The 60,948-nt window shown below is 42.4% G+C and overlaps 2 protein-coding genes, 1 long non-coding RNA gene and 1 pseudogene across 3 annotated transcripts; 3 read left to right on the top strand and 1 right to left on the bottom strand.

The window, feature by feature from the left end:
- The first annotated feature begins 461 nt into the window (after window positions 1-461).
- Window positions 462-8,422, top strand: LOC110533934 (claudin-7-B). The gene is made up of 4 exons (XM_021618523.2): window positions 462-980; window positions 6,835-6,999; window positions 7,096-7,180; window positions 7,351-8,422. Exons 1-4 carry the CDS (start codon window positions 758-760, stop codon window positions 7,508-7,510), a joined length of 633 nt encoding a protein of 210 aa, XP_021474198.1. The 5' UTR covers window positions 462-757; the 3' UTR covers window positions 7,511-8,422.
- A 4,854-nt stretch (window positions 8,423-13,276) lies between these two features.
- LOC118966778 lies at window positions 13,277-15,597 on the bottom strand. The gene is made up of 2 exons (XR_005053665.1): window positions 14,787-15,597; window positions 13,277-14,555 (listed from the first exon to the last, which is right to left on the bottom strand). It is a non-coding gene; the product is annotated as an uncharacterized LOC118966778 (long non-coding RNA).
- Window positions 15,598-23,897: 8,300 nt separating this feature from the next.
- On the top strand, window positions 23,898-27,428 carry LOC110534922 (cornifelin homolog B-like). The gene is made up of 5 exons (XM_036934573.1): window positions 23,898-24,341; window positions 24,827-24,942; window positions 25,086-25,121; window positions 26,741-26,862; window positions 27,077-27,428. The coding sequence occupies exons 2-5, from the start codon at window positions 24,840-24,842 to the stop codon at window positions 27,194-27,196; spliced, it is 381 nt and encodes a 126-aa protein (XP_036790468.1). The 5' UTR covers window positions 23,898-24,341; window positions 24,827-24,839; the 3' UTR covers window positions 27,197-27,428.
- A 6,272-nt stretch (window positions 27,429-33,700) lies between these two features.
- LOC110533933 lies at window positions 33,701-42,236 on the top strand (annotated as a pseudogene).
- Window positions 42,237-60,948: the final 18,712 nt, after the last annotated feature.

Here is a 60,948-nt window from a genome sequence, read left to right as displayed (position 1 = left end):
AAAAGTCTAGTACATATATTACATATATGTATTTCAAATATTAAGTTTCAGTATGGGATGTTTTGGGGCGATAAACTCACCATCTCCATGCAAACAGTGTTCTCTGGAGGCATCTTTCGTCATCCAATGCAGTGGAGAGAAAAAATATCCCATTACTTTAAGCTAAATGGCAAACTGGAAAATATAATTCATTGTGCCCTGGGATATGCCCTAGCTAGCCTATGTCTGAGCACAGGAGTTGCAGCCATTGATTTATGGAAAACAATACAAGAAATGCACTAAATTCACCATATCGCATTCGTAAAAAAAAAGATTGCGGTTGGCGTCTATTCTGCTGTGACTGATACCATGACATCATGAAACCTCAGGTCTTCAAGATACCTGTTGATGACTCGAAACTGTGCGCGTCCCCCGCCCCTTGTGAGGAGGAAGCTACTTTAAAAAACGCCCATTCGCAGACAAATCCTCATTATATTCAAGGTGCGGCTATTCAACAGGTGTCTGAGAAATAGTCCCTTTTGCATTTTACAGGCAAATCTACCAAATTGGGTTTATATTTCGCGGACTACTTTCTAAAAATTTTTTACAACAACAGCTTCTTTTTTAAGACATCCATTGTGTGAACGCGTGGAGGACTGCTAGTCTCAACCAGGTGGACAGTCATTTATTTTTTGTTCCTACAAAACAATTAGACTTTCTACAGGTTTTACAAGAACACTGACTTTCCTAAAACTCAATTTGATTCAAGGAGTTCATAATGGCCAACTCGGGACTCCAGATTTTGGGGTTTGCCCTGTCGCTACTAGGTCTGATCGGGTTAATTGTAGGCACAATCCTGCCCCAGTGGAAGATGTCCGCCTATGTCGGGGACAACATCATCACAGCAGTGTCTATGTACCAGGGATTATGGATGTCTTGTGCATTTCAGAGCACCGGCCAGATCCAATGCAAAGTCTACGACTCAATTCTGCAACTTGACAGTAAGTAGGCTAATGAATTTGTTTTAATATATAAACGTGTGTGTATTGAACGTTTGCCTTGCCCCTGTATGGATCTTAGAGCTAGGAGTGCAATATAACGTATTATGTTGCACATGCTGTATGAATGTTGAAGGCGACGGAATTAACGCTATGTGGATGAGGCACGCACCTTGCCCAATATTGGACTAAAGGAAACTAACGTTAAAACTTAGGAGTCTTACATGTTTTGTTTTTAAAGGGCGAATTGGCTCGAGGCCAAACCTGCCAAATACTCCATCTAAACGTGAATTGATTTAATTGCGCTATGGTTCAAGAAACACAAATTCCTCTACTTCCATATCAAATCAACTTCAGAAATGCAAACTACACACTTACTGTATACTTAACACTTACAGCAGACCCTATTTTTCATTGACAAAAAATGGCTGGCCTCGTTTACACACAGGTGTTCAGAGACGGATAATTAGCACAAGTAGTCAAATATTTGTTTTCAGTAAACAAGCGTTGTAACTTAGAACTATGGTCGTGAGGGAACCCTAAACTTGTAAAGGTGTATGAATTTAACCTTTTTTTTGTTTTCGAAAATATTTTCGCACCGATATATGAATGTCCTTATGCTCCCAAAACCTACTGCAAGCGATGCGTGTTAATGTTCAGACCGAGCATCGCTTCTCTTAACAAAACTGCCCCCTACAGAAGATTCCTTCTTTGACACTTGTGTAATTTGATGGAACAGATTCATGACAAGGGCTAGCATGCGCCATGCATTATTGGAAACCTGATAATATTATGCAATTGACACACCTTGTTGCTGGATTTATGACTCATATTTAGTGTCCATGCTCAATTGTAAACTTTTGGTTGCTTTGTCCATTTACTATTCAACTCAGACCCTCTGCGTGCTATCCATCTTAAATATTTTTATTTTTTTTATCCCTTTCTCTATGGGGTTGATATATTACATTTTTAATCTCACTTTCAGTTCACTATCTAAACTTAAAACCCTTATAGGCTAGTGCTCCATGGGCGTGTTGCAGACTAGTCTCATAGATTAGACGTCACATAATGAACGTAAATCTGGGGTGCTTAAATTATGTGTTGAGCTGGACACTGCAACATTTTTCTGTAAAAAATAAAAGCGAAGTCTTTTCAATGTCACCAGTTTATTTTTGGATGCAATGTTCAGACATTCACAGAAGCGACAGAATAACACTGTTCTCATCCAAACTGGAAAATGTAGGCTACATTTGTCATAGTGCTAACTGTGGAAAGTGGCCTAACGCAAGCAGTCGTATTTAGCCAACTCTTGGCTGACAGAAATCATAATATGAATTAGCTAATAGCAATTACTAGGTACTATTCATCACATCACGAGTGAGTTCAACAGTGATCAAAATAAGAAGCACTAAAAATGTCAAGCAAGCCGACGATGGGTAGTTTGTGCGCACCACGTGTTTAAATTTTTTTATGCATCAACCACAGGTTACAAAATTATTTGGGTCTGTTTGCAGCATGCAAGTTGAAGGGGGTATGTCATCTACCATCATTCACTTACCTTCACCTCATTTTGTTATATATCTTGTATGATGTCAACAAACATGGCTGTTAATTAGCTCATCATAATTCGTACAACCTTCAAAGTATTTTACACACGTGTCCATTACAATCTATGCAAGAATCGGAATGCAAGATTTGTCAACATTACTTGAAAACATGTAAACATATTATTCTCCAAACATATGGTGTGCTACAATAGAAGTGACAACACCAATATACAGAAATTAGAATGATAACATAATAAGGCACTTTGATGGCAACGCACATGTCAAAAGCTATTGTTAGGAAGGAAAACAACAATGAAGGCAATGTGTGCGCCACCCGGAAAATGTGCGGGGGTTGCAAGTTCTGAATGATCATGCTGTTTAATCAGCGTCTTTGTCACACCTGTCAGGTGGATGGATTATCTTGGCAAAAGAGAAATGCTCACGAACAGGGATGTGAACAAAATGAGAAGCTTTTTGTGCGTAAGTAAAATTTCTGGGATCTTGTTTCAGTTAATGAAACATGGGACCAACACTTTACATGTTTTGTTCAGTATACTTAACATGTTGGCTAGCCTTTCCCCTAACTTTTAATCTTAACCCGAACCCCTAGAGCTAGTTAACATTAGCTACAACAAATTGGAATATTGTACAGCTTGCAATTTGTAACATGCCATATGAAATGGGTAATGGATATCCACAAATTAATACATACTATTCGAAACGTAATATACTAAATGGAGTGTCTTGGATTTACATATAAAATAATAGGAAATACTGAGACCAAGTTGTTGATCGAGGGTGTGCGAGCTGCAGGCATGGGGGTAAATATCACGTTTATCGTGCTCTGTTTAGTCAACACGCCAGTGAATATGCAAGGGTGGCACTGTATGAAACTGCGTGCACAGAGAACTGTTAGCAAGGACCACACATTATACATTCTATAACCTAATATTGAATAAAACTGACAGCAATGTTATCCTTTTTCATCCTACCCCACTAAAGACCAAGATCAATTTAGTATGCATATGACCTGATAATGACTAGGGCCCGGTTTCCCTAAAGTGATGGCGCTTCCTACAACGGCCGACGATGTAACATGCGTTTACCAAAACACCACGCAGAGAGAGGTCGCTAAGTGCGTCATTGGAGCATGTCGATACTGGTAGGATCGAAAGAAAGTGAGCGCTGCTTTTGGATCCGTTTTCTCCCGTAATCTTTCCTTTAACGTCACAATTCACAGTACTGACAACGGATCAGTTTCCTAGAGATATACCACCCATGGCTGCAAATATTGAAGCTAATTGTAAAGCTTAGGCTACCCAATAACAAATGCATTAAAACACCGGCACGTTAGGCTACACATCGTGAAATATATTGAGATAGTGTACCTACAAGTAACAAAATATACCTCAATTAGTTGGACACTAAATGTATGCTATTTCAATATGATGAAAATAGACCTATAGCCTGCTGTTTACATTAGCCTAATTTGAAGCACCTTTGTATTATTTGCATCTTTGTATTATTTGCGACTTTGTCAACTTTGTTCTGAAGTTGTCGGCTTTCAGAGGGACTGAGTCATGTTTAGCGTTGTGTAGTGACGGGGGAGGGTAAAAAAGCATCTAATTGCGCACTTCGCTGTTCTACGAGTGGCGAGGCAGGCATTTGATTACCAATGTTTTGAAGTGCAACGTTAATAACGATGGTTTTGGGGAAACAGCTCGGAGATTTAACGTTGCTCCAACAAAGGTTATAACGATGAATTTAGCCTTAAGATACTTTTGGGAAACTGGGCCCTGTTGTATTATGGGGAGAATTAGTACTCAACTCAGTGTCCACGGGTAATCGTACACCTGCTCGTCCCTTGTTTTTCAATAGCCCGCTCACTTTTACAGCCTTTCCTCTGCACGGTCTCTTCAGCTAAATGTCCGGGCGTGTTAGAATATGATTAGCCTATACCAAAACACTGTAAATCATGACATTAAAATATTTTAGACATGGAGCTACTGCTACATGTTAACCTCTGACTACAGTACACTTACTGACCAATTCTCCCTGATTTTTAAATTGCTTGATCCTGTATCTTATCAATTAGTCTTGCAAAATGTAAATGTATTCTATGGTCATTTCTCTATCCACTATATCGCAATGTAAAAATGTGTCCTCCATTACTCTTCATCAGTATACACCCTGTGCTGTCTAGATGTAGAGTTAAGTGTGTGGCTTACTGCCAGTGTGCCATCTAGTCCACTCATGTCTTCTGACACTTCACCTATGGTACACCTGTGAAGTTCCCTATGCTCCCAGACTCCGGCTGCTTGAGTTCCCTAAACTGTTTATGGTAGTTTTTTTTAGTGGCTGTAAAGTACTTTGTTTGACTTGTGTATCAACACCTTTTGATAAGGCTGTATTGTTTTAGACTCCTTATCGCTTACTCTCTTTTGCTTGTATGCTTTATTGTATCTGCAAACATGAACACAAGCCAGTTCTGATAAGCACTGTTATCAAACCAGTGGTCGGATGTAACAAGTCAGAAAATAATAGTTTGATATCAATTTCATTGCGCTGATAGCCAGGAGATTAAATATGGCCAGATATGAATAAGGCGTTAGGTTGTGCCAACTACTTACTTTAATGTCCTCATGTTGTCCTGGTAAGTGAAGATTGCAGAGTATGCCTACAGTTTTTCTCATGCCAATACTGATTGGAGCTTTTCAGAACCACAGCCACATTTTAATAGTAGTTTCAAATGTTGCTATGTTGTCTAAATGGTTCCTGAATTGTTTGGGGTGTTATAATGCAATATTGGAGAACTTTGCTGACTTCAAGGCAGCCATTTTGATTTGGGCTCTTGTGAATGTGCTCAATGTCAGTTGTAAGCTAAATCCATATCTATCTGCTGTAAGAGGGTCTAGCTAGCCAATAGAGGAAGGAAATGTTTTTAGCGGCATGGAGAGGGAGTGTCTCCCTCAGTGAAACCCAACTCCCCCGGTCTCAAGACTGGTCTGACCGGTTCCTGACTTACTGACTGAGCCAGGGAGGGGTTGCACACAAACACACAAACACAGGTCATTCTTACGGAACTGTAAAAATGAAGATGTATTCTACTATTATGCTACTCCTAGATGATGCATCATGGGTGACTAAAACTTAATTAGAAACTGATTGGAGTATTTTACAGGAACTTAAGTGTTATGGCAATGACACACGTTCACACTGTTTGTAGGCATAAATATTAGTTTCATGTAAACTTCAACTAGTAAACCATTTTTATGATTTATGGACAAACTACAGCAACATTTTTGGTGTTTTATTAAAATTAGGTTTTTCTAAAGTGTTAAAAAATACCTGAGTTTTAATCCGGACGCTTTACGGGAATTTGAGGTGAAATTGTACAATTCAGGCAGATTTATGTATTTAAAATAACACTTTCCCTAAAATGAGATCTTAGTCCTCCAGAATGGTAGTTGATTATTTGCAGATGCATCACGGTTTGTTTCTCAATTTGCTACAGACATATTTTTTAAACTGGTTTCATGAGAATCACCCACCCACACACACTCCACCCTTGAGGGTTTCCGTTGGATATTCTGTTGCACCCATAGAGATTTATAGAGATCGCAATGTTGTAGCTGTGACTGCATGGGCAGCACCATTGATGCAATCTAATTCTAAAAGTAGGCCATCTTCTTTTGATGTTTGAAGCTAATATTGGTGACTTACCACACCACCTGCAGTGCTGAAGTTTTGAACCAAATCTTGCCATTCATTTATTGTGGCCACTAGACAGTGGACATATAGCTTAAAGCCATTTACAAACTAGGCAAAGCAATTTGAAGAAGACTATGCTCTGATCATTGTCTGATCACTCCCCCACCCACTTGACAACTTTAAAATGGCGGAAGCTCTTAATGGCAATGTTCATGCAAAACCGGGTTATACACCTGCCTACATTGGTGGAGAGAGAGTGGTTGAGGCAGAGACGAGTTCAGTGTGGAAGAGTTTCAGTGGCTACTGCTTTCTGGTCTTAATAACCTGGCTATTAAAGCTAAACATGCCTATAAAATCAAGTTAAGCCTTTTATTCCTATGACCAAAACAACTTGTCGCAGAGTACTCTAAAGTCTGTGGACAAATCAAACATTTTGTCAACTAACATGGTCATTCATTCACTAGACCATTTGTACTTCTCCTTCCTCTATAAACTTTAACTCGTCTCTGTTGAAAATAAGAAAAAAAAAAAGTTTAGTAGGGCATATCACCCTAAAGGGATCATCTGGTGTATTAACTCTGTCCTCCCCACCTCTACAGGTGCGCTCCAGGCAACGCGTGCCCTGATGATTGTGGGCATCATTGTGACTGTGGCTGGACTGGGGGTGGCAACCATGGGAATGAAGTGCAGCAACTGTGGAGGAGATGACAAAATAAAGAAGTCTCGCATCACCATGACTGGAGGCATCATCCTGCTGATTGGATGTGAGTTACCTTGAAATTGGCGGATATGTCAATTGCTCTAAATTCTCTGTATGGTTGGATATTTTAACCTCTAACATTTTTCCCTCCTCTCCATAGCTCTGTCTGCAACTATTGCCTGCTCGTGGTTTGCTCATAACATCATCAAAGAGTTCTACAATCCATTCGCCCCTGTCAACTCCAAGTAAGTACTGCTGAATCCCTCTATGGCCTCCTTCCGTTCTTTATTGCCCCTATAGTTACCTGGAATCATTAACTCACCGTCTTGGAGTTGGTGAATGATATAAGTTGCGGTCCATTTTCTGTCACGTATGTTATTGTACTGATACCAACACAAACCCTCTTCTCCTCTAGGTATGAGTTTGGTTTAGCCATCTTCATTGCCTGGGCTGGAGCCTTCCTGGACATAATCGGCGGTGCCATGCTCGCAGCATCATGCCCCAAGGGCAAACCTACACCCAAATACCCCATCGCCGCCACCCGCCCCCCTAGCAGCACCAAGGAATTCGTCTGAGCAGGAGACCCCTCCCCCCCTCCCTCCCCCCTCTCTCTGTCTGCCCTGCTGCCTGGAGGCTGAAGGAAAGGCACCCACATGTACTGTGCATCAGTCCAACTCAACATGTCATTTGGTCTCTGCCAAGTCCACCTAGATAGCATTGTCTTTTTTTGAACTACGTATGTTTTACATTTCATCTGCGATGTACCCTCAATTACTGATATTGTAAGGCTGTAATTTTAAGATCTGTTTTTTTTTTTATGTGACTGTTTTCGAGGACTACTCATTATATTTACTTGTAAGGGAGAGCAGATGGTGAGCGTCTGCCTCTGTGAGAATGTTTTATATCCCGCTCACACCATTACTCCACTTTTCCCCATGTCTATTACTGTAGGCTACATGGACAAGCCAGATGATTGTAATGATGAAAGGGCCACCATGATTTGGTATTGCATTACAATAGCCAAACCTCCCACAACATCTTCTAGGAGCCAGATGGGACATCTATTGTCTGACTTAATGTTTATGCTAGATATTTTTATTTCAATGCCTAAGACAACACATACTATGAAGTACCAGTCAAGACTTGTATGATTTGAAGGTCTGGGACGGAGTCCCCCAAATCTTTACAAGATTGACAGACTATTTGCTGTAGTTCAGTTATTGCTATTATCAGTGGTAAAGGAAATCAGTGTGAGTCATTTGGTAAAACATTTGACTCCATACTCTCCCTTTGGTCAAGTACTTGTTTGTTTTATTAGCTAGTAGCCTACAGTAGGTGTGCTTCAAAGATGGTAAAATTGTAATCCTTTGTCACATTCAGAATATTCAACTTGTTTTTTTGTGTTTATTTTAAGAGATTTTATTTTAGTTATTGTTATGAGATTTGGCTTCTGTAAATAAAGTTGTGGTTTTGGGCATACTTTGGGATTCAATACAATAAATGCAGAGCTGTTGCTATAAGTCTTGTCTAGTCCTATCCTGACGAGCTAGGTTGCTTTGTAACCAACCAGATGTGAACTCGGCTGAAATATTTTTTTTATTTAACCAGGTAGGTCAGTTGCGAACAAGTTCTCATTTACAACCGCGACCTGGCCAAGATAAAGCAAAGCAGTGTGACAAAAACAACAGTTACACATGGGATAAACAAAGTACAGCCAATAACACACAATAGAACAATCTGTGTGCAAATGAGTTAGGCCAATAGTGGTGACGTAATTACAATTTACACTGGCGTGATATGTGAAGATGAGGATGTACAAATACTGGTGTACAAAAAAGCAGGAAAAACAAATATGGGGATGAGGTAGGTAGTTGGTTGCACGGGCTATTTACACAGGCTGTGTACAGCTGCAGTGATCAGTAAGCTGCTCTGACAGCTGATGCTTAAAGTTGGTGAGGGAGATAAGTCTCCAACTTCAGTTATTTTTGCAATTCGTTCCAGTCATTGGCAGCAGATAACTGGAAGGAAAGGCGGCCGAAGATATTGGCTTTGGGGATGACCAGTGTAATATAAACTTGGCAAAAAAAGAAACATTCTCATTGTTAACTGCGTTTATTTTCTGCATACTTAATGTGTAAATATTTGTATGAGTGGGGGGGTCAAAATCAAAAGTAATCTGGTGTGGCCACCAGCTGCATTAAGTACTGCAGTGCATCTCCTCTTCATGGACCGCACCAGATTTGCCATTTCTTGTTGTGAGATGTTACCCCACTCCTCCACCAAGGCACCTGCAAGTTCCCGGACATTTCTGGGGGGAATGGCCCTAGCCCTCAGCCTCTGATCCAACAGGTCCCAGACGTGCTCAATGGGATTGAAATCCAGGCTCTTTGCTGACCATGGCAGAACACTGACATTACTGTCATTCAGGAAATCACTTACAAAATGAGCAGTATGGCTAATGGCATTATCATGCTGGAGGGTCATGTCAGGATGAGCCAGCAGGAAGGGTACCACATGAGGGACAAGGATGTCTTCCCTGTAACACACAGCGTTGAGATTGCCTGCAATGACAAGCTCAGTCCGATGATGCTGTGACACACCGCCCCAGACCATGATGGACCCTCCACCTCCAAATGGAGTACAGGGTACAGAGTAACGGTCATTCCTTCAACAATAAACGCAAATCTGACATCACCCCTGATAAGACAAAACCACGACTCGTCAGTGAAGAGCACTTTTTGCCAGTCCTGTCTGGTCCAGTGACGGTGGGTTTGTGCCCATAGGCAACGTTGTTGCTGGTGATGTCTGGTGAGGACCTGCCTTACAACAGGCCTACAAGCCCTCAGTTCAGCCTATTGCGCACAGTCTGAGCACTGATGGAGGGATTGTGCGTTCCTTGTGTAACTCGGCCAGTTGTTGCCATCCAGGTGTGATGTTCAGATGTACCGATCCTGTGCAGGTGTTGTTACACGTGTTCTGCCACTGCGAGGACGATCAGCTGTCCGTCCTGTCTCCCTGTAGCGCTGTCTTAGGTGTCTCACAGTACGGACATTGCAATTTATTGCCCTGGCCACATCTGCAGTCCTCATGCCTCCTTGCAGCATGCCTAAGGCACATTCATGCAAATGAGCACGGACCCTAGGCATCTTTCTTTTGGTGTTTTTCAGAGTTAGAAGAAAGGCCTCTTTAGTGTCCTAAGTTTTCATACCTGTGACCTTAATTTCCTACCGTCTGTAAGCTGTTAATATCTTAATGACCGTTCCACAGGTGCATGTTCATTAATTAATGTGTTGCTATGGTGACCAGTGAGCTGAGATAAGGCGGAGCTTTACCTAGCAAAGATTTATAGATGACCTGGAGCCAGTGGGTTTGGCGACGAACATGTGAGGACCAGCCAACGAGAGCATACAGGTCGCAGTGGTGGGTTGCATATGGATCTTTGGTGACAAAATGGATGGCACTGTGATAGACTGCATCCAATTTGCTGAGTAGAGTGTTGGAGGCTATTTTGTAAATGACATCGCCGAAGTCAAGGATCGGTAGGATAGTCAGTTTTACGAGGGTATGTTTGGCAGCATAAGTGAAGGAGGCTTTGTTGCGAAATAGAAGCCAATTCTAGATTTCATTTTGGATTGGAGATTTAATTTGAGGAACTTGATACAGTAAGTTGTGGGGGGGGGGGGGGGGGTGAGTTGCAGTGTTGTCTTGTGAGATCTTCAGGGTGGTGTTGTACAAACTGAGCTTTACCCCAAAGTCATTCTGTCCTTTTAAAGCTTTCACAAAATACCAAGCCATTGGATATAAGAGAGGCAAAAATATACATGTCCTGTCCAAAATCAATCCTGAACCTATTCCTTGGGCACTTCTTGATCCAACAGAATTGTATGCGGTTTGGCTGTAACTCACCATTTGCTAGGCAAGTTTCCATAACATATTGTACACTCCCATATGTATGTATTTAGACTGTGAAGCTAAAATATTAATTCGGCTCTATACTCCAGCATTTTGGATTTGAGATCAAATGTTTCATGAGGTGACAGTACAGAATGTCACCTTTTTATTTTTAGAGTATTTTCATATGTTTTACTGTTTAGAAATGAAGGCACTGTGTATATAATCCCCCATATTTGAAGGTGTCACAAGTTTTTGAACAAATTCATTTGTATTTAAGTAGTCAAATGTTTACCCATTGTTCCTAGCACTATGTCATGCTTGTGACTACAAACTTGGATGCATCTGCAGTTTGTTTTGGTTGTGTTTCAGATTGTGTCAAATAGAAATGAACGGTAAATAATGTATTGTCATTTTGGAGTCCCTTTTTCTAGTTCTTCAGACTTTCTCATTATTCACGATTCATTCATTATCTGTATCCATGGTAGCATCCACATTAATGGAGAAGTGTTCAGAAACCTATTCTTTAAATAAAAGTGACTCCAAAATGACACAATACAATTGTTTACCATTCGTTTCTATTGGGAACAATCTGAAACGCAACCAAAACAAACTTCAAAGCTTGATGTAGTCATTGTGTGCTAAGAATATGGAACCCAATACTGAACGTTTGACTGCTTTATAGTATTTGGAATTTGTCCAAATATCTATGACACCTTCAAATGGGAGGACTAGATAAATAAAGTGCTTGATTTGTAAACGGATACACTATATCCAAAAGTATCTAGACACCCCTTCAAATTAGTGGATTAGTCTATTTCAGCCACACCCGTTGCTGACAGGTATATAAAATTGAGCACACAACCATGCAATTGCCATAGACAAACATTGGCAGTAGAATGGCCTTGCTGAAGAGCCCTGACTTTCAACGTGGCACCGTCATAGGATGCCACCTTTCCAACAAATCAAGAAATGGGTTTCTATGGCCGATCAGCCACACACAAGATTAAGATCACCAATGGCAATGCCAAGCTTCAGCTGGAGTGGTGTAAAGCTCGCCTCCATTGTACTCTGGAGCAGTGGAAACACGTTCTCTAGAGTGATGAATCACGCTTCACCATCTGGCAGTCCAATGGACACATGAAGAACGCTACCTGCCCCAGTGCATAGTGCCAACTGTAAAGTTTGGTGGAAGAGGACTAAAGATCAGGGGCTGTTTTTCATGGTTCGGGCTAGGCCCCTCCAGTTTCAGCATGACAATGCCCCCATGCACAAAGCGAGGTCCATACAGAAATAGTTTGTTGAAATCGGCGTGGAAGAACTTAACCCTATCGAACACCTTTGTGATGAATTGGAACGCCGACTGCAAGCCAGGCCGAATCGCCCAACATTAGTGCCCAACCTCACTAATGCTCTTGTGGCTGAATGGAAGCAAGTCCCCGCAGCAACGTTCCAACATCTAGTGGAAAGCCTTCCCAGAAGAGTGGAGACTGTTATAGCAGCAAAGGGGAGACCAACTCCATGTTAATGCCGTTGATTTTGGAACAAGATATTCTCAGAGCAGGTGTCCATGTACTTTTGGTCACAGAGTGTATGTATGAAAAAATGCATCATGGGGGGCACGCATCACCGGGTGCACGCTGCACTCAGTGTCAAAGAAAGGCCAATAACATCATCAAGGACCTCAGTCACCCTTCTAGCAGAGACCGAGAGACTGAAAGAAGCAGTTTATCTCCATGTCATCACTGTTGAACAGTCATCACTGGCCGGCTGCCTGCCCGGTACTCTGCCCTGCACCTTGAGACTAATTCCCCATTTACAGAGTCATTGAACACGGGTCACCTCATATTCTGTTGTTTACTCACTGTTTGAGTATATACTGTATTCTCAGGTTAGCCTTGGTAGTACGGCGCCCCCTGGAGCGAATTAGGATTAAGTGCCTTGATCAAGGGCACATCAAAATGTTTTTTCACGTTGTCGGCTTGGGTATTCAAACTAGCGACCTTCGGTTACTGGCCTAACGCTCTAACCACTAGTTTAGCTGCTGCCATAACAGCTGCAAATCTGTGTATGCAACCAATAAACTTTGATTTGAAATACCCTCAAATAAGAGGTGACATTCTGTACTGTCGCCTCATTTGAAACATTTGAGCTCAAAACCAAAATGCTGGAATATGGAGCCAAGTTAAATGTTTTAGCTTCACTGTCCAAATAAATATGTAGGGGAGGGTACATCCACAAAGTTCTCTCAGATCTACATTTTGCCAAAATAACACTTCTCCTCAAACCAAAAATGTTCTCATTGTCTTCAACAGTGATCTTGTGACTTAGGTTAATTTTCAAAGACTACCCAAAAATAGGTTCATTTCCAAAGACTACCCAAACAGGTTTTTATTCCAAATGAATTACTAGTCTGTACTAGTTGAGTGAGACAAAAGTTCTGGGCAGAGCACTGTTCCTTCGACTTTATCTCCATCTTGTGGTACTATCACTGTACAACAGCATATCACATTCCAAGAAGTATAATCAAGGTTTTACAATAACACATGCCACTTATCAGACTCTTTCATGCAAAGAGTAAAAAAACAAACACTCACTTTAGTATCAGTCCAAGCATATAATTTATTTTTGTTTTAATGAGAATTGAATTACTGTAACTGGAGTTGAAGTTGAAGTAGGCCTAACCCTTTTAGTGACATAATTGTATAACTTTACAGCTATCGGGAAAAAGTCTTAGCCAAACTGACCAATGGTTCCATATCAAAACAATGTATTCCTCACAGCTCGGTCAGTCATGCACCAAATACCACATTTCTCCTCCATGTTGCGATCTACTTCATCATTCTGATTCGTAACTGGGTTTTACATGAACCACCAAAATGAATGATACTCCATACTCCAAGAGCAGAGGTAGGCAACTTGTCTGAATGTCATACGATTTTTATTTTTTTAGACCAGATTAGATTATTATGGTGATTGGTGAAGGACATTGGACAAGAAGCTATTTTTTTTTTTTTAATTGTCTTTACACCTCTATTCAGGGATACATAGAAGTTCACTAGTTCACAGTGAGAACTCCTTTGTCTAGTAACTCAAGGGTAAAAATGAAATACATTATAACATAGGCAGGGTATAGGCTTACTAAGTTTCTAATTGGGACGTGCATGACAAATGAAAGTCTATCAGTGTATCTATCTATCATGTTTTAGAACAGATTTTACAGACACTTCACTTGCACCAAAACGAGACAGTGTTGTCGACCATCAAAGGCTAAAATAAAGTGTATTTGTCAAAATAATATGTGAAACAATGAAAAAGCATAGGTCAACTCATTTTTAAGGGGCAGGTCTCGATGGGTAGGGCCTTCTCGTGTGTGCTTATGTTTCAGACTGTCTGGCTCTAAATCTATCCAACTTGCTCCCCTCCCGTTCAAAACCAGAACAGCAGCAGAGATGTGTTCTCTCTATGTCCTTGGGACACCCACCTTCCCTCCGGGAAGAGCTAAACTACTGGTGATGCGCATGCTGCTATTGTAAACTTTGCAATGGGCACCTGAACTGGGTATGGTCCAGAACAAGTGGTACTCGCCTCAGAATTTCACAAATGTGCACGATAGCTTCTTGAGGTCTGGACAGTCTGACAGTGTTTAGGCAACAGGAGAGATATTGATTGATATGGGGAGGCCATTGTTGTTCATGACGTCATCCAAGTCCTCATCCTCTATCACCACTGTAAAAAAAAATATTATATATATATTAAAAGCAGGAGAAAAGACATACAAGGTGCGTCTGATTCTGTTTAATCATACAATTAAAATAAGTACATATTCTGGTCAGACTAACTTGGTTATTTTATCGATAAACCTAGAATGAAACTATATTTTAGACCAACTATATTTTCAGTTTCTTTCGTCTCAATTCTCGTTCCTTATCTTTTGCTTGCTTCATCTGCCGCACTCACCTCTCTTCGAACGTCCTATTTGCCCTAGCTTCGGGGCCCGTTGGCCTCGTCTCCGCTGGGGGGAGTCAAAGCTCAGCACACCCCTGTTGAATCGACTCCCCAAACCAGGCACCTCACCAGACTCGAGTGGGATTACTGAGCTGGGCTGGAGTACGCCAGAGGGGGGTAGAAACTCGGGTATTCCCGCTATTCCGTACATTTCCAGTGGTTGAGGTGCGCTTTCACGGTTCTTTCGGTTTTTCTCTGTCTCTAGAATTCTCGACACCTCAGCAGCGTCCGAGCGCTGCTTCTCCTTGTCCTTGCTTCCACAACAGTACAGCATGCAGGATACCGGCAGATATTTTAGTGTTGATGAGATAAATGTCGTTGTTCTTGGCTGAAGACGTAGTTAAAATGGAGAATGTGGTACATAACAAAACTCATAAAAATCAACTGAATACATTTTTCACACTTTGCCGGCACAGTATCCCTGCTGATCCACAACACATTTCTGCCATAAATGTCAGACTATTAAATTACAACATTCTGGAGGCAAATCAAAACGAAAAATATCAGCTCGTGAAACTGTCACACTAAATTTGTTGACGTCTGCAGACCAAGACGCTTGCTCGACCATTGCGCAAAACTTATCCCAAATTCATTTCCCCATCAATACTGTTTCAGTATGATTCACTTTTCAGTTAATCTGGTAAAATATTGGTGTACATTATTTCAAACCTTTTATATAACTAGTGGTCACTGAAGAGAGTCCTCTTCACATAGCCCCCAATTGCGATGTGTTGTTGTGATTTTACAGTTGAACATATGCCCACTCCCAGTACGCACAGTTTCGACGTCTTAAAGGTGTAGACCGTCAATGATAAATGCGTTATTACCATCCGGGATTTCCCAAACCCGCACCTGATAGCGTCATGATGAACGAATTGAAGTTGCAGGAATTGTGGCAACATGTAAAATAAAATAAAATAAAAAATCGATGTATGAGTATGAGATTACTCACACACTCGTATTTATGGAATTCCATTACAAACAGGCAAATAATAAAGAGACTAAAGAGGTTGTGAATCTGATCATAGTCACAGCATTAAACAAGTGCCTCCATTTAGCTGACTGGGTGGAGTTAGAAGAGACATTGTTCGGGCAGACACAGTCACAGAATAGGCCTGCATATTTCAGACATCTGGCCTTATTCATTTAGATGTGTTAAATTGGTCTTTCTGTTTGTATGAGTCATCAAACTTCTCTGGTGAAGGTAATATCCTGCTTCGCATGGTGAGAGAATGTTGGAAAGACTTGGTGTAGTACATTGCAGGACTAGCTGTTTTATTGTTGTTGTTGCAACACACTAATGTCCAACATGTCTGTCCATTCACTCCCCTGCTGCAATTATAGCCCACGTGTGAAAGGTTTGTCAAAGTAGTAGGACAGTTCTATGTTTGATTATCACATCTCCATTATTAATGTCCTTCCTGGACATCCTCAGTTCCTGGAAATGAGAGGTCGATAAAAGGGGAAAATGCAATTAAGTGTTTTGGTGTTGTGACCCTAATATCTTCCTGAACATGTTGGGTGCACAAGAGTTAAAATTCTAATCAACATTTTTTAAGTCACTAATAAAATTATTATGAGGTAAGTTGATCAAATATTTGGTCATGTAGAAACATTTATTTATAATCAGTTACCCTGGTACGCCCCTTTTCTAAAAACAACATACTTGTACCAGCAATTGGACATTGTTCTTAGGTCAGACTAGTTACCCAGCCTGGTTTCTTTTACTTTTACATCCTTTAGCAGTCACTATTATCCAGAGTGACCTATAAGAGCAATTAGGGTTAAGTGCCTAGTTGATCTGGGGATTTGAACCAGCAACTTTTCAATAACTGGTATAGCACTCTAAACCGCTAAGCTACCTGCTTAGCAGTTAAGAATAGATGCAACATAGTAAACATAAATCAGGGACACCAAAATTAATACGATATTTAACACGAACGACTAGCAACCCAAAGGTTGTGTGTTCGAATCTCATCACAGACAACTTTAGCATTTAAGCAACTTTACAACTACTTTCAACTTTTTAGCTACTTTGCAACTACTTAGCATGTTAGCTATCCCTTGCCCTAACCCAGGGGTGCCCAACCAGTCGATCGCAATCTACAGGTCTATCGTGGAGTGCTTGCCAGTTGATCGTGAGATGATTATATATCTACTAAAATTCAGCCACACAATGCCTATAATCTCTGTTTTAATGTTTCGACAATCCTCCATTCACAGCAATGTCTGAAAAGTCACGTGATTTACGTAAAATAGGACCCGTCCCTGCCCACTTATTTACGTATGCTTAGTCAGATGCAACCCGCCAACTCCAAGTCGAGGTAACAGTGATGCCAGGCAGGTAGCTAGCTAGCAAACTTTGTAGTCAGATTCGTTGTTAAATTGTTCTTAAGTTGTGTGGTCGACAGCACCAATAATGAGTGAAGGGAAGAATACAAAGAAAAAACAGAAAATGGGTCATTTCCACAAATAATTATTTTATTTTATTATTATTTTTTCGTCAAGTCAAACTCAAAATATGTGTGTCTCATCTGCCAAAATAGCATCCTTAACCCAAAGAAAAGTAGCATAGAACAACAGTTTAAAACCACACAAAACCCAGGAAATAGATTTTCCAGCAAAGACTGAATTACGAAGAAGAAAGGTACAAAAACTAAAAAATCAACTGACAGCGCAGGCGGCAACATCTTATCGTGTGAGTCGCGTTCTTGTTAAGCATAAAAAGTCATTCAAAGATGGGGAGGCAATCGATGAAGCATTTATTGTGGCTGCCATCAATAACATTCAGTTGTCCAGAAAACGGTGACAAGAAGATGCGAGGGAATAGCAGAGAACCTCGAGAATCAACTGAAGAAGGATATTGACAACTGCAAGTGTTATTCCCTCCAGTTTGACGACTCCACAGATATGGTAGATGTGGCACAGTTATGCATTTAAAAAAAATCATTATTATTTTATAAATTTTACCCCCTAATTTCATGGTATCCAATTGTTAGTAGTTACTATCTTGTCTCATCGCTACCACTCCCGTACGGGCTCGGGAGAGACGAAGGTCGAAAGCCATGCGTCCTCCGGAACACAACCCAACCAAGCCGCATTGCTTCTTAACACAGCGCGCATCCAAACCGGGAGCCAGCCGCACCAATGTGTCGAAGGAAACACTGTACACCTGGCTAGTGTGCACTGCGCCCGGCCCGCCACAGGAGTCGCTAGTGCGCAATGAGACAAGGATATCCCTATCGGCCAAGCCCTCCCTAACCCGGACGACGCTAAGCCAATTGTGCGTCGCCCCATGGACCTCCTGGTCGCAGCCGGCTGCGACAGAGCCTGAGCTCGAACCCAGAGTCTCTGGTGGCACAGCACACAAGGGGCAAATATATTTTTCAAGCTTTTATGAGGTTTGCTAACAAATTCCAAATGCCCATTTTGTAAGCTTGTTTTCATTCCTACCAATGGGGCATCCGCTATGGTAGGCCGCATTAGTGGGTTCGTTGCCTTGTGCAAACAGGATGATTCTTTCCCGGATTTCCTTAGTTATCACTGCGTAATTTATCAGCAAGCTTTGTGCATAAAGATGTTAAACATGAAAAAAGTGATGGATGTTGCAATGAAGATTGTGTGTTCTACTCAAGCAAGAAGCCTACAGCGGAGGCTATTTCGGGCTCACTTAGAAGAGACTGAAGCGGAGCACACAGGCCTGCTGCTGCACACAGATGTGCGGTACATTTTATACATTTTTAGGGAGATTCAGTGACTTGATGCCTGAAATCAAGGAGTTTCTCAAGGTCTCCAAACATGCAGAATATGCACAGCTAGAGGACACACAGTGGCTCCTGGATTTAGCTTTTCTCACTGACCTAACTTACATGCTTAATGAATTCAATGTAGAGCTGCAAGGAAAAGGCAAACGTAATCGACATGATCTGCTCTGTGAACACTTTTAAATGGAAACTACAACTGCTCACAAGAAAGCTGCAACGTAAGGACCTGCACTTCTTTCAACACATGCATTCAGAACTTGAACGTCAGGGCAAGGACACAGCACAGCTTGACAGTGCATGTTATGTGGAGCAAGTCCAGAGCATCTTATCTGAGTTTGACAGCCGTTTCACTGACTTTGCATCACTTGAGCCTATTGCCACTTACAGTATATGTGCTTTCCGTTTGGCACAGACATAAATCTGGAGGTCATTGAATCCAAAATGGAATCACCGTTTCAGTTGGACACAACAATAGCAGAAACTGAATTTCTCACCCTTCAAAATGACATTCAGCTGAAATCCAGGTCAACCACTGAGAAAGGAAGAGTTCAGGGAGCTACTGCTAGAGGAGAAGTATACCAACATAAGAAGATGTGCTCTCAACGTATCAGCCCTTTTTGGATCAACCTACCTCTGTGAATCTGCATTTTCTCACATGAAGATAACAAAGTCTAAGTACAGACCTACTATGTCTGGTGACCACCTTGTGGCCTGCATGAGACTTGCAACAAGCTGCTACAGCCCTGACTATGAAACCTACTTGCCTTCACACAATGCCAAAAGTCACACTAAGGTAGGAAATTAAATGAGTTGCACTTATTTGTGGAAAACATGTTATTGGTCCAAATTATATTTGGGTACCAAATAGGTATCATAGCAGCAGGTCCATAATCAGCGATGTGTTGCGTTTCATACATTTTGTTGGTTAGTTTAGATTTAGAGACTGGTAGATCTCATCAGGCTGGCTGACAAATGAAAAAGTAGATCTCAAGTCAAAGAAGGTTGGGCACAAATGCCATAACCCTAACCCCTTAACCTACAGTATGGCATAACTACCGTCATTACGGTCTAAACTTGCTGTAGACTGGCTTAAACAATAAATATAAATAAACAAAGTCCACAGTCTCTCTGACTTATAACTTGACTGGAAACTCCACGGAAGAAAGCAAGCTGTGGCTTCTTCCACTGGAATTGTGATACAGAGAACTTTAAGTGAAATTATCTGTCTGTAAACAATTGTTGGAAAAATTACTTGTGTCATGCACAAAGTAGATGTCCAAACCGACTTGCCAAAACTAGTTTGTTAACTAGAAATATGTGGAGAAAAACAAGTTTTAATGACTCCAACCTAAGTGTATGTAAACTTCCAACTTCAACTGTAGACAAGATCTCCGACAGTGTAAGTCCTCTCTCATATATTTTATTTTGACTCTGCTGAGCTGCTCGGAAATGCTCCCTTGCAGTTCTTTGTGCTTCCTTTAGACCTTCTCCAGGTTGTAGAGGAACGCTGGGCCTTCCATCCTGTCATACTTTACCTCTGCTGCACCAGACCAGATATCCTGAGGTTGATGGATCTCTCTTCCAAGCATCAGTCGGTTTGGAGTGAACCCAGTGATTGCCTAAAGGGAGCTGGGGTACGCTGATGTCAGGAGCTGCAAGTGTTCATCCCAGTTTTGCTGACTCTGGTCCACGTAGCAGCAGATCATCTGGAGTAGTATGCGGTTGAACCGCTCAACCTAACCGTTGGAAGCCGGATGATAGGGGGTTGTCCTTGTCTTTGAGATCTGCAAGAGCCTGCACACACTCTTGAACCGAAAACTTGGTCTGTGTGCACCTCGAGTTTGGCATTGAAGTAATATACCAGTCTCTTAGTAGCTGTTTTAGCTCGTTTGTCAGGAACAGGAAAAGATTCAACCCACAGAGTAAACTGGTCGATGATGTTGAGGATGTACTTGTTTCCGGAACTGGATCCTGGAAATGGGCCTAGCATGATCACATGGAGACGATCCAGAGGTGCTCCAGCTGTTAGTTTGAATCTTGGCTCTTTTAATGGGACCTGCAGATTTATGAGAATTGCAGTGCTGACATCTCTCTATAAACAGGTGGACATCTCCTCCCATTCCATACCAGTGGTAGCTCTGGTGGAGAAGGGTCGTGGCAAGCTCTGACAGGTCGTTGCAAGCTTGCAACACTTCAGTCTGCATTGAGGCTGGCACCAGCAACAATGAAGATGGGCTGAGTCCACCAGCTTTCTCCCAGTGGTAGTAGAGAACACCTTGGCATAGTTCAACTTGAGGACAGCACAGCCAGTACTTTCTTAGTGCAGGGCTCTCCAGGGTAACTTGATCCTTAGATTACATCAGCTTCAGTCCGTAGCTGTGAAGGGATTGGAAGACATCTGCAAGCCGTTCTAGGCTCTCGTCAACTCTTCTCCCCAGGATGATGGTGTCATCCAGATAGAGCAGTAGGAGTTTCCCATTAGGGTCCACAGAGGACGAGCTCCATGGCCCTCTGAAACGTACTTGGGGCATTGCAAAGGCTGAATGGTATACAGGTGTATTGGTAGAGCCCATATCTAGTGATAAACACCGTCTTCTCCCGGTCCTTTTCATCGACTGTTATCTGCCAATACCCGGATTGAAGATCTAATGTGGAGAAAACATTTGCTCCGACAAGGATGTCAAGACACTCTTCAATCTTGGGCAAGGGGTATGCATCCTTGGCTGTCAGGTTGTTGAGGCAGCGGTAATTGACACACCAGGGGACTCCACCATCCTTCTTACAAGCTAAGATGACGGGGGATACCCACTCTGAGGAGGATGGTGTGATGACACCTGCTTCCAGCATGGCTTTGAGGCACGTTTCCTCTTCTCCTTGGAACCCAAGAGTTGTCTGTCAAACATGTTGACATACTGGCCTAGCCACTCCAGTGTCTATCTTGTGGGTGACAGCAGACATGTAACCTAAGTCAGTGTTGGTCATTTCAAAAAGGGACTTGTACTCCAGCAGGAGCTCAATCATCCTATGTTGTTGTTTCCCACTGAGTTTGTTGCTTGAAGCAGCAAACATGGCCCGGGGATGTTCAGGTAGGTCTGTGGCAGCAGTCACTCTTCTCATTTCTGGTCGCTGGGCACTTTCTGCTCAGCTGGACAAGATGGACTGGAGGGGTCATCAGTAAATGTTTCGACCAGGAAACCAAGGCAAGCTCCTCTTGGTAGAGTGGCCTTGTTGCTCGAAAGGTTGCAGAGCCTGACAGGCACCCTCTGCTCCATGGTTGTGACGACACTTCTGGAGGACACTGCTTCGTTGATACTTAGAGGCTCAGATACAGTAGAGACACCGGGCTTTGGATGGTCAACTTCACCCCAGACTAAACATTCACATTTTGGTAGGAAGGTTGTGTCTTTCTCCAGGAGCACCCGAGCTACGAAGTAGTCTGGTCTGTCGCTTCCAACGATTTTGTCAGGCAAAAGTTCCCCCTCGATGAAGACTCTTCCATTGGCATGAATAGTTACATTTGCAGCTCTCAACAGGTCCAGGCTGAGGAGGAAAGTGTCATGTATAGGGGCCATGTACACCTCCCATTCAAAGCTCCTGGTGCAGATCTTAAATCTAAGTTTCAGTCCACCCATGGCAGTCATGTCTTTCCCCGACTCAGCATTCCAAAGGAGTTTCTTCTTGAGTGCTGTCTGCTCACTCACAGGGAACTGCTGGTAAAGGCTCTCAGAGAGGATTGTTGTTTCAGCTCCAGTTTCTACAACAGCTTGGACTGGGATGCCGTTGACTGTCAGAGATATCTGCAAACTTGGCCCTCTGTTTGTAGTACAGCTGACTTGTACAGTAGGGGACTGGCTCCATTGGCTGACAAGCCCACCTGCAGAAGTAGCTTGGCCAAGTTCTTTACCACCCCGGGTATGGGGAGGGGTTAGGCTGAGGGGCCTCACACATTCTCTCCGGAAGTGTCCTTCCTCACCACATTGGTAACACGGCCCTGTAGCAGTGCGGGTGGGACTTGATGAGCGGACTCTCGTCCTGTTAACCTGCTGCAGTGCTAAACGTCCTTGTGTCTCCTCTCCTGACTCTCAAGACTGCTGCCCTCGAACTGCCTGAGAGAGTACTCTGGCAACTCCTGGATCCTGTGGTCCACAGCGGCAGCCTGTTCAAGCTTTAGCTGTAGCTTATTCATCTTCTGCAAGTCTCTGAGCCTCCACAAGTGAGCTGGGATCTTGATTCATTACCTCATAAGCCACATTCTGGTTCCTGAGGCCCTTGGGGAATGCGTTGGTTGCTAGTTGATCTCGCAGATCTAGTTTTTGATTTGTTTTGATTCATTAGGCTCCCCATTAGCCGACGCCAACGGTGACAGCTAGTCTTACTGGATTCCGACATATAACGAAAAAGACATTACAGACAAAATACTTTACAATTTACATATGTTCAAAAACATTAACATGTAGTGTGTGTGTGTGTGTGTGTGCATCTATCAGTTCCACAAACATGTCAGTACATACACACAACAAGTAGGTCACATAGGGAAGGAGAGGCATTGTGCCGTGAGTGTTATTTAATTATTTTTTTAAACCAGGTTTGCTGTTCACTTGCGCTAATTGAGATGGAAGGGAGTTCCATTCAATCATGGCTCTGTATAATACTGTACGCTTCCTTGAATTTGTTCTGGACCTGGGGACTGTGAAAAGACCCCTGGTGGCATGTGTGGTGGGGTAAGTGCGTGTGTCAGTGCTGTGTGTAAGTTCACTATGCAAACAATTTGGAATTTCCAACACATTAATGTTTCTAATTTAAACAAGAACTTGACGCAGTCAGTCTTTCCTCAACTCTTAGCCAAGAGAGACTGGCAATCCATAGTATTAATATTAGCCCCCTGATTACAATGAAGAGCAATACGTGCCACTCTGTTCTGGGCCAGCTGCAGCTTAATTAGGTATTTCATTGCAGCACTTGACCATATGACTGGACAGTTATCAAGACAAGATAAAACTGGAGTGTGCTGGATTTGCTTTGTGGAGTGTGGTGTCAAAAAAGTAGAACATCTCTTGATTACGAACAGACCTCTCTCCATCTTTACAACCATTGCATCTAATATTTTTGGCCATGACAGTTTACACCAGGATCGGTAAGTGTGACCAGCCAGCGCACTTCCTCTGCAAATTCAACCGTCGACTCCTTGGATTGGCAAAGCTCTCCCAACTTCCTTCTGACTGTGGGCGGGGGGTTCCACTGACTGCTGGTTCAGCCGCTCCTTGAGAAGGTTATAGTCCTCCCGAATTTACTCAGGCAGTGAACATACATTTCTGATGGCTGTAGTGTAGCCGGTCAACCCGCTGAGCACCATTCCAGCCATACTTCCTAGCCTGCTGTTTGAATGGAACAGAAAGGACTCCTAATTTTAATTTCCATCGAACATGGCTAGCTTCGATTTTGTGTCATCCTGTGTGGTGTGACAGTTCTGGTGATTTGCTTTTACTATGTCATGTTACCCTTACTCTTTGACCTTAAGTAGCCTAATTGCCTCACCCTCTTTTTGACTCTGTTCTAGAGAGTCTAACCCTGACCTGGAAGGTTCAGGATTGACAGGCTGGTGCGGTTTCTAGGAATGTATCTGAGACATTACTTCATGTCAAATATTCCTCCACTCTTCCACAGCTCTTATTCAGAAAATGTGTCAGACGTCAGTTCAGCTGATGTCATCAATGGTTCAGTCTCAAAGCTCTCTCTCTCACAGGTAAGAGGTGGCCATCTTTTTGATGTTCAGACTTAGACTATCAATGGACTTTTATTTTTTACATGTATTATATTTTATCAATAAACATTTTAAGATAAAAATGCACTTGTGAGATTCAATAAGGTTATATGGAGAGGAATCCTAGTTGTTTTTCAGATCATTTCTTTGGCTCCATAGTTTACTCTCTAATCCAAGTCATGTTTTATCAGTTATGGTTGAGATCTAATTTGATTATGTTTTCCTGATGGAAAAGGATGTTGTAATCATTCGGTAATAACAGAGGACCAGACACTTTTTGAATTATTTTTAGGGATTGAAGTTTGATGGAATGATTAATGAATGTGATATCTTTTGGGAATTAAGAATTGTCTGATTACTGACATTAGTTCTGTACAATGATGAGAACAGCTTAAGAACTGTCTCTCAAAGCAAACCAAAGCCATGAGTGGTTTATTGAAGATGTCCTCTGATCTCTGTCTTTGTAGGTAAGAAGTCATCATGCCTTCATTCGTCATCGATCAGCCTCTGCCCATCATGGAGTCCAAAGAGTCTGACCAGTGGAGTTCCGGAATCTGTGACTGCACCGATGACATGGCAGACTGTTAGTGTGTGTGTGCGCATGTGTTTGTGTGATCACATTTGTTTGTGTATATTTGTATGTAAGAGTATTAGTGCGCGTATCATTAAAATTCATAGTTTATGTAAGTGTGTTTTCTCGATTGGTGCTTCATTCACTTTGGCCAGGCTGTTTTGGATTCTGGTGTTGTCCCTGCCATGCCTGTATACAGTGCCTTGCGAAAGTATTCGGCCCCCTTGAACTTTGCGACCTTTTGCCACATTTCAGGCTTCAAACATAAAGATATAAAACTGTATTTTTTTGTGAAGAATCAACAACAAGTGGGACACAATCATGAAGTGGAACGACATTTATTGGATATTTCAAACTTTTTTAACAAATCAAAAACTGAAAAATTGGGCGTGCAAAATTATTCAGCCCCCTTCAGTTAATACTTTGTAGCGCCACCTTTTGCTGCGATTACAGCTGTAAGTCGCTTGGGGTATGTCTCTATCAGTTTTGCACATCGAGAGACTGACATTTTTTCCATTCCTCCTTGCAAAACAGCTCGAGCTCAGTGAGGTTGGATGGAGAGCATTTGTGAACAGCAGTTTTCAGTTCTTTCCACAGATTCTCGATTGGATTCAGGTCTGGACTTTGACTTGGCCATTCTAACACCTGGATATGTTTATTTTTGAACCATTCCATTGTAGATTTTGCTTTATGTTTTGGATCATTGTCTTGTTGGAAGACAAATCTCCGTCCCAGTCTCAGGTCTTTTGCAGACTCCATCAGGTTTTCTTCCAGAATGGTCCTGTATTTGGCTCCATCCATCTTCCCATTAATTTTAACCATCTTCCCTGTCCCTGCTGAAGAAAAACAGGCCCAAACCATGATGCTGCCACCACCATGTTTGACAGTGGGGATGGTGTGTTCAGCTGTGTTGCTTTTACGCCAAACATAACGTTTTGCATTGTTGCCAAAAAGTTCAATTTTGGTTTCATCTGACCAGAGCACCTTCTTCCACATGTTTGGTGTGTCTCCCAGGTGGCTTGTGGCAAACTTTAAACGACACTTTTTATGGATATCTTTAAGAAATGGCTTTCTTCTTGCCACTCTTCCATAAAGGCCAGATTTGTGAAATATACAACTGATTGTTGTCCTATGGACAGAGTCTCCCACCTCAGCTGTAGATCTCTGCAGTTCATCCAGAGTGATCATGGGCCTCTTGGCTGCATCTCTGATCAGTCTTCTCCTTGTATGAGCTGAAAGTTTAGAGGGACGGCCAGGTCTTGGTAGATTTGCAGTGGTCTGATACTCCTTCCATTTCAATATTATCGCTTGCACAGTGCTCCTTGGGATGTTTAAAGCTTGGGAAATCTTTTTGTATCCAAATCCGGCTTTAAACTTCTTCACAACAGTATCTCGGACCTGCCTGGTGTGTTCCTTGTTCTTCATGATGCTCTCTGCGCTTTTAACGGACCTCTGAGACTATCACAGTGCAGGTGCATTTATACGGAGACTTGATTACACACAGGTGGATTGTATTTATCATCATTAGTCATTTAGGTCAACATTGGATCATTCAGAGATCCTCACTGAACTTCTGGAGAGAGTTTGCTGCACTGAAAGTAAAGGGGCTGAATAATTCTGCACGCCCAATTTTTCAGTTTTTGATTTGTTAAAAAAGTTTGAAATATCCAATAAATGTCCTTCCACTTCATGATTGTGTCCCACTTGTTGTTGATTCTTCACAAAAAAATATAGTTTTATATCTTTATGTTTGAAGCCTGAAATGTGGCAAAAGGTCGCAAAGTTCAAGGGGGCCGAATACTTTCGCAAGGCACTGTACATACAAGGGAGTACGGACAGTGTCGTTGTCTCCCTCTGCTGGACATCTTCGGCATCATCCCACCCGTCACAATGTCCATGAGGGTGTCCATGCGCCAGCGCTACGGCATCAAAGTAAGTACATTAAGAGTTGGCTGCTTCTGGAAAAAAACATTACATTACCGAACTGAAAAGTACATTATTATACACCACCAACCACCTACCTAGTGCACTTTGATATTCATAGCTTTAATAGTTAGTGATCATTTTCCCTTCTCTTTTCTGGTGCTTGGCCATTCCAATGTCTGCTATGTGACCATTGTTGTAAATTTGCTGACTGTGTCTCCAGGGCACTATCTATAACGACTGTGTGAACGCCACCTTCTGCAACTGCTGTGTCTGGTGCCAGATGTCCAGAGAGATGAAGAGCCGCATCATCCCCATTGTCCTGGTCAGTGCTAGGAAGTAGGAACGGATGACCAACATGTTACCATAACCTCAATATCACCGTAGTCATCCCAATACAGCCATAACCTTTTTCAGAGTCATGTTTCTGTGTTTATAGAATGTATATTTATTCCTACATGCCCGAATTGTCAGATTGTTTGACAAGAAGTCATTGTAAACAGTGTATATTAAAACAATATTTATGCATGCTTAAAATGATGTATATACGTCATTCTATGAACTATTATGCCCCCAATAAGGACATATATTATAAATGTTTTATTCTATAAAATATATATATCAAATAAATATATTTACAAATGCTAACATTTTTCCTTCCTGTTATCTCTGTTCATCTCTGTTTGTTTGAATATCTTCATATATGTATTGTGTGTAGAGCGAGATGGTACGAAACACAGTTTAGTTTGAGTTAAGTCAGATATCTCTTTCTCCATCTCTCTCCCTCTCCCTCTTCTCTTATCTCCATCCATCCGTTGGTGCTGGATTGAGGTGAGCGCTTTTCTCCGTGATGGATCGCCGCGATGGATAAGCCGAGTTTCAATAGGCACAATCTTAGTTACAACACCCCTCTCATTATCTCTCCCTCGTTGTAATTTTTCAGTAGGCCTTGTTACAGGCTTTGGTTTAACCATTTATATTTAGAGGTTGAACATTAGCACGTTGGGCACACCGATTGACATCACCTCATTAGTCAATATGTATTACATCTGTGCTAGCTTGTCATCTCGTTAGTCAGAAGGTGTTTCAGCTGTACTGGCACAGGTGATATTTAAGAGTGGATGGCTCTCCCTATTTGATTTCTAAAATCTCTGTTTTCATTTTGCTCTCCTTTTTTGTTTGCTTCCTGTCTTTAAATTGTGTGGGTTTTAATTTTGTTTGCCTCTACTTGGGCAAATTTAGTGGGCGTTCATGGTGGGTGTCTTAGGTTACAGTTGTTGTTGCTCGTCAACTTTCAGTGGACACCCCCGAGTGTCTTTCAGAACCCCTCCTGTTTCGTTTTGGTTGTTAGTGACTCTGTTAGTTTCCCCTTCTGTTCGAGCGACATCTTTTGGTTTCTTGCTAGGGAACGTAACAGCCTACAAAGAAAAGTGCACTATTTCATAACAACGTATTCCTAGGCAGCATGAGAGTTTCAAGTTTGGGGAAGAGAGAAAATGCATCCTACAATTTCTACCAACCTGCGAGCCATTTTTTGTGGAATAGTTTAATTTCAATAACTTTTTACTTTCTTAATCATTGTATCGTGATTAATAATACAAAATCAGAATTAAAATGAGAAAGCTAAGTTCAAATTCCACTAATGCGAGAGCACCAGCCTCTGCCATGTGGACACATTGATTTACCAAGAGCCATTGGCAGCTAAAGAAGTAGGCTAGGCCAATGTATCAGTAGGCCTATAACCTCCATTGTCAACTGAGTCAAAATACATAAAGCCAACAAATAAACAGAAAACATCGTGATGAAAATACAGGTTCTTTAAATCACAATCTCTATTCCTCCTGTCTGGCTCCCTTTCTATCTGTCTTAACGTTTGCTATCGCTAGTGAAGTGCAATATTGTATGAAATCAATCAAATGAGTGTGAGTCCGGCCCAATTACTGTGCAGAAAACATTAAAGAAACACCTTCCTAATATTGAGTTGGACCCCCCCCCCCCCCCCCCACTTTGGCCCAATTACTGTGTACAAAACAAAAAACACCGTCCTAATAAATAATAAGTTGACTGCATGCCCTTTGGGTGGTGGACTATTCTTGATACATAGAGGAAACTGTTAAGTGTGAAAAAACTAGTGTGCCTAGCACCAACTACCATACCCCGTTCAAAGGCACTTGAATCTTTTGTCTTACTCATTCACGCTCTGACTGGCACACAGACATAATCCATGTCTCAATTGTCTCAAGGCTTAAAAATCCTTCTTTAACCTGTCTCCTCCCTGTCATCTACACTGATTTAAAGTGGATTTAACAAGTGATATCAATAAGGGATCATAGCTTTCCCTTGGATTCACCTGGACAATCTGTCGTGGAAAGAGCAGGTGCTCTTACTGTTTTGTACACTCAGTGAACACTACCGGTAAAAAGTTTTAGAACACAAGGGTTTTACTTTATTTTTACTATTTTCTACATTGTAGAATAATAGTGAATACATCAAAACTATGAAATAACACACATGGAATCATGTAGTAACCAAAAAAGTGTTGCAAATAAAACATGTTCTATTTGAGATTCTTCAAATAGCCACCCTTTGCCTCATGACAGCTTTGCACACTCTTGGCATTCTCTCAACCAGCTTCATAAGGCAGTCACCTGGAATGCATTTCAATTAACAGGTGTGCCTTCTTAAAAGTTAATTTAACTGGAATTTATTTCCTTCTTAATGCATTTGAGCCAATCAGCTGTGTTGTGTCAAGGTAGGGGAGGTATACAGAAGATAGCCCTATTTGGTAAAAGACCAAGTCCATATTATGGCAAGAACAGCTCAATTAAAGAGAAACGACAGTCCATCAATACTTTAAGACATGAAGGTCAGTCAATCCAGAACATTTCAAGAACTTTGAAAGTTTCTTCAAGTGCAGTCGCAAAAACCATCAAGAGCTATGATGAAACTGGCTCTCATGAGGACCGCCACAGGAATGGAAGACCCAGAGTAACCTCTGCTGCAGAGGATAAGTTCATTCGAGTTACCAGCCTCAGAAATTGCAGCCCAAATAAAAACTTCACGGAGTTCAAGTACCATTTCAAAATATACTCAAGACACATTATCTTCACACATATATTAGATGCATTGCATTTCACTGACAGCTTCAAATTGTTGGCTTCCCAACTAGGCATATAGGCTTGAAACATTCCACCGCTTTAAAAGAAGCGGTGGAAATCATGCTGTCTGGAAAAGTACTTTGAATTATTATTTATTTCTGTATAGAGTAATTAAGCCTACAGTGCCTTGCGAAAGTATTCGGCCCCCTTGAACTTTGCGACCTTTTGCTACATTTCAGGCTTCAAACATAAAGATATAAAACTGTATTTTTTTGTGAAGAATCAACAACAAGTGGGACACAATCATGAAGTGGAACGACATTTCTTGGATATTTCAAACTTTTTTAACAAATCAAAAACTGAAAAATTGGGCGTGCAAAATTATTCAGCCCCCTTAAGTTAATACTTTGTAGCGCCACCTTTTGCTGCGATTACAGCTGTAAGTCGCTTGGTGTATGTCTCTATCAGTTTTGCACATCGAGAGACTGACATTTTTTCCCATTCCTCCTTGCAAAACAGCTCGAGCTCAGTGAGGTTGGATGGAGAGCATTTGTGAACAGCAGTGTTCAGTTCTTTCCACAGATTCTCGATTGGATTCAGGTCTGGACTTGGCCATTCTAACACCTGGATATGTTTATTTTTGAACCATTCCATTGTAGATTTTGCTTTATGTTTTGGATCATTGTCTTGTTGGAAGACAAATCTCCGTCCCAGTCTCAGGTCTTTTGCAGACTCCATCAGGTTTTCTTCCAGAATGGTCCTGTATTTGGCTCCATCCATCTTCCCATCAATTTTAACCATCTTCCCTCTCCCTGCTGAAGAAAAGCAGGCCCAAACCATGATGCTGCCACCAGCATGTTTGACAGTGGGGATGGTGTGTTCAGTGTGATGAGCTGTGTTGCTTTTACGCCAAACATAACGTTTTGCATTGTTGCCAAAAAGTTCAATTTTGGTTTCATCTGACCAGAGCACCTTCTTCCACATGTTTGGTGTGTCTCCCAGGTGGCTTGTGGCAAACATTAAACGACACTTTTTGTGGATATCTTTAAGAAATGGCTTTCTTCATGCCACTCTTCCATAAAGGCCAGATTTGTGCAATATACGACTGATTGTTGTCCTATGGACAGAGTCTCCCACCTCAGCTGTAGATCTCTGCAGTTCATCCAGAGTGATCATGGGCCTCTTGGCTGCATCTCTGATCAGTCTTCTCCTTGTATGAGCTGAAAGTTTAGAGGGACGGCCAGGTCTTGGTAGATTTGCAGTGGTCTGATACTCCTTCCATTTCAATATTATCGCTTGCACAGTGCTCCTTGGGAAGTTTAAAGCTTGGGAAATCTTTTTGTATCCAAATCCGGCTTTAAACTTCTTCACAACAGTATCTCGGACCTTGTTCTTCATGATGCTCTGTGCTTTTAACGGACCTCTGAGACTATCACAGTGCAGGTGCATTTATACGGAGACTTGATTACACACAGGTGGATTGTATTTATCATCATTAGTCATTTAGGTCAACATTGGATCATTCAGAGATCCTCACTGAACTTCTGGAGAGAGTTTGCTGCACTGAAAGTAAAGGGGCTGAATAATTTTGCACGCCCAATTTTTCAGTTTTTGATTTGTTAAAAAAGTTTGAAATATCCAATAAATGTCGTTCCACTTCATGATTGTGTCCCACTTGTTGTTGATTCTTCACAAAAAAATACAGTTTTATATCTTTATGTTTGAAGCCTGAAATGTGGCAAAAGGTCGCAAAGTTCAAGGGGGCCGAATACTTTCGCAAGTCACTGTATATCATTTTGGCAAATTTATTTCACTTTGCTTTAGGCTGCAGTGATACTGTTACCGAATTTTGTCCTATGCTTAGGCTACTTATCACATTAGAAATTGTATTTCAATGTTAGCCTGCAACTACTTAATTATAAAGAGGATTTTCCCCCCTGCACTCAGCACCCTCTACTCAAAACATCTTCCTGCACTCAGCACCCTCTACTCAAAACATCTTCCTGCACTCAGCACCCTCTACTCAAAACATCTTCCTGCACTCAGCACCTTCTACTCAAAACATCTTCCTGCACTCAGCATCCTCTACTCAAAACATCTTCCTTGCACTCAGCACCTTCTACTCAAAACATCTTCCTGCACTCAGCACCCTCTACTCAAAACATCTTCCTTGCACTCAGCACCTTCTACTCAAAACATCTTCCTGCACTCAGCATCCTCTACTCAAAACATCTTCCTGCACTCAGCACCCTCTACTCAAAACATCTTCCTGCACTCAGCACCCTCTACTCAAAACATCTTCCTGCACTCAGCACCCTCTACTCAAAACATCTTCCTGCACTCAGCACCCTCTACTCAAAACATCTTCCTGCACTCAGCACCCTCTACTCAAAACATCTTCCTGCAGCTATGGCTTTACCCTTTTCTTTTCAGGACAACCAGGGCTACAAGTAGAACACAAAACATTTTGACATAAACAGTTGCATTCATAAGTTTTATTGACAGATAAAATTAAAATTCAAATAAAATAATGTACAAAAATAAAGTTTAAAAAAATAAAGCAAAAACCTGATAAAGTAAATGTATATGAATGCTGTAAGTACAGAAATGATTTGCCCACTGGGACATGAATATCCAACCAGTCAGTGAGAACTGTGTGGAGTTTGGAGTTCGTGACAGCAACTATGTGAGCTTGTTACATGTGCATGTTCGCCAGAGTTTGTAGCTCAAACCATTCGGTCTCCTTCGGATTCCGCCCTTGTCTCCCAAACGCAGCTCTACCCTCATTAATCACAGACTAATGGTATCTATGGATGCGGAAGGGATAAACACATCCAATTGTTCAACCCAGAAGTCTGTAGCTCAACCATACAATGTTTAAAAGGAGTTATAAGTCCAAAACGCACCGGCAATAAGGTGGGACTCATTGGGTTAAGCGTAATTCAAAAATATTTAACACGTTAGTAAACAGGTATGACTAAAATTGTGAGATAGTCATTCAGTGCTTGACAAATTGTGAGCCTATTAAGCTTGGTTGAATAACGGGTTATAAATTTACTTAAAATGGTCATAAGACAACCTCTTATTTCATCATGGAACCTTGCAAGGGTTTCACGGTTGAGGAACATTCTCACTCTTGGATGGGATGCATTGGTGCACTTATATATTTATCCCAGGAAATAAGGTATCACGCCACGATCTGCTCATCTTTGCAACATGCTCAAAATAACGATGACGTGCCCACAATTTATGTTGATAGTGCATAGTGACAGTGTGCAAAATCCAGACATGAGATTGTCATGAAAGAGAGTGTTGTAAAGGAGACACAAATGTCCACAAAGAGAGATGCAATTTGTTTGGCTTTTCGAATACAGAAATTGTGCTGAATGATTTAGCCTATAGGTAGTTAGCTAGCGTTTGCCAGCTATCTAGTCTGGTGTTGGCTAGCTAACTAACAATAGCTAGCTAGCGAACTACTTATGTTAAGCATAATACCCAAGCTAGCTAGCAAACATTAGCTGCTCTTTTTGGTAGGCCTACCAACTAGGCTAGCTAGTTAACTTAGTTAAAGAGGTTGTAGTTCTGAAAGTAGTGCTCATGAGCCAAAAGTGGTCCCCAAAATTGCGTACCACATCACATGTGTGCACCACATCATTGCTCTCTCTCGCTCTGCTGTATGTGCATCTTGCTAGCTGTCACTCAAATGTCGAGGGGCTGAATCTCATTGGCTGGAACTCAAATTGCTAGGGGCTGTCCCATGTGGGGGAAAATGGCGCCACACAGTTTCCAATAAACAGTCACTTTCAAACTAGGGATTTTGTGGCTAATTGAGGTAAAACAGTAATTCTGCTCATAGATTACGCATGTATGAACTAAGTTCCGGAGCATGTCTTTAACATACAGAATATACTTTCTATGCCTTGACCGCTAACATTAGCTAGCTAGCTAGGTTAGCTAACTGGGCTCAATGGTCTTATCTTCCCTGAACCTTGTTCTCAGGGTATCTTTACGCAAGGGTGTTACATAAGACACACCCAGCATGTTAACATTAGCTAGCTAGCTAGCTACTTGTGTCAACACTAGTATTAAGAGTTGTTAATTTTCAATGTAAACACTAGCTAGCTTGTTAGTGTTAGCAAGCCCCATTATTAGTATAACGCTAGCTGGATAACACAACTGGAATAACTGCAGGCTATATGCCTAAACCCTAAATTATAGAAATCATAATAATGTCAAAATAAAGGAAAACCCTTGAATGAGAAGGTGTGTCCAAACGTTTGAAAGGTAGTGTGTGTATATATATATATATATATATATATATATATATATATATATATATGGGGAGAAGGTTGTGTAGATCAGTATGAAACAAATCACATTAATTTAGGTTGAACCCCTGTGTGTCAGCTATGTCTGTGTACAGTATATCAGTCTCTCTGTTTGCAGCTCAGTAATGACTGTCTCTGCCTGTCAGTCAGTTTCTCATTAAGTCAGTCAGACTTAAATATCAATGTGTTTGTCTCTCCCTCCTGCTGTTAGGCTGCATATTTTCATGATTAACTTAAGTATTAGAGTGGAGTGCCACTGTGTAAGTAACCCATGCTGATACATACAGTTGAAGTCGGAAGTTTACATACACTTAGGTTGGAGTCATTAAAGGTGCAGTCAACTTAGTGTATGTACACTTCTGACCCACTGGAATTGTGATACAGTGAATTATAAGTGCAATAATCTGTCTGTAAACAATTGTTGGAAAAATGACTTGTGTCATGCACAAAGTAGATGTCCTAACCGACTTGTCAAAACTATAGTTTGTTCACAAGAAATTTGTGGAGTGGTTGAAAAACAAGTTTTAAACAGCTTGGAAAATTCCAGAAAATGATGTCATGGCCTTAGAAGCTACTGATATGGTAATTTACATCCTTTTTAGTCAATCGGAGGTGTACCTGTTGATGTATTTCAAGGCCCACGTTCAAACTCAGTGCCTCTTTGCTTGACATCATTGGAAAGTCAAAAGAAATTAGCCAAGACCTCAGAAAATAAATTGTAGACCTCCACAAGTCTGGTTCATCCTTGGGAGCAATTTCCAAATGCCTGACTCAGTTACCCCAGCTCTGCCAGGAGGAATGGGCCAAAATTCACCCAAATTATTGTGGGAAGCTTGTGGAAGGCTACCTGAAACATTTGACACAAATTAAACAATTTAAAGGCAATGCTACCAAATACTAATTGAGTGTATGTAAACTTCTGACCCACTGGGAATGTGATGAAAGAAATAAAAGCTGAAATAAATCATTCTCTCTACTATTATTCTGACATTTCACATTCTTAAAGACAGGGAATCTTTACCAGGATTAAATGTCAGGAATTGTGAAAAACTGAGTTTAAATGTATTTGGCTAAGGTGTATGTACACTTCTAACTTCAACTGTAGGTATGTATGTCTGTATCTGCAGGAAGATGTCTGTTCTGACTGTCCAGGGGGGCCATTTTGTGACAATGATTGCATAACACCTTAGAGGCGTAAAACAAATTGTTTCTCCACCTCTCTAAAATGTATGTTTCTCTCCATTGCCTTGGAGTTGGTATTCATCTTGGCTATGTCATTATGTTACTCAACTCAACCCTCTCATTTGCATAGTATTTTCAAGCCGGCCCTGGTTCCGTCTTTTGGTCTTGTTAAAACTGATCCTTTCTGTATTTCCTGTTGCATCATGTGAATGATCCTTTTCATGGAGAAATAACTTAATCTGTCATCCAGACATTCATGGTGGCAGATAACCTACAGGTAGTCTACTACTACTATGAAAACAACAGTAGTAATCCAATGACCAGAGCAGCACATTGGCCCCTCAGATGATTCCCACTGGGCACACACTGGTTGAATCAATGTTGTTTCCACGTCATTTCAATGAAATTACATTGAACCAACGTGATATAGTCATTGAATTGACGTCTGTTCCCAGTGGCGGGCAGATAGGCATAGTGTGAATGCTGCTTGAGTCAAGGCATACTGTATATATCCGTCATTGGCCCAGTCTGCTGTTAATCTCCACTGCCACAATGCCCTCTCAATCAAACTACATTTGAATTTATCTCAGTTTAAACAGATCTGAACTGATCTGAACTTTATTTGTAAACGCACTTTTTCTACATTTATACTCAAAGCACCAACCTAATTCCAGTTGTAACACTTTTGTTTTCCGTTAATCAAAACGAAAGGCCCTCATTCAGGTTTTGCAGCTTTTGTGTGAGCTTTCCGTTAAGTAGCTTGCACACCTGCAGTTATTCCAGACATTTATACCTGCAGTTATTCCAGACATATATACCTGCAGTTATTCCAGACATATATACCTGCAGTTATTCCAGACATATTGTATTGTGCTTCATGACTAAGTCAAATTCGTCTCCTGTCATCCCAGCTAACAATTCCAGGGAGAGAGAATGTATTTGTAATGTAACCCGTAACCCGTAATGTTCCCCAGATGTTTGAGTGTCCAGTTTTCTATTAGTTAGGATGTATGGAAGCAAAAACCTCAACCATGTTTGGTGGGACGTTGATGGAAAATTCTTCTAACCCTCAGAAAACTGGAAACATGAATGTTCTTTGCAATGTTCTCACGAAACGTGTCTAGAACATGATCTTATATTCTGAGAACATTGCAAGCGACATGGCAACCACGTTGATGGAATATTCTCCTAAAGTCATGTTCTCAAATTGTTCAGAGAACTTTAAACAACAACATTGTTCTGTGGGAATTTCAGGACTTCAGCATAACGTTTCCTACAGGCTTCTTCATGGTTCCATTAAAAGTCATGTTCTCAAATTGTTCAGAGAACTTTAAGAAACAACGTTCTTAAGTAGAACCACATGGGAACGTGTGTGGAGTGTTCTGTGTAAGTACTGACATTTTCTTAGCACAATCCACACAAGTTCCCATGTGGTTCAATTTATTGTCATATTTTTACTAAATCCTGGGAACGTTCTCAGAACGTTCAGAGAATGTATGGTTCTCTTTTATGTCAGTTCATAGCAATATTCGGGGAGTGTTCTACAAAATAGAAGTGCGCACATAAACATCAATAAGCTTTAAATTCCATTCTCAGATGGTGAAGAAAACTTAACGAGCGTTCCGAGAATGTTCTAAGAATGCTATTTAAAAACATATGTGTTCCGTTCTCAGCATCAACTAATCCTGGTGCCACAGTGTACTAATTCAATTGATAGAGACCAGAACATCATAGGTTTGAATCTCACTGATGCTGTGTCACAATAAAAAAGAAATGTGTTCACATGATTAATGCCTAAGGAAATGCATTTCCATGTGTCCTATCTGTGCTTGGTTTTCAAAAAAGTGAACCCAAAATAAGCTAGCAGTGTTATTTAAAGTGTTATTGAAACATTCAGTGAAGGTTTTAACCTCCACATAACCCATAATTGAATTTCTCTGAGTGCTAATAAAAACCTCCCAGTAACCTTTCAAGTAACAAGAGTAAAACATTCTCAGAACCTCCATTCAACCTAAAAAATAATTGTTCCCAGAACAGTCAAAATGTTCACTTCTGTTCTCAGATTTTTTTTAAAATATAAATTCAGTTTTACCAGTCAGGAAGCTTATGGCTTCGTTCCCACAAGCAATGTGAAACCAAAAACACACGTTCCCACAACTTCCAAGGAACCGAATGTGCTAGCTTGGTATAGATCCAAAAATGTTTCTTTATAATAAAATCTATAAATAATTGATAATAGTGTAAAAAGGGTGCAGTTATTTTGTGGAAGATTTGGTCATATCTCTACAGGGTTACAGCTGGACTGTGAATGAGTAAACAAGGAAGCCACAATTGTGTCACGCTGCTATACATTCCTGGCAACATTTTTATGAGTTTACTTCTGTACACTGTAAAAAAAAAACTCTGAGGGGTGCGAACTAAATAGGATTTAGCAACTAGTTACTCACAGAACAAGTTTATTTTAACAAGACTCGCAATTTAAAATGCTATGTTGGCTTAAGATACATGAGTTTAATAAACATATTGCCCATTGTGCCTTTCAGCAACTACTTTATTTTATTCAATTTACTTGTTAAGGAACATTTACAATTCAAAACATAGATATCAGTTGAAATATGATGCTTTTAACCAAAGAGCAAGAATGGGGATTAAGTTCTCATTATTAGTGATATTTTTGCACCTGTTTATCTGGTTGGATAGATTTGACAGAACCCTCCATCTGGTCCATGATTGGACCATGACTGAAGTTAGAAAGGAAGTGGATTCTATTAGTAGAACAGTAATTCACTTGTATTTTGTATTTATTTTTTATCAGTCATCTGTCTATCACTTGCTATTTCCCAACTTGTCTCATTGACTCAGAAAAAGTGTTGGTCAAATGTGAATTACATGCAACACAAATGTTAGGTGAAGTTCAAAAAGAAGTGGAACTCACCTTGAATGATTTACAGCGCAGCCAATAATTAGGCTTGAACTTGACGCTGAAAAAACATTTTAAAAAGCCAAACCAACCCACAAGATGCCAGGTATGTCCTGCTAGAGCTCAGAGAACAATACAAAGTTGACATTTAGAGCCTGAGGAAGCATACTGCTGAGGCATGTTGAGGCAATATCATGTGAACATACAACTCAATATCAGCACAACAATTAAAACAATACTTATTTTGAAAAAATATTGAAGGCGTCCTGATGCTGCTACTCTATTTAGCTTTAATGTTACTTTTAGGTGGTTTAGGCTTGTTAACAGCATTCCAACCCCATCCATTTTTGTTCCCTCAACCATGCTGATGCTATGTAAACAAAAACAAACACGAGTAAAAAGCCAACAATATGCATCATATGTAAAGTCTGTTGTATGTCGCTACTTCTGTGTTATTACAAGACATATTTTCCCCCACAAGAAAAGGACTATTAAGAGTGTTGTCTTCTGTGTCATTGTGTCTGCAGGCAGGTCTGATCACCATGCAGCAAATATCATAGTCCATCAGCAGGTGGCAGCACCTTCTCTGAAGGGCTGGAATACTGGCCTCTTCGACTGCTGTCTGGACATTCCTTCCTGTGAGTATCCATTGGAAATCATATCCCATCAGCCCCCCTGAGTATCCTTCACAAAGCCACCACTGCAACACTGATGAATAACAGACACGATCAGGCTATGACTGTTTTTACTCCTTGTAGTAAGAGTTACAAAACTATTTGTGTCTCAAAAGAGTGGTATTGTTGTTGCTCTCTCTGTTGATGAGGTGTGTCTGACTGTTTGTGTAGGTTGCTATGGTTTCTGGTGTTGTCCTTGCTTTGCCTACTCCACCTTAGAGAGTTTAGATAGACTACCTGTCTGCCTTTACTGGAGCTCATGGGCCCTGCTTGGTTGGTTGCTTTTCAGGTGCACATCTGTGTGCCACCCGCAAGTCTGTCCTAGCTAGAAAAACCTCAACAACACAGCAATCAAAATCAACATACAGAATGTAATCATTCATTTGTAAGAATGATATAAAACATTGAAAGTTTATTTACAATTCATTCCAACCTTCCAAATATATATTCTACACCATAAAATACTGTACTTGTACTACTGTTAAACATTGCATGATTTTTTTTGCTATTAAAAATAAATACACTTTTCTGTAAATTATTTCCATTTCCCATGACTACGATACTGTTTCTATTCAGGTGAAAGAAATGTCTGAGCGTGTGCTGAAAGCCCTGGTCCTGCCCATCTTTGTCTGGCTCCTCCTATCGTTGTTGCTCCTCCTTCTCACACCAGCCCCTAGTTGCCATGGCAGCAGGATCCTGGTGTTCCCTATGGATGGTAGCCACTGGGTCAACATGGAGGTGCTGGTGAAGGAACTCAATGGGCGGGGCCAACAGATGACCGTCATACGACAGGCTGACAGCTGGTTTTGTCAGGGAGACCTCACCCCACTACACCTCAGTCACGGTGAAGCCGGAGGATACAGAGTTCGACCTTTTTGAGCAGGCTGTGCGTAATGTCCTGGAGGGACACAGGCCTGATCCAGATCAGAGAGCTGCTGACAGCGCCACCATAACCATGCTCTCCGGGCCCTGATGGCACAGCTCAAGGACTCAAGCTTTGACCTCATGCTCACAGACCTTGGCATGCATGCTGGTTTCATCTTAGCGAATTTCTTCAACCATGCTCTACAATGTGTACTGAATGAGCTTTGGAGAGGACCATTTCTACAAAGCCTCCTCTCCTATCTCGTATGTGCCTGTACCAGGCTCTGGGCTCACTGACAACATGGGTCTCCTCCAGAGATCACAGAACCTCCTACATTACATCATCAACCTCCTCCTGCTGTTCCAACCCATTTACAGTGACATACTGGATCAATATTCCCCCGAGGGAGTGACCTGCTGCCCATGCAGCAGTCAGGTGATGTGTGGCTGATGAGGGTGAACTTGTGTTTGAGTTTCTGTGGCCCAGTATGCCTAATGTGGTCTACATAAGGGGGTTCATGCAGAGCTCTGGGGAGCAGGGTGTAGTTGGGTTGTCCCTGGGAACCCTCATCTCTGCTCCAGCCTAAGGAGGTGACTGAGGCTGTCGCTGCCGCCTTCGCCCAACTGCCACAGGAGGTGGTGGGGAGGTTCATTGGAGAAAAACTGTCCTCTCTAGGGAACAACACCCTGCTGCTGGATGGCTCCTCCAGAATGACCTTCTGGGCCACCCAAATACCCGTGCATTTGTGGCCCATGGAGGCACCAACAGTGTCTATGAGGCCATTTACCAAGGTGTCCCTGTGCTGGGCCTGCCTCTGCGGTTTGACCAGCAGGACAACCTGGTGCATTTGCAAAGCCAGCAGGGAGGCCCGGTTGCTGGATGCAGCCATGCTCACTGAATGGGAGTTCCTGGAGGCGCTGCAAGACATCCTGAAGAACCCCTCTTACCAGCGCAGCATGGAGAGACTCTGCACCCTAAACCGGGACCAGCTTCTCCACGCCCTGGAGCGTGATGCCTTCTGGGTGGAGTATGTGATCAGGAACGAAGGAGATGCCCACCTGCGTATTGAGGCCTACAGCATGCCCTGGTATGTATGTGCTGGCTCTACTACTGACCACCCCACTGGGCTCTGTAGGGCTCTGTTCTCCTTTTTCAAAGTGCTACTCAAACGAAGGTCCAAGAAGTCAATGCCCCAACCAGAGAACACAAAGATAGAGGACAAACCTAAAACAAAGGGGAAAAAAAGTAGAAAACACACAACTAGATGAAAAGAAGAGAAAATGTCACATGCAGATAGGAAAAAACTGAGAAAACCCAGATAGTGAAGAGCAAAACACAGGAAACTGGGAGACCTGGTCCTAAGATACAGATGTTTTGATGTAGATTTTTAAAAAAGTCAAACAAAAGTTGTACTGTATTTCTCACTCACAATTCTCGGTGGATCATAATGCAAAAGGTGCTTCTACATCTGCATTGCTTGCTTTTGGGGGTTTTAGGCTGGGTTTCTGTATAAGCACTTTGTGACATCTGCTGATGTAAAAAGGGCTTTAGACATTGATTTGATTTTGATAAACAATACTGGTACATAATACAGGTTGCATAGTGCATTGTCCCATACATTTGATTGCTGTCACTTTCAGTTGTTTGCTGAAAGAAAGCTTATCTCACCAGAGACAAAATACCTGTCTAAAAAGTACAGAGCAGCATGGAACGTGCTGGAAATAAGATTGTTTAGTGTTGTTTTGTCCATGTTCTAAGACAAATCTAAAAGCAAAATGATATGTTGAAACTGATTCATTTGTTTTTGAGTGCATGAATATAAAACAAATCATAATGGGATTTATGTATTTTAAGTCAATTCATGATGGCTTAACAATGCATCTAATAATATCTGAAGTGATTGTTTACAATTTCAACAGTGGCGGTCAGTGCCGTTTATGATGAGGGAGGACAACATTTTTCTCATGAGCATTGCCTTATTTCTATTACAGCTTATTAGATGACTGTCATTCACATTCTATTCACCCACCTCAATGTGACATCGATAGGTTTAGGCTACTACGTGATACTCTAATTTCCCCTGCACCCATCATGAGGTTGTTACAACCTAGCCGATAAATGAGAGTTTACAATGTCGTTGCACACAGGTCGAGAGAGCATTTTGAGGTTACAGACAGTGACACGTGGAAAGACAGTGACACATTCAATACTGCCTCTTCTAGCTGTATGTTCATCTGTGTTTTGTTCCGTTTGCTTCCGTTTAAGAAATGTTTTCAACAGAATTGGTGGAATAAATACACCCCTGATCAGGCATAAACAGAGTTCACTTTCATAGCAGCCACTTTGCATTCCTTCTCACATCTATGCTCTCTCCTGCTCTCACATTTTCCCTTTGTTTGTGGACTTCAATGCACAGCACATCAGCTCTATGTAACCAGGTGAAAAACCTTTCCAAGCCAAACCATATCATAACAACTACACACAGCCTACATCGTTGTCACCATACTAGCTAAAGTAACGTCCTAGTCAACATAGCTAATAGAACTAATGCGTTAGTAGATCCGCTGCAATCATGCAGTTACGTTACAGTTACTAAGCAATTTAGCGGTTTTTTATTTATTTCACCTTTATTTAACCAGGTAGGCTAGTTGAGAACAAGTTCTCATTTGCAACTGCGACCTGGCCAAGATAAGGCATAGCAGTGTGAACAGACAACACAGAGTTACACATGGAGTAAACAATTAACAAGTCAATAACACAGTAGAAAAAAGGGGAGTCTATATATACATTGTGTGCAAAAGGCATGAGAAGGTAGGCAAATAATTACAATTATGCAGATTAACACTGGAGTGATAAATGATCAGATGGTTATGTACAGGTAGAGATATTGGTGTGCAAAAGAGCATAAAAATAAAAATAAATAAAAACAGTATGGGGATGAGGTAGGTGAAAATGGGTGGGCTATTTACCAATAGACTATGTACAGCTGCAGCGATCGGTTAGCTGCTCAGATAGCAGATGTTTTAAGTTGGTGAGGGAGATAAAAGTCTCCAACTTCAGCGATTTTTGCAATTCGTTCCAGTCACAGGCAGCAGAGAACTGGAACGAAAGGCGGCCAAATGAGGTGTTGGCTTTAGGGATGATCAGTGAGATACACCTGCTGGAGCGCGTGCTACGGATGGGTGTTGCCATCGTAACCAGTGAACTGAGATAAGGCGGAGCTTTACCTAGCATGGACTTGTAGATGACCTGGAGCCAGTGGGTCTGGCGACGAATATGTAGCGAGGGCCAGCCGACTAGGTTAAACTGGCAGACCCCTGTGGCAATAAATTCATAAAACTAAAAGCTTACCTTGACTTGGAAGAGTACCCATGTTGTGTTGGATAGTCATAGCTAGCTAGCTAACTTAGCATCCCTCTGTTTTAACATGGTGTTTTGTGTAGATTAAACTAGCTAGCTGCATTTGTTAGCTAAGTGAAACTGAAAGTGAAAAAAATAATAACTCTCTCGCTTCTCCTTCATTTTTTAAGAAATTCATTTGTTCTAAACTATTATTGTCTTTCTCTCTTTGAGTCATCTACTCACCACATTTATTCACTGCAGTGCTAGCTAGCTGTAGCTTATGCTTTCAGTGCTAGATTCATTCTCTGATACTTTGATTGGGTGGACAACATGTCAGTTCATGCTGCAAGAGGTCTGATGGGTTGGAGGATGTCCTCTGGAAGTTGTCATAATTACTGTGTGAGTCTATGGAAGGGGGTGAGAACCAAGAGCCTTCTTTTTTATTTTATTTTACCTTTATTTAACCAGGCAAGTCAGTTAAGAACAAATTCTTATTTTCAATGACGGCCTGGGAACAGTTCTGCCTGTTCAGGGGCAGAACGACAGATTTGTACCTTGTCAGCTCGGGGGTTTGAACTCACAACCTTCCGGTTACTAGTCCAACGCTCTAACCACTAGGCTACCCTGCCGCCCCATAGGTTTTGCATTGAAGTCTATGTACCAAGAGGAGGACGGAAGCTAGCTGTCCTCCGGGTACACCATGGTGCTACCCTACGAAGTGCTGTTGAGGCTACTGTAGACCGTTCTTGCAAAACAGTGTGTTTCAATCAACTATTTGGTGACATGTGAATATATTTAGTATAGTTTTATCTAAAAAGGATAACTTTTAAAATGTTTTACTGGGGATGGTCCTCCCCTTCCTCTGAGGAGGAGCCTCCACTGCTACTGCATGAACGTTGCTGTGTCGTCTTACTGAAAATGAAGTGTACATCGTGGTTCTCATCTCTCAGCTGCCACAACCATCACAGTCAGTTTGGTCTATGATATCTACACCTATTTTGCATTATTCAGCGTGATAGTTGACCATGATCAGTTATGTGGTAACTGGTGTTGCATTCACTTGATTCCTCAGTAAAGTATCTCAATCTTTTCTTTCTCTTTCTCTCTCTCGCGCGCGCACACACGCACGCACACACGCACGCACGCACACACACACACACACACACACACACACACACACACACACACACACACACACACACACACACACACACACACACACACACACAAAAACAGTATGTGTTAATTTTGAAATTAAAGACCAGTCAAAACAACGTGATTGGGGGTTGTCGAGAAAGCATGTTTATTGTTGTAGTACTCCATATTGACCGTTCAACTCTTTGTAGCATCCACAATGGCACTAATTTCCCTCACCTGTTGTCCTTCTGACTCTACAGTACTCACCATCTCTTACTGCATCTCCAAGGCTGAATATTGACTCCAGTATGTGTAGTAAACTGGTATATTTATGTTTACTATTATGGTACTATTAAGTTTCAATCTACAAAAGTATCCCAAGACACAGATAGGGACAACACAGTGACAGGTATACTATATGTCCATAGAGAGCCTTTTTATTCTCTATTTTGGTTAGGTCGGGGTGTGACTAGGGGGGGGGGGGGGGGGTGTTCCTATCTAGGTGTTTTATTTCTATGTTGGCCTGGTATGGTTCTCAATCAGAGGCAGCTGTTTATTGTTGTCTCTGATTGGGGATCATATTTAGGCAACCATTTCCCCACTGTGTTTTGTGGGATCTTGTTTTGAGTTAGTGCATGTTGCACTGCTTATGTTACAGTTCCTTGTTTGTTTCCTTTTTGTTTTGTAAGTTTCACAAAAATAAAGGTGTGGAACTCCGAGCACGCTGCGCCTTGGTCCGTCTCTCCACACAGCAGTGACACTGTATCTCAGAGCACATCAGAGACCTGAGCACTGTCTGTAAATTGAATGTGCTTTGCAAGTACCAATAACAGAAACTACACAACAACAAAAGAAAATAAGCACCTATGAGGCATCATAGGTTTTCTCTTCAACATTTGTTATTCCCTATTTCTTTTTCCGTCGTTTTAGCACCTCCAAAACATTCTTCAAGAAGAGTATGCCCTAGTTGAGGCCAATGATGTCTGTTTGAGGACACACCCTGAAGTCACACCATCCATAATGTGTGCTGGACGGATGGGGAATGGCATCTGCTTTGTTAGTCTATCACTCAGTGGAGAAATGATTGATTGATAGTTACTCAAAGGCATGTATTTCTTATGCATAAATATACAGTGATTACAGTAATTGCGTCCAATGTATAGGTACGATACCAATGCAATGCATTTATTCTCCTTTCGTTTTCCGGTGTGTGTTATACTGTATTTGCAGGGAGACCTCTGCAAGGGATATTTGTGTTATCCTAAAATCACCAGCAGAGGGAGACAGAGTAACACATCAGATGAGATCCCTACACTGAGCTTTCATCTTTTAGAGTCAAACATTAATTGTACCTTTATTTAACTAGGCAAGTCAGTTAAGAACAAATCCTTATTCACAATGACAGCCAAGGAACAGTGGGTTAACTGCATTGTTCAGGGGTAGAAAGACAGATTTTTACCTTGTCAGCTCTGGGATTTGATCTAGCAACCTTTCGGTTACAATGCTCTAACCACTAGGCTACCTACCGCCCCATCTGTTCATACATAGATGGCTAGCTTGGATGAAGTGTTCATACAGCACAGAGAAAAAATACATATGGAAAAAAACACATGCAAATAAAGAGATTGAAGGATGTAGAATGAAGAGATATCACTGTAGCTAACTGAAGATGTACACTGAGAAGGACTGTAGTCACTAATGTAAGTTTCTAATGACTCCTCTTATCTCATTATAAGCTGTCTCTCCCTCAATCCCTCTACCCTCCTCCTCCTCCCCTCCTACCCCCCGGTTGGTCGGAGATGATGGGAATAGCAATGAAGACGCTGCTCTCACAAATTGCTGTTTTCATTAGCTCATTAGTCTTAAGAGAGGGAGAGAAAGTGGGAAGGGACAAGTCCGCAAGTAGGCATACACAAACACAGATAGAGAGAGAGACAGCGGGGGAGAGGGAGAGAGAGAGCGGGGGAGAGAGCGAGGGAGGGAGAGAGAGAGCGAGAGAGATGGTCTTAATAGCAGTTTAAGATAGCAAGGTCCTTAGCCTGTACTCAAGCGATGAGGAATCCTGCAGGTCACGGAAACGTATTACAGCAGCCTACTTAGTGCTAATCAAACTGCCCTAGTTGTTTGAACCATGAAGAGATTAAAACTGAAAACCAATTTGAGTAAGACACCACGATCAAACCCTTCCCTCCAAGCCTGACCATTCATATCGCCACATTGATCTTCCCTGTCACTCTCAAAACCCTTTCACTGACCGACACACACACACGCCCACACACACTCACACAAACACACCTCTTTTATCCTCGCTCAGTATTACACGTCTGTCAACTGTTTCCATAACAGTTAACTTGTTGTTGATTTGTTTCTCACATGAAATCCTCCTGTCTAAATTCCTTTAGGGCCGCTCACTGTCCCAAAACAAGTCATCCTTACTCCTCATTTCTCCTCTCCTCTTCAACTGCCCCCTCTCGCCCCATTTCCATTCCACTCTTCTCAAAGTCCTTGCGTTGAAACAAATTGGGCTCTTCACTTCCCTAATGTGGATGGTGTCTGGTATAACGAGTCTTACGAGAGAGCGGTAAAAATAATTGACTCGAAGTCTACGTTCAGCATGTTCTCTACCATTCTTAAGCTGTGCCTACTGTCGTCCTGATTTCATTTGTTATTATGAGGAAGAGATGTGAAGATTTTTCATTTCATGTTCCATGGTCTAATAATGTGCTCGCTCTCACTCTCCGAGATATTCACAAACATTACTCCACACACAGTGTTAAATGTCATTCTCTATGTCCACCCGACTGTGCAGGTTCAGTGTTTATCACACAGATTGAAAGCCACAACACACTAACACCATTCTCTTTGTGCTTTTCAAACATGTATTTTTATCAAGATCTGTTAGATTGAGTTGAAGCATGAAATAGCTCATATCTGAGCACCTCTCTCTCACACACACCCGCACGCACACACACGCACGCACACACGCATGCACACACACACACACAGACTAGCTGAACAACTCAGATTATATTACTGATTATTCACCAACACCAGATGAATGGTCTACACCCAAATTGGCATCCCTTAGACATAAGACCCTCCCCTCTGCCTTTCTTTCCCCCCCCAGTCGTTTTCCCTTCTCTTTCTAAAACACACCGGTCTTTGTCTGCTCTCTCCGTTATCCATCCTTCTTTTCTCTGGGTCGTCCTCTCCTCCTGCACTGTGTCTCGTCTCCCCCCTCTTTGTCATCGTGTGTCCCGGGGTTATGATTCTTATGATTTATAAGACCCTGCAGTCGCTCTTTTTCTCCCTCCCTCTCTCTCTCGTTCTCTCCGTCTTCCTCTAATCGTTCATACTTGCATCCCCTCAGGCCGATCTCAGAAGTAATAATGAAAATGATTTAACCCCTATGTGGCCAACACCTCTGACCTCAGTCACACACATGCATGCAAGCATGCACACACACACACACACACACACACACACACACACACACACATACACTATACTACTACTCATCTCCTATTTAACTATAATATGAAGAGCAAAATATGCATTATTTTGGCATAGAAAACGTCAGGATTACCCCTCTTTCTTTGTAACTAACTTCAGGGTTGGGTAGGTTACTTTCTAAATGTAATCTCTTACAGTTACTAGTTAACTGTCCAAACATTTAATCAGTAACGTAACTTTTGGATTACCAAATTGTAGTAATGTAATCTGATTAATTTCAGTTACTTTTGGATGGCTTTCCCCTTAAGAGCCATACGAAGAAGACAAGAAGGATCCATCAAACACATTGGATGTGTCATCATATTGGTCTCTGACATCATAGTGGTCTCTGACTTGTGGTCAGACTCGCTCAGGTGGTAACAAATTGGCACCTTTTTTCAATCCTGAATTTAATGTCATTTTCAAAAACAGAAATGTGTCATAATGTACTTTCTTTTCTTTCTTTTTTTCACAAACATCCTTTCTGAATTAGTAATCCAAGAAGTAATCATCTAGTTTTGTTTAAAGCATCTGTAATCTGATAATACATTTTAAAAAATCAGATAGCATGTAACTGATTACATGTACTTGGTTACTTTCCAATCCTGGCTATCTTTACAGTCTCTCTGTCTGTCAGCTGCCAACTGAGGAGTCCATACATATTAGGTATCCTCAGAATTGAAGATTTTCCTAATTAGGAACTGTTAATTACACTTTTGGACTAATGGGCTTAATTACCAGAACATAATTTGCTTTCAGATTCACAACATACCTCCCTGATTTAGACAATGATCTGTTTAGTAAACAATACGACTTAATTGCGTACATTTGCATAAACAAATGAACTAATTAATTACAATTAAGCTCATCCTGATGAGTCTGTGTACAATTAGAGTCTTCTTATCCCTGGCGTGAGACCACACACAACACGTTACGCACAAGAGTGTGCGTGAGCACAAGATGGTGAGAAAACATAACCAACAAATTCTTTTGAAGACTGACTTCGTCATTTTTTTCTTTCTTTTCTCTTCCTTCCCTCTCTTTTCCTTTCGGCTTTGGAGATGGAGGGACCTCTCCCCTCCTTTTCTGTGTCGGAATTTAATATGCAACTTTTTATTGGAAAACAATTGCGCGTGCCTGCGTGAATCCTGACCGCAATATATCTGTTAGCGCCCCTAATCCGATCAGTACAGGGAGGGCTATTTATCACCGCAGATCCAGGGCATTTCAGCCTTCTTTTTATTATTTTAATATATTTCTGAGCTATTAAATCACTAAATGATGAATTAGGGCTGTCCGCCACCCTTTCACCAGCTTGACAGGAAATGATGCACTACCCAATTTGAGTGGTCATTTGGACTTTTAAAGACAAAAAATGAGCAAAGAAAAAGTCCAATACTTTTCCGTTTTCTATTTTTTTCTTTCCCACCCCCTCTGTGCCTTTCAACTGAGTGTTTCTTAATAATGCTGCTTATTTGGGCTTTATTGCCATGTTAGTGAGGGCAGCACCAAAACTATCTTCCATATTCAGCCAATTACTAAACACACACACAAACAATCTCCAGACAAATAGCACACACACACTCTGTATTTCTCTGTTTTGCTTTGTTTCCTTTCACACTTGTGAATTCCATGCATTGATTCACTTGGTACACACCATCGCATCAACTGATCTGTTCATACTTTGATTTCAACCGGTTTAAACAAGTTTTCATTTTATTGCCTGATGATACGATTTGAACACCTTGTTGGAGATGAAGCTGAGTGTCTACGTACAACCCATACTTTCCCAGTCATGTTCAGACATTTCCCACAGAACAATTATACATAGCTAATAAAGGTTATATCTTGCCTGTTTGACCCTGTCCGGGGGTATCGTCGGACTGGGCCATAGTGTCTCCCGACCCCTCCTGTCTCAGCCTCCAGTATTTATGCTGCAGAAGTTTATGTGTCGGGGGGATAGGGCCAGTCTGTTATATCTGGAGTATTTCTCCTGTCTTATCCGGTGTCTTGTGTGAATTTTTAGTATGCTCTCTCTAATTCTCTCTTTCTCTCTTTCTTTCTTTCTCTCTCTCTCTCGTAGGACCTGAGCCCTAGGACCATGCCTCAGGACTACATGGCCTGATGACTCCTTGCTGTCCCCAGTCCACCTGGTCGTGCTGCTGCTCCAGTTTCAACTGTTCAGCCTGCGGCTATGGGACCCTGACCTGTTCACCGGACGTGCTACCTTGTCCCGGACTGTTTTCAACTCTCTAGAGACAGCAGGAGAGGTAGAGAAACTCTGAATGATCGGCTATGAAAAGCCAACTGACATTTACTCCTGAGGTGCTGACCTGTTGAACCCTCGACAACCACTGTGATTATTATTATTTCACCCTGATGGTCATCTATGAACGTTTGAACATCTTGACCATGTTCTGTTATAATCTCCACCTGGCACAGCCAGAAGAGGACTGGCCACCCCTCATAGCCTGGTTCCTCTGGCCTTTCTAGGGAGTTTTTCCTAGCCAACGTGTGCTTCTATTCCTGCATTGCTTGCTGTTTGGGGTTTTAGGCTGGGTTTCTGTACAGCACTTTGTGACATCAGCTGATGTAAGAAGGGCTTTATAAATACATTTGATTGATTGATAAACTCAATTTAAGTCATCAAATGTATCATTCACATGGTCTTGTTTGCGGTACCCCATTTCTGTAATTTACCGGATTCCATCATAACATAACCCTCATCTGGTTTAACCTGCTCATTTTTGTCTAGCCTCTATAATCACTGTCATTATTACCAGACCGTTTAGTTTATGCACAGGTGGCTCCAGTGGATTTTGTTGGTTTCAAGGCCTGAGTCACTATTCAGATCATCACAAACAAGATCTTTTAAATTCTTCTTATTCTCTTCTCTCTCATTCAAATTTTTATTATCTGTCTGTCTGTCTGTCTGTCTGTCTGTCTGTCTGTCTGTCTGTCTGTCTGTCTGTCTGTGTAGCAGTTCTGGGATTGGGGCAGATCTGGGGTTGGGGCAGTTCTGCTCCAGCCCAATAGAGGGCAATGGTGTGGCCATGTCACAGTGAGGGAGTCGTCCCCTGCCACCCTACTCAGGGACAGCTGTCTCTCCCCTCCGACCACCCCCAGGAGTCCTCACACCAATCAGCCCTGCCCAGCCAGAATCAATTAGCACCGGGAGGGGGGTGGACGAGATGGGGAGAGGGGGGCAAGGACCCACAGAGGACGACTGTCCCCACACATGGCCCTGTCTCTGGACACTGTCTCACTCCAGCACCCCCAAAGCCTCCACGCAGCACCTCGCCTCACTTTCCTGTGATCCAACCTCCTCTCTCTCTTTCTGTCCTCTCCCTCTCCTCCCTGATCCCATCTGTTCTCCTCTCCTCTTCCCCCTGTTCTATCACTACTGTGTCTTATACTCCCTCTCTAATGATCTTATTTTTCTCATCCGTCTTTTCAATGGTTAACAATCTCCCTATTTCACCCCCCCCCCCATCTCTGTCTTCATTAATAATGGTATGAAAGAGGAAAATATTATGAGAGGGGAGAGAGATGAAACTGAAGTATAGAGTCAGTGTGGACCTCATGAATTACCTGAGATGAGAGGAAGACTTGAGGACAGCGGAGGAGTGAACATGAGAGAGATGGCTTAAGGAACACTTGGTCTTTATTGCTGCTGAAAGTACAATTGAAACCAGTTAAAGATGTGTGTTAATGAATGTTAAATCGTCTTTCAGAGAACAGCTAGAGGGCCTGGAGTCGCCTCTCTTATTGCTTACCCATCCGCCCAGCTTCCTCCTCTTTCCATCTCTCTGTCCATCTCTCGCTCTCTCACTCCACCATCTATCTTTCCTCTTCTCTTTCATTCTCACCTTGGCCCATCTCTCTCTCTCTGTCTGTCTCTCTCTCTCTCTCTTTCTCTCTCTCTTTCTCTCTCTCTCTCTCTCTCTCTCTCTCTCTCTCTCTCTCTCTCTCTCTCTCTCTCTCTCTCTCTCTCTCTCTCTCTCTCTCTCTCTCTCTCTCTCTCTCTTCAGAAAGCAAGGGATGAATAATTTAGCTTGCAAAGGGACTTCCAGAATTCCTCCATATCCATTCCTTGATTTATTTTACCTCAGTAATATGTTCCTATGTGTTGCATCTCACAGTAACTGTAACGCAACTTGCATCATACTTTGGTAAAGTGCAGCTTCATGAACAAGTGATAAAGTATGGTAAGTGGTCAGAGAGCTGGACTCTCTCTCTCTCTCTCTCTCTCTCTCTCTCTCTCTCTCTCTCTCTCTCTCTCTCTCTCTCTCTCTCTCTCTCTCTCTGTGTGGATTAAGATGGTATTGATCACTCAGGCCATTACTGGGTGATAATCACTTAGACGCTCAGAGATCTACTGACCCATTAACAAACACACTAATTGACAAGCTAGGATGCAGTGGCTGACAGAGAAGCACAGCCAGAGATCCACATAACGCTCAATTAATATTGACGTGCCTTAGAGAGGAAATCCTAGCACTTACTGCAATACTACAGAGGACCAGTGGGTGTCAGTCCGTCTGGGGCAGTGCTCAGTTTTTCTGCTCCACATATTCTCAGGAGAAGGGCTGACGCTGGTGGGACAGAGGGAGAAACTCAGCATCAAACAATATGCACTGACAATATTTACACAATGTATTTCCAACCAATATGGAATATCTGAATTCACATTTCTGAGGAAGTGAGAGAGAGAGAGAGAGAGAGAGAGAGGGAACAGGACATAGTTTTGGAGGAGGAGAGGGCGAGGGATTTTGAGATAGCCCTCTCCCACTCATACTGCGCTAATTGCGTTTTCCCAGAGTAGAATTGAGTTCCAGAGGAAGAGAGAAAGGCCAGAGGCTTTTCATAATTGTATCGACAGGAAAATGAATATGATGAATCGCGTTCATTCAGCACGTCCTGGATTTATTGTCTTTTCCTCCGGGCATTAATCGCTGTGAGAGGGAGAGAAATAAAAGAGGAAAGGAAAGAGGAGAGATAGACCCCCCCCCCCGCCCCCCCCCCCCCCCCCCACACACACACACAAACACGCGCACACACACACACACACACAAACACGTGCACACACACATGCACACACACGTTGAATCAGCAGCAGACTTAAGACCCAGGCTTCTTAGGTCCTTTGTAACCAACAGTAACTGAGTTTTCATTGCCTGTTCGTGTCTCTGAGACCCAGTGATGGCGGAGACTAGATTAAACTTTGTTCAGGCAAAGTTCAGTGGCTCAGTGACTGAAGAGTCATGCAATGTCGACCCTACTCTCCTCCCTTTCTGCATCCTATGACTCGCACTATCCCCTTTCCTACTGGCCAGTTCAGTCCTCCCCTCCTGCTCCATAGCTGAGTGACTCGTTGCTAGTTTATAGAACAGGGCTGCTGAAAAACTAAACTTCCTGAGACTTTATCATCCTTTCTCCCCCACCTCTCTACCATCCTCTTCCTCTGTATCTGCTGCTAAATCCATCTGTGTTTTACCACTCTAAATTTCAAGCCTCTGCCTCTAACCCTAGAAAACTTTTTTCTACCTTATCCTCCCTCCTTAATCCTCTACCCCCAATCCTCTACCCCCAATCTCTGCGGATGACTTAGTCAACAAATTTGAAAAGAAGGTTAATGACATGCACTCCTCATTCACTCAGCCTATTGAGTCCACGGGTCTCACTCACACAGAACTTCCCTATGCTTTGACCTCTTTCTCCCCTCCTGTGACTAATGAGGTCTGGCCACCCGACAACCTGCCCGCTCGACCCCATCCCCTCCTCCCTTCTCCAGACACCTCTGGAGACCATCTCCCGTTCCTCACTTCCCTCATCAACTCATCCCTGACCACTGGCTGCGTCCCCTCTAACTTAAAAATGGCCCCAGTCCCCTCCTCAAGAAACCAACATCTGACGTAAAAAACAAGGCCTGTATCCCTTCCTTCTTTTCTTTCCAAAACACTTGAGCGTGCTCTGATCAATTCTCTCGTTATCTCTCCCAGCTCGATCTTCTTGACCCTAACCAGTCAGGCTTCTGAGTCGGGTCACTCAACCGAGACTGCTCTTTTCTGTGTCATGGAGACTCTCCGCACTTCCAAAGTTGACTCTCTCTCCTCTGTTCTCATCCTCCTAGATATATCCACTGCCTTCGACACCATGAATCATCAGATCCTCCTCTCCACCCTCTCAGGACTGGGCGTCTCAGGCTCTGCACACTCTTGGATTACATTCTACCTTGCAGGCCACTCCTACCAGGTGACATGGAGAGGATCTGTGTCTGCACCACCTACTTTCACTACTGGTGTCTCCCAGGACTCGGTCCTAGGCCCTCTCCTCTTCTCTCTATGCACCAAGTCACTTGGCTCCCTCATATCCTCACATGGTCTCTCCTATTATTACTATGATGATGATACCCATCTACTTTTCTCCTTTCCCCCTTCCCCCTTCTAATACCCAGGAGATGACACACATCTCTGAATGCCTGGCAGATATCTCATGGATGTCGGCCCACCACCTAAAGCTCAACCTCGACAAGACGGAGCTCCTCTTCTTCCCTGGGTAGGCCTGTCGGCTCAAAGTCCTCTCCGTCACGGTTGACAACTCCACAGTGTCGCCCTCCCAGAGTGCAAAAAACTTTGGCATGACGCTGGACAACACATGGTCATTCTCTGTAAACATCAAAGCAGTGACTCGCTCCTGAGGGTTCATGCTCTACAACATCCGTAGAGTACGACCCTACTTCACACAGGAAGTGGCACAGGTCCTAATCCAGGCACTTGTCATCTCCCGTCTGGGTTCCCCACTTGTGGCATCAAATCCCTGCAATTTATTCAGAATGCTGCAGCCCACCTAGGTTTCAATGGCAAGAGGACCTGCCATTGACTACCGTCAGGCTATGCTCAAACCCTACACCCGAGCACTCCGTTCTGCCACCTCTGGTCTCTTGGCCCTCCCACCCCTACCGGAGGTCAGCTCCCGCTCAGCCCAGTCCAAGCTCTTCTCTGTCCTGGCACTCCAATGGTGGAACCAGCTTCCCCCTGAAGCTAGGACTACAGAGTCCCTGCCCATCTTCCAAAAACACCTGAAACCCTACCTCTTCAAACAGTATCTTAAATAATCACCCTCCTCACCTCGACCCCTCTCCCCCCCCCTTCTAGTGTAGACTTCGCTGATACCTACTTTATTGAGGAAAAGTGTTCTTATTATGCCTGTGAAATGTGGTTGTCCCACCTAGCTATCTTCAGATGAAAGCACTAACTGTAAGTCGCTCTGGATAAGAGCATCTGCTAAATGACTAAAATGTCAAATTTACATAAGTTAACCAAGTTACACACTGCCTCAGACACACCAGGGAAATGGCTAGTCTAAGTACAGTAGGTACTCTTTAGGATAGCATTTTTATGTATGAGTCCAAATAGTCAACATAAAGGGAAACATGTTTTTTTCATTTTTCTGCATTTTTGTGAACTTTCAAAAAAAGGTATTCTGCATTTGACCCACTAATATCTCAGGCTATTTCCTAAGTCCTTACCCCTCCATTCACAGCTACAACTACCTCCCTCCCTCTCTCCCTCTACCAGAGTGCTCTGACTCCAGATGAATCCAGAGCTCATAAAGTGTGTGTTTGAGACCCATCCATCATGCTTGTGTGAGAGAGGGAGGGGAGGAGAGTGAGACAGGACTAAAACAAGTGTGCGCGGTGTGTGTGTGTGCGTGCGTGTGTGTGTGCACGTGTGTCTGCTTGCGTGTGTCATTGGGGTTGTGGTCGACTCCATTCCTGATATGAAAGTGTCTGTGTTTTGAAAAAGTGATGTGTACGTACCACAGGAGGCTGCTGAGGGCGGCTCATAATAATGGCTGGAACAGAGCGAACAATGTATTTGATACCGTTCCACTGATTCCACTCCAGTCATTACCACAAGCCCGTCCTCCCCAATTAAGGTGCCACCAACCTCCTGTGGTATGTACGTATGAAAGTACATTTGTGTGTGCCTGCAAACCTCAAACGTAATAAGCAGGTGATAGCTGGTGATATCCTGCATTTACAAAACATTATCGGTGAGTTCATGGCTGGTTGTATTGGGCTTTAATGACTACTCCATCCATTTAGTATGATGATATTCACAAAACCCCTTATTTAAGAATATTCCCAGTCACAAATCCCCTTCACTAACCTCTGCGCCAGGTTAGGTGACTAGCCCCCATACTCTTACACACACACACACTCACACACACACACACACACACACAGGATCCAAAATCCAGAGTGTTTGGATGGACTGACGTTACCTCTATCAGATATATTAGCCATCTCTCTCTGAGGGATATTTCAAGCTAAGAGGGAAAATGGAGGGGAGCATTGAGAGAGAAAAAGGGAGAGAAAGAGATGGATGAGGCCTATCGTAAACAAACAAAGCGCTAAAAGGGTGGAATAAAGAGAGCGTTTATGAGTAGATGGAGGGCGAGAGAGAGAGAAATGAAAGAGATGGATGGATGAGGGAGGTTGTGGGCTACTGGGAGCCCCAGGCGAGGCACTCAGAGAGGGGATGGAGCCAGAAGAGGTAGAGGGCAGGGCTCTGGGCTACTGCCCCCAGGCAGGGCAGGTGGGACAGCAGGGGGAAACTGGTGGCTCAACAGCTTGCTCCACCCTGAGGGCCCAGCAGGCCAGGAAAAAGCAGGGGGCTGAAGTAACGCTGCTGCCAAGGAGAGGGAGGCCACTGCTGGTGGCAGCTGGTCCTGGCTCCCCCCCACCAGCAGGCAGCAGGCAGGGTGAGAAGGTCAAAAGCCAGTCGTTAGGAGGACAAAGGGAGGCACAGCGACAAGAGAGGATAATCGGCTTTTATTGAGTGCCGTTGACAAGGCTTACAGTGCTGCCGACACTGACACCACACACACAGACATCCCTTGCCCCGCGGGTGGGCGTGAGCAAAACACAAACACACGAATGCACACAGACACACATGAACACTCACACACAAGCACGCACACTCGTGCACACACTCAAGCGCACACACAATAACACACATTATTGCTCCATATCTGTCATTATGACCCATCTCCTCCTATGCTTTTCAGCGCACCACCCCACCCCACGACCCCTCACCCCTTCCTCCTTGTTTTTCATTAGCGTGGTAAGCAGCCACGCGTTCAACCATCAGGGGAGCGGTTCTGCAGTCCACAGCACTTAACATCAGCGATCTGCGTCATGTCCTTCACGGACCTATCATCGAGAACTACATTCTACCTAAATCCACCTCACTACTCTTTACATGATCCAAATCTAGAAATTCAAAAAACGAATGAATCCTTCATTCTCATGTAAAAGCCTTTTCCTACAACACACACCGTGTGATCCAAGGATTTGTTTTCGTATCAACACCGTACCTCTCGTATCATGCCTCTCACCTTTCCATCACTGTTGTCCCATAACCCTGTCCTACAGACCCAACACCCTTCCCCTCTCTCCCCCATCATGCTCTATTGTGTTACAGAGCTCAGAGACACTCAAACATGTGCATTTTAAAACTAATCTCCACTTACCCAAGTATCAAACTCTACCCAAGTATACACACTACTCTTGGACACTAAACCTTCTTCGACAATGACAACAAGCTGAAAAGGACTGAAGACAAACTTCAATATCCAAATCCGGACAAGAGACATAACCAACCCTGCGTTAGTGTCGTCAATCTGCAGAGCATGACATGTTAAGCCCTCTCACGCGACCGGGCCGTTATGTGAAACCAAAGCCCTGTACCCCTCTGTTTAGTGAGGTTACAAGACACACAATCAACCATGAGGAAGACAAGGAGATCGCTTCCGATTGCAGCTCGTCTCCACAGAGCGTGGCGCGTTAAACTCGGCTCAATCAAGCGTGGCTCTGCTGAGCGGGGCAAGGGTCCAGCCTGGTAATGTGATACACACACACTCAGCCCTGTGAACATGATTGCTATGTTACTGTCTGTCTGCCTGTCTGAGCGTCTATCTCCCCCCCCCCCCCCCGCCAGCCCTCGTACCCTGTCGCAAGAGAGAGAGAGAGAGAGAGAGAGAGAGAGAGAGGCAGAGCATCTCTCCAGGGGGTAGTGGGCAGAGAGGGTATACATTTCCTCCCTCAGGCAGACCCTCTTTCTGCTCTTTGTTCCTTAAATACTCCCAACTAGCAGGTTACTCTGGAGCAGGGACCATTGTCTTAAACAGCTGTCAGTCTCACTATCATTATCTGTCTCCCCTCCACTGTGTTTAGCCATCCCTTTTTTCTTTCAGCCTCCATAATCAAGTGCAGCAGGCATTTCTGCAACCCTAACTGTCTGACTGGACTCTGCTGGAGGCCGCAAATGCTGAGGTCTGCTTCCTCTTATTCCTCCTTCCTCCTCTGCCTCCCCGTCTCTCCTCCTCCTCTCCCTCACCCCTGGGACGGAGTTAGAAGACCACGAGGCACATTTACCCATTTTTGTCCATTGAACCATCACCGTCACTGTAGTTGAATTACTCTGTAAACATCCAGGGTAATGGTCAACATTGTTCCCCGGTGAAAACAGACTTGCTGCTAATCTAAATCACATTCCCGCTTTCTTGAGAAAAGTTTAATGTTGGCTTCATCCTTTCACGCTAAAATTTCAAAATCAATTTAATCACATTGGGAAACACATTGACAGTTTACATTACCTTTAAATTCTAATTCCCTTAGTTGACTAATTGTAACTTTTATAACACTTTATAACTATACTCAGACAGTACAACAACATGGCACTATGTCCCTAATTTCCCAAATGAACTTGAATGGTGTCCAATGCCTGTAAACAGGTAATCAGACTGACCGAACAGCTGTAAAACAACACAACTGGTGTTTGTATTAAATCCTTCCCTTATGCTTTACAGCCATTGTATGTCAATTATATTTTATTCGTGATACAATTACTAAATGAATGTTTCAGAACACAAATGAAAGCATTTTTGCTAGCTATAACTAACAGGGCTGCATATACATTGGAGACATTTATACAATTGAATATATGACCAGAGGGTAGGCCTGCTATTCATTCTTCCTGGAGATTCTAGGATTGGTGTGAACATTTCTGAGGTCCTACATATCCTTGAGGTGTCATATTACCCTCTAAACCCCACTGTAAACAGGGCAATTAGATTTGTTTTACTCTCAGCATCTCAGCGGCAGATGCAACAGAAGATTAGAATTGAAAAACACCATAAATTACTTTTTTTTTTTGCAGACTACTGTAAATATGAATCAATTAATAAAACTGGAGGACAATTGATGCCGTGAATGTGTTTGTTTTGGCTTTAAATTGTGTGAGTGTGTCTGGTTGCATGTCATTTGCAGGCCATTAATAAGTAATGGAGGCCTTGTTTTAAGAGCAGATGCTGTTTGAACAACTGTGCGTGCGTGCGTGCATATGTCGGTATGTAAGTGCATTTGTGTGTGTGTATGTCTATTTTCTGCTAATGTCTGTGCAGCTGTGAGTACTCTGAGTGAGTCCATTGGCATATGTGTGGGTAATGGAAAGTCTGCAACAGCAGCAGATACTTCCAGACTGATGGCCATAGAGAAAACATCCTTGGGATTGATGACCTCAGGAAGGGCGAGTGGGGGAGGATGTGTGTGTGTGCGTGTGTGTGTGTGTGTGTGTGTGTGCGTGTGCGTGTGCATGTTTGTGCAGGTGCTGGTGCGCATGTGTGTAGCTAATTGTAGTTCATTAACACAAACTTTCATTCATTAGATTTACATTTGACATTTCAGGCTCTTATCCAGAGCGACCTGGTCCTCAAATGGGGTGGCAGGGTTGCCTAGTGGTTAGAGCGTTGGACTAGTTACCAGAAGGTTGCAAGTTCAAGCCCCCGAGCTGACAAGGTACAAATCTGTTCTGCCAATTAACCCACTGTTCCTAGGTGAATTTATTCTTAACTGACTTGCCTAGTATGATAAAGGTTAAATTTAGAAAATGCAGCAACGTTCAATCTAATCAGTTCTCTATGTCATTGTTCATCTGGTGACTGCTTTGTTCACTACTTCTTCAGTACAATTATCAATATTGTACTATTGACACTGGCCACCAATGGGATAAGCTAACACAAGCTGTGGTAAGAAAGGCAATATTCACACAAACACCACACTGAGCTTTTTCAGGTTTATTACTGTGCCAGCGACTCCATATTACATAACTGTAATATAACATAACATTGTGTTGGATGTAATCCGGAGTTGAGGCCAAACACATATTACTTTACATGATTAAAACACACATTGAAGTTGCCTCATACCTCCAGCATGCCAAAGTGTTTAACCTTGGGTGTGCTTGTGAGACAGACTGTTATTTTCCCTCCACAACTTTTGAAACCCACTGAGAAATGGGCGATCAAACCGATGGATTGACCCAAAATAAATGAAAGCATGAAATCCCTCCATCTTCCACAAAAAAAAAGATAAGAAACAGAGGCATGCGAGATGCTAGAGTAATTACTGCGATCTGCATATGAGGGTGCGCGTGCCGGACCGCCCCTGGTGCTGTTTTTATTGCGTGTGTCTGCCTTTATCAATTTCGCCATGCATGGGTAATGGGAAGTCTGGCAGGCTCGCAGCTAAAGCGCAGCAGACAATATGCAAAAAGACGATGCTGCTTTTGAATAATAAATGATGCGCTTTTATAGCGCCTCTAAAACGCCTCTGATGGTACAATATGAAAAGGCTATGATAAGTAATAGTGCATTTAAAAAGGATCTAGTATATTTTTATTACTACGTTTAAAAAAAGCCGAGAATGAGGGAGACGGGGAGGGGGAAATGGGTTGAATGAGGAGGGGTGGGAGTGAGAGAGATATCAGTATGATTGCAATAAAAGGAATGGAAGAGAAAAACGCCGAAATTCCCTCCCAGCGAAATAACCTGCTTAATGAAAGTTTACCGTCTCTCGTTTTTTTTCTTTGCCACTCTTGTCTCCTCTTATGAAATATTAACTACGTTTTTATATAAAGCTCTAACGCTTAATGCCCTTTCATATTTTGCCATTGTTTTTCTTGTCGTTCTCTACCATATTATTTTCTGG

The sequence above is a fragment of the Oncorhynchus mykiss genome, chromosome 10 (assembly GCF_013265735.2).
Source record: "Oncorhynchus mykiss isolate Arlee chromosome 10, USDA_OmykA_1.1, whole genome shotgun sequence".
NCBI classification, from domain to species: domain Eukaryota; kingdom Metazoa; phylum Chordata; class Actinopteri; order Salmoniformes; family Salmonidae; genus Oncorhynchus; species Oncorhynchus mykiss.
The sequence above is the reverse complement of the archived record's forward strand: the minus strand, read 5'-3'. Positions and strand labels throughout refer to the sequence as shown.

Coding starts and splice junctions, on each gene's coding strand:
- LOC110533934 (XM_021618523.2), top strand. CDS start 758: ATGGCCAACTCGGGACTCCAGATTTTGGGGTTTGCCCTGTCGCTACTA. Junction 7,000..7,095: donor CATCATCCTGCTGATTGGAT/GTGAGTTACCTT, acceptor TCCTCTCCATAG/CTCTGTCTGCAACTATTGCC. Junction 7,181..7,350: donor TTCGCCCCTGTCAACTCCAA/GTAAGTACTGCT, acceptor CTTCTCCTCTAG/GTATGAGTTTGGTTTAGCCA.
- LOC110534922 (XM_036934573.1), top strand. CDS start 24,840: ATGCCTTCATTCGTCATCGATCAGCCTCTGCCCATCATGGAGTCCAAA. Junction 24,943..25,085: donor CACCGATGACATGGCAGACT/GTTAGTGTGTGT, acceptor CACTTTGGCCAG/GCTGTTTTGGATTCTGGTGT. Junction 26,863..27,076: donor GCCAGCGCTACGGCATCAAA/GTAAGTACATTA, acceptor CTGTGTCTCCAG/GGCACTATCTATAACGACTG.